Raw genomic sequence first — 72,089 nt, 5'->3', positions numbered from 1 at the left:
GATGCATGCCTGCAAAATTAAAAGTTTACCACAACTTAGTTGAAAAGCAAGTCTTGGGTATTTTGATGAAAGTTTGGAGACATACCTTTAATATTGATCAACGTGCATGTCTGGCTATGTAAGTGCCCATAGTATGTCTCATTCAAAATGCATGTTGTATAGGACTTCATAAAAAGGGTATCAAGTAATAGAAAGGTAGAAACTGGTTGCCTTTGCTCTGAACCTTCAGGAATAACTCATCAAGCCTTCCCTAAAAGCATTTGTGTAGTTATGGCTTTGGAGTCAGCAGGAGTGTTTGAACTACTGTCTTAAAGCTTACTAGGAGGAACAAGCTTACCAGTGGGAGTGTTTTAAAAAGGAAAATGGGAAAAGTATCCTGTGCACTAAGCTGTCCTCTTCCAGTATAGCCACATGCTGATACTGCTTTTGCAATATGCAGGTATCTACTTCCACTAGAGGCAATAACTTCAGTAAATTAATATTATAATAAAAACAAAAGTTCATGCAGTTATTGAACTGTAACTGTAGAGAGCAGCCACTTCACAGTTTCACTGTAGTTTTCTCCACAGCCTGGATTGTGGCTAGCATAGAGTTAAAACAAGGAGTGCAGACAGAGCTCCAAGCACTAGAAGGCCAATTTGCACTAATTCATTTGGGGACTCCGAAGGAAGGGTTCCATCTTCTGCTATAATATGTTAATACAAATGGATGTTTCAGACATTAAACATAATCTGCGCCCTTGCTGTAGGCGGTTCCACTTGCGGGGCTCTAACAAATGTTATTACAACAGGACTCCATTTGCTTCAAACCTTGCCTCCTCCACTGACTAAACGCAGGAACGAGAAGCCTTCTTGCTTTGCCTACTTGGCATGAGTTTGCAGGAAGGGACAGACCAGAAGGGAAGAAACATCAGTGCAGAGATAGGAAGGCTTTTATTGGCTTAGCACTTACAAAAATGCAGCCTGTCTCTCTGCTCCTTCCAGGAGGCTGGATCAAGAGCTTCTGCCAACCTCTGTGCAATCAGTAAGTTTCCACTCTCTAGCAGCATGAACATGCATTTTTGCCTCCAGGAGGAACGTGAGAGCATCATGTGAATAGGAGTGGTGCAGAGTCCAAAGGGCTCCAGCAGACAAAAGTCACTGATATTGATGAGGGCAACATACCTAGATATGTTGAAAACATCATTGAAAGTAAAAGGACTTTGCTTATCAAGGGAAATATGAGAAAGTGAACTGTTGTCAATCATAACTGCTCCCGTTCCAGGTAGTGGAAGCACTCAGTACTGAACCATATTTCTGAATCCAGCAGGTTTTATGTGGAAGTAAATGCCAAGGAACGACAGGCAGCGTCAGGTCTGAGTTTAGCTGTCCCACTTCTCCCTGAATTTTCTGTGATTTTAGAACCTCCTAAAAGTTGTCCTTCTCCTCTAGTTACTAAATCTTGCCTTCCTGAAGGAGGCAGAACTTCACCTATCTAGAGAACTCATAGTAAATTGTCTATCTAATATTAGGCAATTTAAACTGTGCAAGACACATCCAGATTAGAAATCGAGTGAGCTAATTACCACAGGGGTAATGCAGCGTTATATCTGGTCTCTTGTCCTCAGAAGTACTTAATAAATCCTCTTACAGAATATAGTGAAAAAACCCACAATCTAGCTGGCTGGTTCTCTGGGACAACACTGCAATAGAAGGAAGGACCCCTACACCTCCCAAATCATCTAACACACCCAGTGTGTAATGTCACATAGCAGAAGCTGTATTCTCTTATTTGTTCATTGGTTGTTTTTTCTAGTAGAGCTGGAAGGAAGTGCACAGCTAAACTGGGACACTAGTACCTAATGCATCGTCCTGAACTGTGCCTCCACTTTTCAATAGTGACTCTCTAATAGGCTAGATATGCTAATATTTACAGCCCACCTCAAATCATTTCCAACCTCTTATCTGGCCAGTAAGTTTTCTTGAAGATGTTTTACAATGTAGGCAGAATCCCTCAGCCTACAAGACCCCTACTTTCAAGAAATAGTTTTGTTGACAGCATTAATATCTATCCCTTGCAAACTAGTCCTAGCCAAGACAATACAACCTGCTTTTCAGCAGTGCCAGTTATCTGCAGCTCTTAGATTTCAGCTTGAAGACATGTTTAATATTTCTAAAGACTAACATCTCTTCAAGGAAGTGCGTGTGATACATAATAGAGAAATAAAACCCAATTACAGATCACATGCATGTGGTTTGTTCTAGGATGAATTAGGAAAGATATAAAACATCTGTCCTCAAATGTTATATTCTTTTTAAAAATCACTTTGGAAACGACTGAATAGCCTAAAAATGGAAGCTTTACAATTATGATTCCTGACAACATTTGACTCTGTAAACTTTACTGTCTTCTCCCTCATATGAAATTCTTGGTGCTTGCTTTAATCCTAGCAGTGATTTTTCTTAAAAAAGGAAGAAATAGTAGTCTGGTACTTTAGACTGACTATAACAAGGGAGGGGGATTTTTTTTAGGAACATCCAGATATCTATCTGCAAATCCCCTTTCGTGCATTCACTCAGCCCTCAACAGCTCCCAGCAGTACACACTCTAGGAGCTCAGCTCTCCACGGCACTGTTCTAATTTCACCTCGGCGTAAGAGGTTAATATGGCTGAAACATGGACAAATCTTTTTAGTCCCATTGCCTCCAAAAAGGCAAAAGATTAAAGAAGCAAGTTATAACAGAGTAACATCCTGAACACTTACTTGAAAAAAAAAAATCTACTTTATCTAACTCACACTGAAGACAGCACTCATTTTACATGTGTTGGCTATGAGATGGCATGAGCTCCAGCTGTCCTGGGTAATACTGGCACTCCCTGATCAGCTTGCTTATAGCTCTGACCAGTGCCCAAGGGTATTACTGACTGGAATCAGAGCACTGTTGAATAAACTTTCTTCCCTCTACTTGAGGCTACACCAATCAAGCAGGAGCCTGGGTGGTGACTGTTTTCTGCTTTCTTGCCTCTGCAATTCTTCTGTGCTTTGATTGATCTGAAGGAGAAAAGAAGGCTCCACAAATAAACAATTAATTCATCCTCACATTCAGCCAATCCTGAAGGCTTAGCACAGCAGCAGCTCTATTTTCATTTCACAGAGCTTCTCAGTGCTGCAGCAAGTGAGAGAGGAAAAGAACCTGGCATCTCTTTTCACACTAGACTTTTCTAGGTGGTGGTGGCAACATGCCATTGGTTTGGGGGAGAAGGAGGAAGGTGGCACAGACACCCTCAAGTTTGAGAAAGAGATGACATGGACAAGTCATACAGTATTCTTGAATTCAGACTGTTGACTGGAATAATCTCCAAGTACTTCTTCACTATTTTCTGCTTTATAGACTTCAATGTAAGGAAAAGTCTATTATAATCAGGAAGTTAACACAAAACCAACCAATCATCCATACAATCCAAGTGAATTTATCTACTAATCCAGACATCTCTGTATGAATAACCTTTGGTATCATTCACTCAACCTTTTTCCTGACTGTAGCTCTGTACACAAAACTCACTCTTGGGTATGGAAACATACGTGGCTCCATCTGTCTCACAGCTGGCTATGCCTTCTTGCATAATAATTGTGCAGTATCAAAAACAATGTAAGAAATCACCCTCAACTACCAGTGTTGCATTTTGGCTCACTTTTCTAAAAAGATGCCTGTAAATTTTCTGAGCTACAGCCAAATGATCGCATCTGTTGTGGAGCAGAACGCAAATCCACAAAGCTCCTCATGTACTTCTTTCTCCTCCACAAGCCCAGTCAACCTGCTCTCTGGTTTTGAGGACAAACTCACTGCCAAACCACTTCTCAGACATCGTGATTCAGCATATATTTTACCTATTAAACAACAGTCTCAGTGCTGGCACCTCTGACTACTGGAGGCATCATTGTTTGGGGCCTATAAAACAAGGCTGGAAACCAAAATATCCCCTTTGCCCTGAAAAAAGATACACATTAAACCACCTCACTTAAAATCTACACTCCACTTTCTATAAAACAAGTTTGCACACAGAAGTTTTCACTGGCCCTGTCTGTGATATACTGGATGCAAACATAACCAATGATTTGGCAGCTTGCTTTAAAGCTAACTTCACACTCCCATTTAAGCAAGGAAAAGGCTATTGGACTGGAAGAAGCCTGATGTTTACCCTGTTTTTAATTGATGTCTACATTATCTGACCTCTCAAAAAGACTACAAAAGCAAACATCGCAGAACATGTTTCTGATTTGCCTAATCTCTCTGTCCAGGTTGATTTATTGATTTCGGTTGAAGATTAGCCAACATTTAACTGTAACTGATTACATTCAGTGTGAATTAGGTTCCATGTAAAGCCTGAGAAACTGGAAGTGTCACATCATTTGAGGATTGCTCAGTTTTATTCAAAATGAAATTATTTCTTTCGCATATATGTGCATCACCTCCAACTCAGTGTGAGATGTCACTTGGTGTAGCCAAAATCTGTGGTGTTTCCCTGGTCTGGCCAAAGATCACTGAAGTCAAGTCAAGCCTCTATTGAGATTGTAACCCAAATTCCGACTATTGAAGTTCTCAAACTGTAGTAAAAATAGTGGATATGCTTATCTGATCCGGTGAAACATAAGCCTGTCTTCTGATCATCTAATAGGTAGCTGTTGTTTTTGTTTGTTTGTTTTACAGACTGCTGCCTAATTGCGTATTGTTGACATCACAGTACATGCTCTTTCGTAGCATTATAAACCAGTGTTTAAATAACACACTGCTCAAGCAGTAATTTTTTTCTTCTAAGCAGTGAGAAAAATGAGGAAAAAAACTTAATCTATATTTCTAAGTTATTCTTCTATCTTTTTCTTTCCAGAAGTAGGCTGAGATTGAAAACTAACTTCCACAGCAACCCATTCTGATATCATAAGCAAAACTAAGTATGTTTCTGAAATTACATCAGCAGCTGACAGTGTCGGAAAATTCTTCATATATAAAGGTTTCAGGATATATTTGTCATCTTATTTTGAAAATAGAGTTTCTCCTTTTAGAAAATCTCACTAATAACTACAAGCAAAAGAATGCAAGAAGTGCAGAAGATAACAGTTTTAAATGAATATATGTTAATATTTGCCATGACCTAACAGCAACCCCTTGTTAGTTCCTCTATATGCTACCTTTTAAAAGAAACAGAAAAGGTCAAGTCTACCATCTTCATTCACTAGCAACCCAGCAGTTTTAGTAATTTATTTTCTACAGGGTTTTTTATTATGTATGTAGCAGAGAGTTGCACACACATAGCACAATTTATTTGCCATTCTATGAAATTCTTAAAGGAAGAGGAAAGTATCAACATATCCTTGGATCCTCAGTCCTTTCTAATATGTGACTAAATCACAGAAAAAAAGTGTCTTGGACTCACTCTAAGATGTAATTCTTAAAGGCAATTCACAGAATTAGGAAACAAAAATCCTGTCTTTTTACACTAAATGTAAGTTAGGTGAAATTGGAAGACTCACTTCTAACATTTATCATATGTTCAGATCTCAGGATTCCCACCCTCCCATCCTCCAATTTAAATGTATCGCTGTAATTGGTTTCAATAACTCTCTTGCATGATATGGAATGACTGTTTCCTGTAAATGCCACATACCTTTTTTCTTGTAATGCTCACTAGTATATTTTGAACTGCTTTTCACACAGCTATTCCAAAGGTGGTTTGGACAATCTTTATGAGGATTACATCAAAAGCTCTTTTATAGGGTCTGAGCCTGATGATGGTAGAGGAGTTGGATTATAACCTAGAGGGTTTTTTTCATTGTTTTTTTTAAAATGACAGGCAATCAATGTTCTCACTGTGATAAATCCTTGTCACTTGCCAAGCTCTGAGAATAATACATTCTTAATTTAAGCGTATGTTTACCCTTAAGGAAGCAGAAAATATCATAATCTTAACTCACTATTAACTTACTGTTCTGGAAATAATTGTTGCAGAATGGACAGTAACTTTTCCTCTAAACACTATGAATTTAGTTTTGTAAGAAGAAAGCCAGCTACCCCAGTACTGTCATTCAATGCTTGTTCCTTAAAAGAGAAAATCACTGGAAGATAAAGCCATTCAAAAGAGATCTTCACAAATTGCTAAAATACAAACTGCCATTTTATCATTAACATTTATCTCAAAACAAATTCAAAATGAGAATTCAATGTTAATATCTCCACCACCAAACAGAGGCAGGGTCTACATTTAAATCTGATAGTTACTTGAACAAAGTTGTATGCTTCCCCCCTCCATCCTCCTTTACATATCAGAATGGACCGTATCCATTCCTGAGTGTGATGACTTTCATCATTCGAGTATTATTGACACCATAAAAGTCAGCAAAAGACCGAAGGACAGTGGGATGGAGCACTAAGAGCTGGGCTGCTCCCTAGGGGAAGGCTAGAGGACAGGCACAACACTGGCTGGGCAGCAAACTCACTCACAAGGCACAGTCCCACAGCACCCAAGGCAGGCGACAACAACAGGTCCTGTCAACAGTTCATCAGTGATCATCAGGCAAAAGCAAGGTAGCAAGTCAGATCTGAGGTCAAACTGGGAAATGCAAACAATAATTCATGAACAGGAGCAGAAATAGGTACAATATCTGTGATATAGCTCAGCCAGGACTGAAGGCTCAGGTCTAAGCTTAAATAAGGCTTTTGGACCCATGGGTAGGCGGTGGATATGAACTATAGCTGAGTCCATGCCATCTCTTCTAGGACCTACTGCTGAAAACTCAAACTCATACTGGGTTCTCCGAACTTGAGCCTTTTCTCTCTGACATTCTTTTCTGTCTCTAGAGAAAATAAAGTTGCAATACAGAAGCACCTCTCACCCACTCTCTTAACTAAGTCTGTACCATTATTACAGTGGGGCTGTCCCTTCCTTTCTTTGCAATGGCAGGTGGTGATTAGTAACTAGAGCTTGATTTATAGTAACTGTTAGTAACTTACAAAAAAGTAAACTCAAAGCATCTACTCTAGTGGAAGAAAGACATAAGCCTCAAATTACACAGCAAACCTCCCACGAGACTCCACTTCATGTAAAAAAGTAGCCAAACATCTCAGAACTTCAACCTTGTGCTCTAGTCTGGATTAAACAGTGTAACTGTTTAAGGAAGGAATCAAACTTCTACTGATCTATCCTCAGAACTTGAAGGACAAAAGGAAACAAAGTCAGTACTGTATTACACAGATGGATCTAGGAGCATTTTAATTCTGTTTGGAGATACTTGAAGCACGTGTATTACATAATCACACACAACTTGGCTTTGTGAACACATAATAAACTGTTGCTTTGCTCACATGGCAAACAAAGTTAAGATTTATATATAACTGGAAGAATATTGTGGGATAGAATAAAGAGTATATTCTTAGCCAGAAATTCTTGTCTTTTGAGAGATGGAAATGGAAAAGATTTTTTTTTTTTAAAAAAGAGAGATGAAAACTTCATAGTATGATTAAAAACAGAGGTTTTGAGATGTAGATCACCAATCATACTGGGTTATGTAGGACTTCTATTTCCTTTACGGGGAGAAATACATCCTGTTAGACATATGTTTTATCATGAAATGAAGATAATCAATGAAATTTCCTCATCACTTTGCCATAGATAAAAATTAAATATAGTTCTTCCCACCATACTTACAATCTAACTCCAAATCCAGTCAAGACTTGAAAGATGAATTTGTCAAGCCCTCACCATCAGATCTCACTGGTATCATATCATAAAAACTACTGCTGTTTCCACAAGGCTGATAAGACCAAATTCATCTAAGCTGTGATTTCATCAAGGCTGAGGGACTTACAGCATGATATGAATGCAACTACTTGAGGTTCGTTTTGAATAAACTTACAAGAGATGTGTAAAAGATTTTCCAGAGTATTTTCAAAGAACTAGGGGAAAATAACTCATTTGATTGGATTATGTTTGATTAGAGAACAGGTTAAAAAAAGTGAGTTTGTGCTCCATAGGAGAGGAAATAACAGCTCTGAGAAAGGAAGTTATTGGGGCTTTGTATCTGGGCCATGATGTACCCCCAGAACCTACATGAGTCTGTGTGCTATATAAACTCGAGAACAAGCGAGGATTTCATCTGTTTGACCTGATGCCTTGTCCCAGAGTTATCATTAATTGCTCATCATAGTCTTGTTAAGATGTTCTCAAAGGTCAAGTAAATCAGTATTCCATAAAGTCTTAAATAAAATAGATTAACTTGTAAGTTTCCTTTTATGCACTCTTAAACATCTTTCAAACTGGCATTGCTTATAATGTGAGTAGGTTCTCTTCATTTCTTGTAAGTGCCTTTTCTAAGCAAAGGAATCACTCCCACAGGTTGACTGGGAGCAGAAAATCAACTACAATCTGATAATCTATCTCTCTTAAAAAAAACCCACCAAAAAACCCCAAACTTTGTTCCCCTTCCATTTTCTGGAAGTAAATGAAGAGACTGTCAGAAGAATCTGGAACACAACAAGCCATTTACATAGCCTACAGAAAATAATGAAGATTTCATATATTGAAAATAAAATTTGAAGCTATTTGCCTCTTTAGAATAAACAACCTATTAACAATGCTCGACATCCTGCATTTGTAGCAGCATCTAATGTAACAGTTTTCATTTTAGTTACAGTTGCTACACGTCAAAATTGAGGTTCTGAGCTTTGTGTCATATGTATAATATTCAGGGTACAAGCCAGTAAATAAAAACTTTACTGTACAGCTACAAACAAAGACTTCAAATGCATTCTCTCTTGAAAAAAAGCAAAGCCTTGGTTTACTAGTAATAATGAAGCTTAGCTCCCTAATGTACAGCTGAGCCAGCAAATTCCTTGTCCACGCTTAGTCAAGCTAGAGAAGTAACATCTCATCCAGATGGAAATTAATTAAGCCACATTTGTCAAATGAGAGCAGCAAGGTGGCTGACTCCCTAGGCAACTGCTAGTGGCCTGAAAGCACTTCTATAGTGTTCATGCACATCTAAGTTGGATTTGTTCAGTTGTCCAAATCAGGATGCCTACATTAAACCCTAAAGGTCAACATGCCACAGAGACCAACACGTGCTGCTGTGATCGCTCCTCTGCACTTACACCCAGCCTCTTCCAACAAACACAACAGTGAGGTGCGGTTACTACCCACACTACTATTAAGCTCCCTGGTTTTGCTTACCGTCGCTGTGCAAAAGCTATGCAGTCACACATTCACCTGTTCTAAAGGAGTTGCTCTTCCTTCTGCTTTTTGATGAACTTCAGAGGTTCTACTTCATTCTATTTAGGAGTGAGTAAATTTCTCAAATCATTGAAAATTTTCACATTGGGAAACTCGTTTCAGATCCGTGGGACATTGTTTATGCACTGCTGTCAAAGTCAGCTAAGGACAGAAGCCCGTGCCGTAGAGGTGGGCTGAAACAGAATTGCATGATGGATTCACATCTTTCAAAAGAGGGATGCCTTGACAGTGTAACCTACCCATCTTTTCACAATTTGAGACTCATTTGAGCATAAGATGCATACAGTACTTCAAATGTTCCATTCTAGACTCCAGGTGCTGTAAAAAACTGCATCACAGACTCTTGCTGCTTTTTCTCAGCCTGAATTTATTCATGATCTCTGGTGACTCTGCTAATATTGACATTTAGCTATGTAGTATTTTACTTTTCTCATCCTTGTAGTTTATTCCCTTGATGTATTTATAGGCAGCAATCATATCTTTTCTTAGCCTTTATTTACCCAGTCTAAACAAATTGAATCTTTTAAGTGTTCTCTGATATGATAAGCCATCCATTTTCACAGAATCACAGCACGTTAGGGATTGGAAGGGACCTCAAAGGATCATCCAGTCCAATCCCCCTGCCGGAGCAGGATCACCTAGATCAGATCACACAAGAACACGTCCAGGCGGGTTTTAACATCTCCAGATAAGGAGACTCCACAACCTCTCTGGGCAGCCTGTTCCAGTGTTCTGTTACCCTTACTGGGAAGTTCTTCCTCACATTTAAGCGGAACCTCCTATGTTCTGGCTTATATCCATTTCCCCTTGTCCTATCATTGGATGCCAGCGAGAAGAGCCTGGCTCCATCCTCATGACAGTCACCCTTTACATATTTATAAACATTAATGAGGTCCCCCCTCAGTCTCCTCTTCTCCAAGCTAAAGAGACCCAGCTCCCTTTTCCAAATAAGCTGAATGGCTCTTCTGTACACCCGACTCAGTTTGAATACACCTGTCTCAAAAACTGAAGTCTAATTCATGTCAAGTGTTCTCCACAGCTATCACAAGGGCCAAGTACAAGAGAATTAATTACTTCCTTGCCTCTATGCTAAGTATCTGGATGTTCCCAATTCTAAAATCCAATTTTCAACACATAGGGCTTATACCCTCCCTAACAGGCACCTCCAGGTATTGATATCCAGTCTTCACTCTATGTTTGCAAACCATCCTGCCTTCTGTTCTTTCTCAGACTTACCTATACCATTCTCCCTGTCCTCATTTCCATGCTATTAATAACCCCCTGCCCTTTTTTAAAGAAGATCAGCTGCTCCTCACTTCTTCTTTCTCTGCTTATTATCCTTTTTCCCTGTCCACTCCTGCTTTATCTTCTGGATATTTCCAAAGAGATTCTGTAAGCTGCAAACTTCAGATAAACAAGCAATGAGCACTAGGCATACAAATGCTTGTGTGCTCAAGGAACAAAGGCTGCTTCATTCAAGAAAAAAGAAGGCCTACACGAAGTATAGAGGAATTGTTTACCACAGTCTCCCTGCTGGCTTTCTTGGTGAAAAGGTTATTTCTAAATCCATCAGTGATCTGTCCAATAGTTTCAGTTAAACATCTGACTTATCTTGTTCTGCTTCATTATTTTTGAAAAGGGGTTAAAAATATAATCATATACAGATTGATAGAAGAGTATAAATAAAAATCACAGCATTTTTTTAATTTCTAGAGTCAAGTGGTCAGCTTTTGCTAGGATGAAGTAGAGATCCTCCAACTCTTGTACTTTACACCATTACACCAATTCACTTCTACCATTTCAAAAGAGCAGTAAAAACATTCTCATTTTACTCACTTTCAGCATCAGTGTTTTACAAGCCAAAAATATTTCTTGTAATATCTTGCTACAATTCCAGACCTGCAACTTACAATATGTCTAGCTCCTGGCAACATTATTTATGCTGATGGTATTTATCACTCAAGTCTGAGTTGCACAAGTCAGATAATGAGTTATTTATAGGACAGTTAAGATTTTGGGGTTTATATGTCTGAAGTTCTTTTCTCTTAATTGAAAGGCCCTCTGAAAGTATTAGCAGAGAGGAAAGGAACACTGTATGTGAAAGCACAACCAACATCCTCCTCCACTTTGAACAGTTTATGGAAACAAACTAGATAAAACATCAGGAAAACAGTATTTAAAAGAAAAAAACCAACAACAACTTGTCTTGATCTCATATACCATGTACTGAAAAATGCATCTAAGTTTCTTCCCAGAGGCTTAGTTTATATCTAAATTTAACCCTTCTGCCAGGTCTTCATTAGCAGTAATGAAGCAGTTCAATTTCTCAGTGTTGGTAATAAACACTAGGTCAAGCCTCATTTCTCAGCCAGACTTACAGAGAATTTAATGCTGGCTGTTTAACGAGCTGTGCTTCATCCCTTCACAAACATTGAATCAAATGACTTTTAAAAATGCACTTCGTAGAACACAGAAAAGAATATGAAAACAGGAAGCCTTAGTCACCCACTACTCCTTTTCCAAAGCACAAAAGTTGTAAAGTCTCCTTTTTGACTTCCTTGTGAGAGCAGCTCACTGTTTGCCTCCCTGGAGTAACATGCCACTCACACTTTGTTGCTGCCACCTTGGAGGGCTTTATCTCAATGTACTTGTACCAAGGCCTCATCTGACCTGCAGCTGACCCTTCAGGATCAGCTGCCCTGAGCCACCTTTGTTCTTCCTACCAGTTTCCTCATTTGGCTCTCAAGCAACTTCTACTGTTTAGCATTTTACACAGAACCATCTACAGTCTCTGCCTCCTTACTTGCTGATCTGTCTCCTGCACCTCCCTCTTCTCTTTGATCCGGGACTTCTGCACTCCAAGTCTCCAAGTTCACACTTAGCTTAGGGTGGACCCTTCCTCCACAAAGGAACTACTCAGTTTTTAAGTTCTGATACAAAGCTGATAAGTTCTTCGTAGAAGTTGATGAAACCGTGCTCAAACAGACCTCAACGGAAAGCTTTTGAACATAACTCATCTTTCATTTTCTCCTTATAATTAAACTAGTTTGTAATCCTTACCTTGTGCTTTGTAATTCTTCACCTTACAGCTGACTACTATTCACTTTAACTTGACACTAAAGCAGGAAGGTAGCTGTTAAACATGCAGGTGATAAACGTGAAGGAATCGCATTAGCTCAAGAGACCACTGAAAACTGACAGGATAGGAAAAAAAAATCATTCCCAACTTGCACAAAAACTGTGCAAGAAAAGTTCTCTGTTATTTTCACCAACAAGGCAGTGAAAATAGACTAAAACGTATATAAACCTTCAAGCCCATCTTCATTCTCACTGCTACCTACTTTCATCCTACAAGATACAGGCATTTTGCTTTGCCTAGCTGATGTAAAGGGAAGCTGGAGGAGGCAAGTAGACAAGGAAGGTGCTGAGGAATACCTTTTGGATATGCCTGCTCTGTGTTATGTATGTTATAGTGAAAGGAAGGAGAATAACTCTGGGCCCAGAAATGCTATACATGATTGAAATTTATACCTGTTGCATTCGAATGAAAAATGAATACGTTGGAAATAATATTTCTAATATTATTGCTGAAAGCAGTCGAAATTCAGTCATAGCCTCTCTCCACAATGATACCTATGAAGGGGGAACATTACAAAAGTTCAAATGCGAGGATTCCCTAATGGGAAATCTTCCTAATACTTAATTCCCGGGAAACCCCAAACCCACCATCTGTGACAGCTCTTTAGGCATAGACATGTTGTAACTCTGTACTAACTCTGGCCCTGCAACAGAGTAGCTATGGGCGCAAGCCCTGGGAAACTACACCGTCCATCCCACATATTCCTTCTCCACTCCCACCTCACTCCCTGTGCATGATATACTCAATCTTATTCCTTCTAAAAGAAATAAAGGAGCACCTCATATATCCTCAGGATAGCCCAGAACAAGTGTGAATACACAAAGTATTAGTTTGTGAAATTTAAAGAAAATATGCTGCATTCTATCAAAATGAAAATTGCTCTGACAATTTCTCCAATCATATGGGTTGAGTTCCTGGAAATAAAAATGGCTTAAAAAGAAGAACATTAAGTTAGTTCTTAATGTTCACAATTTTGTGAATAGTCTACATTCATTCATTCTTCAATATGCTCCTGAAGTATCAGGATGACTAAAGGAAGTGAATACAAACCTAACTACATAGGCTTGAATTCTCAGTATTTGTAATTTTTAATTCTACACATCTTATCATTCCTGAATACATGCATTTAAATAGAATACCTCAAGAGACGACTTCGAGCTTTTCATGATGATTGGAGAGGAACAGCGCACAGTGGACGGGATGGTCATTTGAAGAAGGCATCAGGGAGATTCAGAAAAGGTATCTCCTAGGAAGAAGAAACACAGCATATCAGAACTGTGCCTCTTCCTGTGTTATGAGCAACTTCTGTAGATTGCCTTGGTCAAGGAATGTTGGTTTCTTCCATCTCACAACCCAGCAGCTCAGGGACAGCAGGTTGATAACATACATTGCGCTTCCTGAGGCCTTGAAAGTGTGCCTGGCCTCTGCCTCCAGCTCACAGGAGCACCACAGGCCATACACAGCATGCTTTTTTCACATGAGATTCCCTGAGCCAGGGCCTTAGGTGAGCTCTGTGTCACCATCTTCTGTTCCTCAACCTCAGCTCTCCATTCATTAACATGAAAGGGGTTTGGGGCTTGTTTTTTTTTCATTCACACCAACTTGAGGAATTTGTCACAGACTGAAGGATCCTGTCTACTTTTCAAGTGCCCTGGGGATATAGATTTCCCTCTTCCTACATAAGGATGTAATACATACATCCATTATAGCATGATATCAATACCTAATTATATCCTACAGCAGGAGGATTTCACAGAAGGAGAAAAGTGGATTAAAATGGTTCAGTATCAAAATTCCCAAGTGAACAAACCTTGTTTTCACATTTCTTTAGGGGAGAAAATATATTTCTGAGCTTGATCAGGAAAGGGAATAATGTATCACTTAGATAAGCAGAGCATCTAAGAATGTTAAATATTTTCAAATAGGTTGTTTAGTATGAATATTATTTCACAGGGGAATTGTTTTCTATTCTTTTATGAGTGTTAACCTTGGCACTGGCAAAAGATAGCAAGCACTTGTTTAAAGAACACTAAATTCTGCTGCATGGAAAAATATATTATCCCACCTTAAGCTGCCATAAAAGAGTAGGAAAAAACAGCTGTATCAGGAAAGGTAAGAAAGTTTTTCTATTGCTCTTTTTTACACAGAAAGCCATTGATGAAATCTGAGAAAGGGTATTTTCTGTTGAAAGACTACAAGAGAAAGTGTAGCACATGCTATGTGGATGGTATACTGAGAAAAATTCAGAGCTAGAAAACATAGAAAAAGGGCTTAATTTTTTGTCACATTTTTCTCCTTATTGCAACTTTGTTGACTCCTACTACATGCCTTAATTACACTTAGCAGTTGGAAAGTAGGTTCAAAACCTAACAAAACTTTTCTTTTTTATTGCTTCTAAAGAATCAAGAGGTAAAAATGACAGAGGATTCAGTATGAGGTTTTGCAATAAAATTATTGAAAAAAGAAGAACCACCTTACAAAGATTCAGATGAATAAGATCTTTGAAAATGGAACCTCATGCAATTTGGATGCTTTTATGTTCTGGGCTCTCAGGTGTGATCCTATGTGGCATATCCTCTCTGCACTTACCTCCCTCTGATGGACGAAAGGGGAAATCCATATCCATCAAACATTATAGGATATGCAGTCCAGCCTAGAAAGGACAATAAAAGAAAAAATAGTGTTAAAGACAGCTCTCAAGAAATGTTGCAAAATCATTTTGAATCAAAGTGCTTCAAACTCCTAGTAAAAACTGAGAAAAAAAACAGTTTGGGCCTTTTAAAAATTTCAATGGAATATCCAAAATTTCTGTAAAAACACAGAATTTTTTAAAAGTTACAAAGCATCTAATAATGTAAACAAAATGTTTCAATAGCTCTACTTATTCTTTGTTACTCACCAGCCTAGGCTGTGGCTCCAAGGATGTCATTGCATCTTCCACAGCCAGAAGGAAATGGCCCACCTTTTGTAGGCAGGGCCTAAACCTTAATTAGATAATTACCAATTCAAGCCAGCTGGGTGACAGCCATAATTCCCTCTTTTTGTTTTACTGTTTTTTTGGTTTTCAAGAAGGCTTTACAGTGAGCAGAGACCAAGTTCATTCATTCCAGCTCCAGCACGCTTCCCTCTTTTGGGGTAGCAGCTTTACCTTCTTTATCGAAGGACTTCTGGCTCTGGCTCCAGCTCTTTTGGCTCTAGCAAGGGAGTCAGGGTCAAGGTCTTCAGGGTCTCTCATGAGGGTATCACATCGGGGTCACCAGCTGTTGCTCACCAGCCTAGGCTGTGGCTCCAAGGATGTCATTGCATCTCCCACAGCCAGGAGGAAATGGCCCACCTTTTGTAGGCAGGGCCTAAACCTTAATTAGATAATTACCAATTCAAGCCAGCAGGTGGTAGCCATAATTCTTACTTATTCTTACTGCACAAGAAGCATTCATAAATATCTGGAAATTACAGTTTTTCTTGCCACAGTGCAAGCCATAATTGCCAAATGAAGTTAATTTCTTCCAGGTAGGAGGTCACATATACAGAGACAGAATAAAGCAGAGTCTCTGGTATTTAATCTTCTTTTGAGTTTACTGGGACATGTGTGCACTGCACAGCATCACACAGCCTGCGGAAAACCCATCTTCTGTTCTCTCTTAAGCTACTGAAGGAGCTGGAAACAATTCGGGCCCATGAACTCAAACTAAACATTTGGCATATGACCCTTTATCTTTCCTGTAGCATTTAATAAAATCACTGGTAGAGTTTTCCAGTACCTTCAAAATAATTCACATTTTAATTAATCTGGATATATTTATTTTTTCCTGTATGACATCTTGTGCCAAGCTGATCCTTTCTCACTTCTTGAATGTGAAGTTTAACATGTCTCCTGTACATATACTATAGGCTTCTTAAAGTCTTGATTATTTTGGAACAATTCTCACTTGTTTATTTGTCAGTTTCAACTACATGCTGTGTGGAACAGCAATGCAGAAAACTGATAGTAAAATCATTGTCCTCATTTACTTGTCTTAGCTCAGTGTAACTGCTTTTCCCCCAGCATCTCCACATCCTACTTGTTTCTCCAAGCCTTCTCCCACTCAAACTTCTTAACTCCCAGCACTCTTACAAAATTTCACCTTACATCTTGAGCTTATTTGTGTCTTGCACATCAGCTTACCTTCTCAGGGGAGGTTTTTGTTTTAAGAAATGACTGCTTCAAAATGCACACTTGTCTTATTAATACAGATTTAAAAATGGTTGTGCTATTATAAGATAGCTCTATATTTTGGAAAAACACTATATTTATTATGTGGACATTCATGAAGATCTTAGCTAGTCATTTATTTGCTTTTAGGTGCTTGGATTGTCAGTGTTGACTCGGGCAGCAATTTTATACATAATGTTAAGACTGTTACTGTGTAACATTATTTGCTTTCCCTTATTCTTTGAATAAAGACAAAAGTCATCTAATAAGTCATGGTACTCACTTCAAAAACACTCCCAAGGAGCCAGTGTTTGGGTGCCTCTTTGGGGAGATGCGTTGCTTCAGTGCTGAGGATGGAACCTATAACACAAAAACAAGAGGAAAGGAAAACTAAGGCCACTATACGCCTTGCTAATACCGCTGCTTTTAGACACTGGGACGCTTTTCACATCCTTCTTCCCTACATTTTCTGTAACTGCTGTACGTGTCCTTCCCCCAGGGAAGAGGCTGAGGGCCTTAAGGAGCCATACGTAAAGGCCATTAGAAGGACGGGAAAAGCGAAAGGAGACCCTCGATAGAGACATTCCAGGGAGGAACTCCAGGGAGGAACCCCAGGGAAGCAGCGCCCACCCCGCAGCGCCGACCCCTCACTACACCAGCCCGACTCACGTCTCAGAGCCGGAGCGGCCTCTCGCCGAGCTTATGAGGCGGAGCGCTGCGGTGACGTCACGCCCCTCCAGCCAATAGCAGTCTCTGATTGCCTGGCGGGGGCGTGTCGCCGCCTGCCCATGAGGAAGGCCCGCGCGCCCGGCGCTCGCCGTAGCGGCCTGGAGCGGGAGGCGGAGCGAGGCCGCGCGCCGCGCCCGCCGCCGCAGGAAGCCGCGGGGCGTATTTACGCGGAGCCTGCGAGGAGCGGCGCGGCCGAGCGCGTAGCGGAAGCGCTCGGCACCCTTCCCCTCGGTGCAGGTGACGAGAATGAGCCAGAGAGACACCCTGGTGCATCTCTTCGCCGGCGGGTAGGTGAAGCCGCCGCCCGGCGCGGGAGCGGGCACGGTACTGGTACTGGCCCTGGCTCTTCCGCGCGGGCTGCCGGGGGGGCCGCCCGCCCGTCCGCCCCTCTTCCTCCCTCGCAGGCCCCGCCGCCCCGGCGGAGCGGGGCACGTGCGGGGTGTTGCGCTGCAGTTTTTCCCTTCCCTTCTCCGCCGCCCTCGTCGCTGTAACCCTGGAAAGGGCTTCTGCAGGATTTTCCCGTCCGCCCCGCCTGGGGCTGTGGGGGTCCTGCCCCGCCGCTGAGCCCGCCTGCCGTGGCCTGCCCTGGGAGGGGGCGGCTGCACCTGGCGCAGGAGCCGGGGGCTTGGCTGCGGCCTGGAGCGGCTGCCCGGTGGCGTCGCGGGGGCCTTGTTGAGGCGGGAGGGCTGCACAGACGCCCTTGGAGCGCTGCGAAGGGCCGCCGGCCCTTCTCTGCGCCTGAGGGGGCGCAGGGGAAGGGGGGGCTCCCGCGGCGGGTCGAGGGGGGACAGGCCGCGCTGAGGCGCGTCCCGCCCGGTGCCCCGAGGCCTTTCCGGGCCTGCCCTGCGCCGGGTGCGCGCGTTTGGGCCCAGCCCTGCGGGGAGCCCCGGCCCTCGCTGGGAGTCTGGGCGCACCCCGGGCGTGCGGTGCCCGCCAGGCCGGGCCGCGGGTGTTAACGTTTTGCCACGGGCAGCGTGTGGGTGGTGTGTGAGCCCACCGTGGGGGAGGCGGGGTGGAGGTTTCTCGTAAAAATAGGCCGTTCCTTCTGATCGCCCTTCTAGGTGGTTGTCCCTTGTCTGGCGTTTTGGTAGAGAAAAACCCTGAGCCATCTGTTCGTGGGCACTCCCCACCCTGTCAGAGAGGCAGCCCAAGCGTGCCTGTCTGCTCAGCAGTGTAGAAATGGCCAGCTGGTAACTCGAGTGTCGAAGGGCCACTATGTTGCTTGAATGCATTTCAGTGCTCTGGTGTGTACTGCTTTTAGGTGTGAAGCTTGACACAGTCGTGCAGCTTTCTGCCCATGAAGACAGAAGAAATCGCAGGGAAGAATATAGCTAGAAGTAAAGATATGGCCCTTGTAACCTTGGTTAGGTTTGAGGTAACTCTTATACCTTCACAGGTGTTGGTCTGTCTTCATCTTTGTAATGCTCGGGATGTATGTGGTTACTCAGCCTGTGGTCCCTCCAGGGATAAGGTGGGAAGAGCACCTAGTTTAAAAGAGAAAACTGGAGATCCTGTTTAGCTTAATGAGAAAAGTGTATTTGGGTAGTGAGCATGGCTGTGCAGAAGTGGGAGAAGTAACAGCCTGAGAACATACTTTGCATCCCGAGAGAGCTTGAAGCTTGGATTTGTGTTTGTACTCGTTGACTGGACTGGGATGTTTGAGATGGAAGAAGAACATAGTGTTTACTTTGAGCAGATCTGGGTGAGTTGGATAGACATGAGTGCATTCTCTGCTTTTTGCACACTTTGCAGGTTTTCACTGTTACACACCTGATTTAGTGCATGTGTGGGTGCTTTTTCACCTCCCCAATTTCTAGCACTCTTATTTAAAGAGGATAGGGATAATGCAGCAGGAGGCCCAAGATGTGGTAGTGTGTACTTTTTTCTTTAGAATTCATGTCCTTGTAAACATTCAGAAAAGCAGTAGAAGGAGTACTGCCTTATTGTAGCACTTTAACTTGATAGCTCTGCAAAGGGGAGATTACTTGGCAGAATCATATGCAATGTATGTTGTAAACCTGAAACTTAAGACCAGATGAGGACTACTTAGCTCAGCTTGTTCTTTCCTATTGCGGAGAAGTCTGCCCTACGCTTAGTTGCTGGCCATTTGGGTCAAGGGTTATGCTGTGAGGAAAAGGCGGAATGCCATTTCCTCGTGTGCCAGCCACACATTTCCTGTAGACTTAGTTCAGCAAAGCTAATGGTCTATACTTGGTCATGTTTAGCAGTAGGGAAGTTATTCAGGATCATCTCATGACTTCTTTGTGAGCATAGTGGGCTCCAGATCACCTGAGTGATCCTTAGTATTCAGTGAAACTTGAAAAAGGAAGGCTTCAGGTTTTGCTGGAAACAGTACGGAAACAAAATGATTATCTCAATGTGCTTGTCTTTTTTTGTAATGTCTAAGTTTCATTTTCAGTTCTGCTTTCTGTGATGAGGCTGTAACTACTGACATCGAATGCTGTTTCAGTAATGTAGGTGGGGCCATCCTAGGATTTTTCTGTAGCTTTTTTCATGACCAACTCAACAAGAGCTGTCAAAGTGCAATACTTCTGGGCTGTTACAAGTTTATGTTAGGAGTTAGCTTTGTATTTCTAATATTATTTTCCCCTTGTTCCTTTTTTCCTATCTCTGCATCCTTATCCTTTTCCAACAGGTTTGACAGACTCTTTTAGCAGTGCTGGCTACTGGGGCAGTGATGGTGAGGGAATTACTCAGCAATTACTACTTGCTTTGTTTTTCAGAAGTAATTCTTACTCAAGTAGTTTCACTTTTAAGAATCCTATCTCTGTTTTTTAACTGCATGTTAATTGTAAATATGACCAGTATTTTGTGATAGGAATACTAATTCAAAGTTTAAACCGAAATAATTTAGTACTCAGTTTGGAATGGCTTGAGTGTCATTTCTAGCACCATCATTGAACTGAAGTGGTGCGGTTTTTTTTCTAGAAAAGAAAGCTCATCTAAGTGATGTTGCTGGACTAGTTCATGCATTAGCTAATACATCAACAAAATACTACTTCATTTACATGCACCCTCTCCCACCCCACAATGTCCTACTTGGGCCTGCTTGATTTTTTTGAAGTAGGATGTTCTCTGAAGGTCTATACATACAAATAACAGCAGTCACATTTAGACGTAGAAAATAGCCTGAGAAGAGCATGACATGTACAGGAAATATGATGATAGAGAAATAAAGAATTTCCTCTCAATAAAAAAAGTTACTAATTTTAAGAACATTCCTTAAAGAAAAACAGTTTTATGTGATAGATTTTTATAAGCAATTGGTTCCATGCAGTAACTCTGCTGTCACTTTAAGACATGCAGTTTTCTAGGCTGTATTCAAAACTGCTATTGCGCACTATAAACTGAATAGTAATTGCAAGGAGCATACCGGAATGGACTGGTAGTGTACCTGGAGTTCAGTTTCATGATGTGACATGTTTGCATGTCACTTAGCTCATATTTTGTCATGATGCCCCTATTCATCAGGATCTGTTTCCACAAACCATTTAGTTACCACAGTTCCGTTTGCTAATAGTATCTTCTGCTTCTGGGAGCAGGAACTAGCTGGATGCCTGGAGTGTTGGATCCTGATAAAAATCATACTTCATTTGAAACTTATTTATTTATTTATTCATTCCCGAGTTACTCAATTGCATTGCTCAGAACGCTTCTGTTTAAGGAATCAAACTGTAGATTTTTTTTTTTGTATCTTCTGTTTTTCCATCTCTTAGTTAACAATGGAGCAGACAGTGTGATTATTTTTTACTCCCTTTCAGAAAACAGTCACTTGAGCCATAACTGAGTTGCCAAGCACTTGGACTCCCCTCTACCCTAAAATAGGTTCCTGGCATAACCCTGACTGTCTTTCAGAACAAGTTCTTCCTGTTGTAAGGCATAGAAGAAGGTTAGTACCTTCCTGTCCAAATTTCAGGTTGTTTTTGTGTTCGGGTGTTCTTCTGTGGGGAATAAGGCAGTTTTTGTTTAAAGCACTGAGTAGCTTGGGTTTGCACCATGAGGTTACCAAATTATATGAAAATTGCTGTCATTACTTGAGAAACTGTGAAGCTGGTGTGTTTTTCATTTCCTTCTAGGTGAGTGATGATTTCAGCTGTTTTTACTTAATACAAATGTCATTGTAAATATTTATTTACCCTGGTTCCTAATAGAAGCTACACTGTACTGTTGTTTGTTTTGGATAATGGAGCCCAGTGATACTGGTTCCCTTGCGGTGTTTTCGCTGTTTTTACTTGTAGAAGGTTTCTATGTGTCAGCACATCAGGGGAATTTTATGTTTATGTTGCTAATTAGAAATGGCAAGCTTGATTTAGTCATAGTTTAGCTTAAGGATGTTACACTTTCTAAGTTTCCGCAGAGAAATATAATCATTGAGCAGAGGGTTCAGGGTTTGTGGCTGCCAGTACTCCTAGTCATCGTATGAATGCTAAAGATGGAAAGGTGTATAATGTACAAGTTCAGCAGTATAATAACAGGAAAACCCTGAAAATTCAGAATTAATGAGATACATTCTTGCTGTTTCTGAAAGTTGTACTTGCTAAACCCCTTAAATACTCTCGAAAGAGGGATACTGTAAACTTAATAACGAAACCTGCAGCTCTATCTGATGTGAAAGTTACTCGTGTTGTAAGACCATTCTCTGAATTTGCTGATAGATTTGAGACCTGAATTTGCAGTAAGTGGTGAAGAGATAAGAGTTCTGTTTGCAAGTGGCTTAGATTCTGTTTATTTTGACAGAGTTTTGAGCTCGACTTTCTTATTGTTTCTCTTGGCAGCCAGTATTTGCCATGTAACTTTCGTTTTCATACAGGAAAGAGAAACAGCTGGTAAAATACATGAATGAATGTCGACCCAAGATAACAGGGTCAAGGGTTATCTTTGAGTCTTTGAGGCTGTAGTTACAAATACTGTGAAAGGTGAATCCGAGACTAGCACTATGCAGCCTTGGTTTTTGTTTATATAAAATACATAGTTATCTGAAAGAATAAAAAAATTCTTTCACTGACAGTTTCAGTTCTAGGTCAGCTGACACTGGCATTGGGAATATTTATCTGTTTTGGATTCCAAATTTTGAATTGCAGTCCAGTGGCTGAAGTTGAGACCCTCATCCATGCGGGAGTTGTCTCTGCTTTTACTTGCAGGGCTGTAAGGTAACAGTAGGAGATACCCTCAACTTGCAATAATAAAGTAAGTTTTTATTGTGCAGCCATGTCTGGAAATAGAACCTAGGATTTGAATTCCAAACAGGATTAGGTTTTTGAAGCATGTGCATATTTTTCCTTGCAGTGTCTCACAAATAATACAGGTTTATCTGAGGAAAATGGTTGTCAATACTGTGTCTGAATTGAATTTCTAGCAGAATTTAAAGCCCAAATAGTTCCAGGTTTGTTTCTGTTAATCCAGTGAGGTGATGAAGTTCTAAATGCACATTAGGGATCAAATTAAATATTTCAGAGTGGGTTTTTTTTTTGCATGAGTGCTCTCTGGAATAAGCTGCAGTTTAGGAGAGCATTGCCATCTTCTTAGATTCTTCTATCCAAGAGATGTCAAGTAGAGACAACTGCTGTTAAGTTTGTCACAGTCCTGCAAGTTAGATGATAACTACATGTCTCCATCTGTTTTACTGAGTGCAATGTCTATTGTGCCTTCTTGTACAGTTTAAGCTGCAGATTTAGTTCTCTATTTTGACTGTGTTAATAGTAGTGGGATTTTAATCTTCCTTTTTCATCTGTGTTTATTTTTGTGGATTTACTTACTGATCTTTGCTCTTCTGCCCATCAAATTACTTGGGACCTACAGATGGATTCTCATGCCCTTGTGTGATTATGTGTTTCTGATGAAAGTCAGCTATGCAAATTTTTCTTATGCTTGTATGGCAAAGCTGAAAAAGGCTTGTAGTAAACATTCATTAGAGGCAAATGTCAAATTTAGGATAGGTAGAATGAGCAAGTAGTCTTCTGAACAGCATTCATTAGAAACTGTTGTAAACATTCAGACATAGGAGTGTCTCAGGTCTCACCCTTCTCTTCTAGTTTATACTCTGTCAGCAGGAGTGTATTTGCTTACCCACTCACTCTACCAGGTGAAACTCATCTAATTCTGGAAAAAAGTTACACATTAGTAAGTGTTCTCAAAAGTCACAGTCATTGGGGCCTAGTACATGACTAGAGATGCTGAAGCCCAGAGTGGTTTTAGGTAGAAAAAATTTATTAAGTAGTTTACAAAATCTCATCTGTGATATTAAGGAGGAGAAATCTAATAATTTTCTAACTCTTAAAAAATGTTTTTCCAAACTGTGTTATTTCCTAATTTATGTTAAGCCCCAAACTAAAATATTTCCTACTAATTTGAGCTGAGGAGGAGGGTAGCTGGAATGGTGGCAGCAGTCTCCTGGCAATTTATAGAACACTTTTGCTAAACTGGAGCCGGTGGCTGGTTGTTAATGGCCCTCCAGGACTTGGAGCACAAAGAAGTAGCTGTCCCTTTGACAGTATTCCTAGTAGCGTGTTAAATAAGCAAGGCCAGAAATATTTCTAAGTAAAATACACTGTCATTGATGCTGGTGACAGAACAGCTGGTATGCTTCTTACAATATGTTTATTTTTACAGGGTGCATAGTTATTGAATTGTCTCTCTTCTTTGTTTACCTACAAGCTATGTTTGCTAACAGTTTCTCAGACAGATTTTTGTCAAGCCTTGCAGTGTTTGTCTTAAAGTTCAAGTGAACTAGATAAATCAGTGTAGTTCCTGGATTATGCTTTCATTTAGTGGTTTGGTTCAAACTTAGTGGATCTTGTGACTACTGAGCAAGGTCTGGTTCCTCAATGTTTGGGGACTTCTTTCACTCCTCCAATACCAGATGCTTTCTCTATTATATGGGGCTTTTTGAGGGCTAGGAGATTATTGTATTACATTTTGACAGAAGTAGAAATTGGGGATTTTGCAAAGACTTGTTTGTGAGCAATGCAGAACTACGTGGCATTATAAAACTTCTTTCTTCATTAGTAAGTAGCAATTTGAGATCTCAAAGATAGAGGACAGAGGGTAATTTTAATACAAACTATCAATAGTTAGGAAAACATTCAAAATATTCTCAGGTGCAGTTGAGACATCTTAAACTGTTTAAAGAAAAACAAACAAGCCACCCAACAACAACAGTGAGGAACTGCTGACAGTGCTGATTATTTGAAATTACTTGAATGGCAGAATGTGGTACAGGTAAAGGATGCCCAGTTTTTAAAGGGAAGCAGTTGGCCTGCTGCTTCCCATGAGGCATGTAAAAATAGTGCTGGCTGCTGTTACATGAGCTGGTTATCACTAAACAGCCCTTGCTGTAGGCAGACTGAAAAAGAACAAGTGTTGCATAGCAGTATGTCTGCCCTCTTTCCAAGTAATCTAGTAATCCATTGCTGAATGAAGTATTTCTAACCCATCCACAGTCAATGTCTGACAGAAGTGCTGTTGCAGTCGAACATCCCTTGCGATTTGGGTGTGGTGCAGGGGAGCATGCAGGATACAAGCTCCAGGTCAGTGTTAATCTTCAACTTTGGAAAATTTTTCCAGTGTGACGTAGCTGTGGAACCAGTAGAGTTAAAGGCTCTAAATTCCAAGCCCTGTTGTAGAATGCAGGCCAAGTTTTTTCTTCCTCCTTTCTTTTCCCTTCCATAGTATTTATCTTACTAATATAAACCATACCACATACTTTCTCTTGATATTATTGTTGCTTGAAAACAAGTCCTCATGTAACCCATCCAAGATCAAATACAGAAAGATCTGAAATGGAGTAGCGTGAGGGGATCAGCAACAGAGGGGGCTGCAAGAAAGGAAATAACCTCTAAAGCCAACTTCCTACATTGCCTGCACAGGCACGTTAACATACAGCACTGTCTGCTGTTGAACTGCAGGAAACAGTAACTTGCTGTCTGTCTTGAGGATGCTCAAGCTCTAAAGCTCCATGTCAAGCTGTTTTCAGGGCTGGCCTACCTGTAGTGCTCATGTTAAGGTTCATGACATGAATGCCACATGTTACAGGCTTCTACTGTTTTCAACACTGACTAAATATTAACACATCTAGTCTGTCTTTCTACAACTCTTAATTTAAAAAGTCTATTTGTAGCTTACTATTAGAAGAGTAAGCAAGTGAATTGCTCATTAAGAGATGTTTTAAACATGCTACTCTAAAAGCTGTATCAGTCTGTTACTGCATATGTACATATGTATGTACATATGTGCATATGCACGCTGGAAGATTGTCTTTCTGTGAGAACACTTTTTCCAGACTGACAAAGAAACTTGATTTCTTTCCTCAATTAAAACTTGGAAGAGAGTAGACATCAGTCTACTGTTGGAGTTAGAGGTGAGACAAGATGCCTTTACGCTTACTGATAGGATACTTCTAGGTCACTAAGTTTAAATGGAACATTAAGTGAACATCATCAACCCCTATCCTACTTTGCAGCTGTTTGGTATTGTCAGTTCAATTCATACAAATAGATTAGGTTTTTAGGATGCAGTGCTGTGCTAACAACTATCATTATTTCTGGTATTCTCTGCAGTAGGAGAGAGTCAACAGGCTTTTTAAAAGCTACTTTCCTATGAAATTTTATAGGAGATCTTGTGTCTTAGCTATTACTCAGGATTTGTACCGAACTGACCTTTGCATTTTGAAAGACATTGTTTAAAAAATACTATTGAACAAATCTTATAACCTTTTTAAAGGCTTTGAGGTCCTGTTACAACAAAATAGCTGATAACTATCTTGTCAGAATCAAATACCAGCTCTAGTTATTGCATCAGAGAAGTAAATGCTGGGCCCTTTGAATTTAGTAGATATTGGATTTGTGTGTTAGCAGGTTTTAGACTGAGTTGTTAGTAGCATTAATACCCTAATTTAAATCTGGATTTATTTTTTGGAGGGTTTCTTTGTTGGTTTTTGGTTTGTTTGTGGGTGTTCTTTGGTTGTTTTTTTTGTGTGCGTTTTGTTTTTTTTTTTTAAAGGGTGCATATAGTGTCCTGGTCATAGTTTTAAGAAAGATATTTGGCAAAGTTAGGAATACCGATCTCAGGAAAAGGTTCAAGGGAAGTATTTTTTTTTTAATGGTAATGTCAAGGAATTTGGCGTTATCTTTGAAATCAGAATTTGTAGATTTGATGTTTTTCCTTCAGAGGCTGTATGCGATTGTAGTTAAACAGAAACGAGTGTAGGTATTAATAAATCAGTTACAACCAAGTGCCAGAAGAATCCTCTGAGCAGAGCTGCTAAAAGGCAGTTATGTTCTTGGCTGTGTTCTGCTCTAGCAGAACGAGGGTAACTCCACTGTCATCACAAGTCACGCATGATTTGTCTTGGCTTGCTCACAGAAGTCAGTGGCAGACTGAAGCAAAATCTGTAAGTCTTTGCCTGGGTAGCCACATGAAGCTCTTCTGTCTTCCCAGGTTCTGCTCTACAGTGTTCTGTGCTCAGAATCTGATCTGTCTTGCTGTAATGGGCAGAACTCAGGAAACACTCAGAATTGTTGCTTTCGTGGTACAATGCCCAAAATAAAAATGGAGTTTGGGAGATTTCTTCCTAAGTATTTTAATTTTATTAAACTGCCACACCACAGTTTTTACCAGTTTTTACATGTAGCCCTGTGTGCTTAGTGCATAAATCTTTTCTACCCATAAGAATTTTTGGCACCTTGTTTGTGGTCAGGAGCTCACAAAACATTCAAAAAAAGTTAAAATTTACCATAAGAAGTTAAACATTTCAGATACTGAGCTACTTTGCAGAACTGATTTGGACAGCATGTACTGAAGACTGTGCACCTTCACTGCTTTGGGAAACTTTATTTTTATCTGTTTAAATTTTCACTCTATGTTGTGGGATTAACAAAGTGCCTTAACAGTTTGTGTGCCTTCAAGGACAAATAAGTGCAGCATTGTCACACATGTTCCAGTTCTTTCTTCAACTTTTACAATTTTACTGTATTGAGTATAATGTTAACTATACATGAATGTATTCTTCAGTTTCTTTGCAGTTAAAAATGTGATGATCCCATTTATTTTTGCAGATGTGGAGGTACTGTTGGTGCAATTCTGACATGCCCACTGGAAGTTGTGAAAACACGATTGCAGTCCTCCTCTGTGACTCTCTACATCTCTGAAGTCCATCTCAACACTGTGAATGGTGCTAGTGTTAATCGAGTAACTAGAGTTTCTCCTGGACCTCTCCATTGTTTGAAGTGAGTGTACACGTTACTAGGTTTTCAGTTCATTTTGGGGGAGAAGAGAGAGAGATCTGTTGGACAAATCTGCATGAAAGATTCAGACACTTGTGTGTCAGGATGTTACCATGAGATGTTTTTCCATGTTTTACCTTTTAACTGTAACTGACATTCCACTTTTCTGAATGTCCTTTGTGGTTGAGTTTGTGCCTTGAATTAGCCAGGACATATATGCATTGTATTCACATCTCTGAACTACATCCCGAAAGTAACTGCGAGCACTGTAATGCTTAAGTGCCAGTCTTGTGTCCAAATTGGAGGCGTTGCTGAATATGGAGGAAAGAACCCCTGTGAAAATTAACTCATCATCTTAGTCTCAACTGTAACCACTCCACACCCTTCTTGCCTTTCAGTATCTTCTGGTGTATGTGTGACTAGTAACAGTTTTTGAGAGCTAGTAAGAGATAGGTAAGGCTGTATTTTGCCGTCATCTAGGATGTTTTGTTTGCGTAGCACCTCACTGAACAGGGTCTACCTTTCCTCACCTTGCCACTGGTGTTTTTGATGTTCAGTAGCCAGCAGGAAAGTCATACGGCCACAGTTAAACTGTTAGTACAGACCACAGGCAGGGTTCACTTCACTCTGAGGGGCTCAAGCTAGCCAGTTATGGGGAGGTACCTTTAGTATTTGGGTACGAGAGGGGAGTTTTCTTCCAGGACGGACCTACTACTGCTTCTTGCATTAGAAGTAGTTTGGTAAGACCCAGACCAGCCATCTTCTATCCCGAATTAATCAGTGAGAACTAGTTTGTAGAGAGCCCCTTCTGGCAGTTGCAGCATAGGATTTAGGCTTAATCTGGTTGTAGGCTAGGATTTGCTTGAATGGAAGTTGTACCTAAATAGCTTCTTGAATGGAAGATAGTTTTTATTCTGGAAGTTTTGATTTGGAGTCTTTTTACGTATAAAAGTGCGATGAGTGAATGTCTTGAGAAAAGGTATGTTGGCAGGAAAGGGTCAGATTGTGACAAGGAAGCAGACTTCTATCCAAAACACTTACCTTACTGGCTTCTCTTGGTGGAAGTTGAGCCCTTCAGCTTCTACCCCCAATGTTTGGTTGTGAATTTATCTTTTGTTTATAAATGTATCTGAATGAATAGCAGGATGAACAGATGTTTATTTCATATACTCTTCTACTAGAAGCCTGCTATGCTTTAACCCATCCCTAAAACTAGACCAACTTGGTTTTCCCAGGAAGCAAGTTCAGACTGAGGTAGAGGTATTCCATGATGAACTTCACTGGTAGGGCTTATTTGGTTGGTTTTTTGTTGTTTTGTTTTTTTAATCTGCTGCTTAGACCTATGTTACTTGTTTATCTGTGGTACAAGAATGTGGATCTTCCGCTGCTTTTGTCCTTTGCTTAGACGTGTCTTCTTCCAGGTCAGTATCAAACTGAGATGCCTAATAACTTTTGTGGGTTTCAGGTTCTTTAAATACAGTAAATATGGCAAAATCCTAAGTGACATGGCAATGAACTGGCAATAAAAATACTTAGGTGCAGAACATAATTTTTTTGGTGTCTGCTGGTTAAGGGACTAGAGCTGTTCAGTGGGGAAATCAAACTGGATCCCTTTCTTTCTTTTGCCGTTACTGTCTCTTGATATTTTCTGAGTCATGGGTGTCAGGGTTTGGTTATCTCTTCTTACACCAAGTTCAGTGCAGTGCTCCAAGGTTCGCAATACTCTGTCTAAAAGCAGGGTGAATAAGGCAAATGTCAATTTCAGTTAACTGACTGCTGTGGAATCACATCTGCATCTTAAGTGTCAACAGAGGTGACTTCAAAGGCATCTGTGTCAGGAAACAAACTCAGAAGAGCTTATATGGGTGGCTGCATTCTCTGACAACAAAAGTGAATGCCCTTATTCTTAAACATCTGTGGTATATATCGTGTTGCTGATGCCTCTCATAACTAACCTTGCTGAGTTTAAACCTGAGGTCTTAATAATGGAAATCTGACCAGTGTCCCAGTGCATACTTGCCCATGTGACATAGGGAGGTCAGCTGAGGCCATACAAAGCATTTGTGCTGCTCTTCCAACCATGGATTTGCCGTTTACTGCTTTCAATAAACAGTGCAGGCTCTGCGATGTGCTCTTTAATGCAAAAAGTTTGTATCTTGTTTTCAGTGTAGGCTCTGAAACTCCTGCAGCTGGTGTCCGTGAATGCAGAAGAGTGTTAGTAACTATCACCATTATAATCCTGTCGTCCTATTAAGGGAAATTCTGCTGCAGCCTCTCTAACTTTTGGTTGTTATGGCTAGTCTTAGGCCACTGTAGATCCAGAAACAAAGTAGACCTGGTACGTTTCACTCCTAAGTTTCTCTTAAGACACTGAGGTTCCTGCTGCTTTGCGTACCCACATATATTATATGTGCGTATATACGTATAAGATGTGTAATACTAAATGTGGTGGTAGTGATGTTTAAGTAGTGTTTTAAGTGGACACCGATCATGTGAATTGGGTTCAGCATTGCTGTAATCTGGTGCTGTGCCCATGCTGATCTCTGGAATATGTGAAAATTTTTTGGAGTAGTTCCTTCCATATATATTAAAATGCTTTCAGGATGACAGACATGGCTGTTATTCACATTTTCAAGTACTTTTGAGTATGTGTTCAATACTGCACTTATTTCTGTGGAGCTATTCTACCCACATAGTGAAAACATATCTAATTGTTATGGGTATGAAGCTAAGGTGTTACTGGACATATAAGCCAGCATTCCGAAACACTGATAGTAACTGTGCAGAACCACGATTCTATTTTTGCTTACTGAAAACAAACTTAAACTTTCAGTTTGATGTAGCAGCAGAACTGTGGTGAATCAGCTGCTGAAAATTAGGGTAGGTTTGGAATCTCCTTCAGTGCTATAGATGGTTTTCATCTGTTTGTTGTGACAGTAAATTCCAAACAAAATAGCCACTTATGCAAGAGTAGTTGCTTTATTGAGTAATTGACTTGTCATTAACCTGCATGTCTCTTTGAAGAAGAACTATACAGGAGAACTATTTGTATGTATTGGCCAGTGTTTCTAAATCAATAGGCACAGAGTTCTGTTTTTCAACACCCAGAGAAGTAGTTAATTCTTAACTTTATATGTGGTTCTAAAACAATTGCTAGAGCAATTTGCAGTGATGGGATGCAGATAGTCCTTGTTGCTTCTCCCATGTCCCAGCATGTATTTTGAAATATCATATCTGATTAGCATTTAGATTGTTGGACACATCGATTTCACTAGAACTGCGTATTAGTGGGTATCCTCTTACTGTGCCAGGGTACCTTGCTGCATAAGGGTTTTCAACTCTTTCTAAAAACCACAATTACATAGGATAGGTATTCCAAACACTGAAGTACTAGTAATGCCTCATTTGAAATCTCAGTTCACTGCTTGTATCCCTATGGTTCTCTACAATTATCTCACAGAGATGGAAGGTGAGACCTCCTTGCCACCCAGGCAGTCTTTCCAGAGCTGTTGTTTGTAGTGGGGCTGGTACTGTGGCTGTGACTCTTTGCATGGGTTAAACTCCTTTTTGAGTTTAGGTCAAACTGAGGTGACTTACCTTGCATGAGGAGGTAAACATTGTCTTTTCTGGAATGAGTCGAACAGGAAAAACCACTGGCTGCACAGCCCAGCAGCAGCGCTTGAGTAGGAGCACACAGGCAGTGGTTCAGAACTGAGTCTCAAGGAAGGACCACTTCACACATGGGAGGTTTCCATTTACAATTCCTGTAGTCAATAATCACAATGTCTTACAGAAAGAATAATGCTAAGAATCTGTGCCTAGTTGAATGCTTAGTGGATTTAAATCATTTATGGGGATGAGGAAGGCAAGGACTTTGTATCTGAAAGGCTGCTTTCCTCCAACTTCTGACATGTAACTTAGTGTATTGTTAGGAGTCTTGTACAAATCAAACCAGGGCAGCATATGCAAAGCCGCGTTGAGGTTTCTGTCTTTTTGAGAAGAGTAGATAATAGATTGCAAAAGATGTGCGTGGCTGGGCATGATAAGAAGTAGAGCTAATGTCTCTCTGAGCTGCTCTCAGAAGGAGTATGACTTGCTGTAACTGAACCTTCCTAAGTCTGTCTCCTCTTAACCTTCACCCCCTGTCCCTCCCACCCAAAAACCATGGGGAGCTAAAGGATGATGAAAGGAATATAGAATAGAATCAAATGTTTTTGTCTCTTGAACAATCTAGAACCTCCAGGGACGTGAACATTTCTATGCTTAGTACTTAGTACTCCTCCCTGATAAAAGGACACTTTCTTTAACTTCCTAAGGACAGGTAACTCGTGTACCTGTGTGTTCCTATCTTTGAAGTAAGTCTGTATTGACATTATAAGGCTTTGCGTCTGCATTTAGTTCCTGGATTTCAATGGCATGCCAGGCAATAATGGAAATCTATTTTATGCTGATTGTAGGAAATGACTTATTTTTTGTGCTCAGTGCTGTGTTGTCAGTTATTATGAAAGTTTTACACACAGTAAGCTTAAAATGATGTAGTTGTGGTGGTCAGTGCATTCCTTAATCTTGATGTGAATGTTACAGTATTGTAACTTTTTTGTTTTCTAGGATGATCTTGCAAAAGGAAGGTCCTCGTTCTCTGTTTAGAGGGCTGGGTCCTAATTTAGTAGGCGTTGCTCCTTCCAGGTAAATACAAGCATGTACGGTAAATAATTTTGAAATTTAGGTTGCTGTACATTATTTAAGGGATTTAGTGTTTATTTGAACTGAGTTTTGCATCTGCAGTTGTAAATACTTAATAGAAAATAACCTTTTGTTCCTGGGATAACTTCATTGTCTGAGAAACTGGGCCAGTCATGTACTCCACAGCTCCAGTCCCACATCGCTGCACCACCTGTCTCAGCATTTACTATCCTATATGCTACTATAATATTTACTGTGTACTATCCCTTATGCAGGACTTTGTCCAGTTAAGAAGAAAAATGCTTAAGGAGTTGCACATGTAAACAAGAACTTTGTACCTTTGAAAATACAAAGATAGATTTAGCTTTCAGTTAATCCATCATCTTCAGGAAGCAATTGTGTGACTGTAGCCTCAAAACACTGAGTCTTTCGTCCTGAATTCTGGTGAAGCACAGGCAAACTGTCCCCCTGCAGTAGGAAGCCTGTTCTGAAACTTTAAAAAGCACAAGACTGAGTAGGATGACACACTTAACAGCTGTCCCAGAGAAAGCAGATCCAGCAGTGAACTGGGCTCCAAAGGGTACTGGGGCAGTGTCAGAGTGCAGCAGACAAGGACATAAATCTTATCTAATTGGCAGTGGTATTGCTGCTGTCAGTTGCTCTGCATCAGCACAAATACTCTGGCTACTTGGCTGGTGCTGGCAGTCGGTGAGGTGCAGATTATGCCTGAGTTTGAACTGATCCTTACATACAAGTGTTAGCTAAGTTGATTTCAAAAATAGAAGAATACTGAAGGAAGAGTATGGAAACAAAGCTGTGTAAAACTAATACAATTACTTAATCCTGGAAGAAGCTATAGTCCTCTTCTGGCCCATTTCTATTCTGTTAAAGAGAAGAGTCTGTATGCAGTGGGAATATAGTCCACAAAGGTTTTATTCTTCCCTGGACTTAATGCTCTGCTTTCATATTTTGTTTGTTCTTTTTTTTAATTCTGTCCAAAGAGAAGACGTTGCTGTCTCCTCACGCCCAGTTGGAGAGTATCTTAACTTTTCTGGTTTAAGGTCTTTGGATGCATATGGAAAATTTGATTAAACTGGACTTTGTGTTCAGCATTGATGTGACAGATGAGGTGTTACTCTGTAGAACCTCCGCATGAATAAGAGAAACATAATTCAGGAATCGGAGTACTTTTATTTGAGCAGATTTTTTTAAGGAGTTAGGAGTACCTGAGGTATTTTCTGATCACTAATTTAGCATTGCAGTTTGGAGAAGCTGAAGTAATTCTGGTAGCTTTCTTTGTTCCTGGCACCTAGCGGGTATCAGCACTTCCTAATCTGAAGAGCCTGTACTTTTGTTTGATTGTCCAGTCTGGTCTGAATGTTCAACATTGATTTTTTTTTTTTTTTTTTTTTTATTGACAGTGGTTTATATACAGTGATAAAATGCCATTTTATAAGTGACTATACTCAATGAAAAGTATCCTCGACTGCAGAAAAACTTTTCAGTAAATTTTATGTTAAATCTTTTCATTCCCTTTCCTTCTTTCTCGATGTGAAATACTTAGCTTGTTCCCTGCCCTACCCTAAAAATGTCAACTTGGTATAATGTGTGAAGTCTTACAGATAAGCACATCCGCATTTCCCTCCATCTGACTCGGTCTTCATCCAGTGCTCCATTTCAATTAAGCAGTAGCTAAGTGGATTTAACAGCAGCTCTTTGTTTAAATAAGCTGTAGAGAAGCATGTTTTGTAATACATCCAGTATACTTAACTGAGTTCAGATTCCATTTTAGAAATTATGCTTATGAAGCAAGCACTTTGTCTTTTTTATAATAAAAACATGTTTGCACAGCTAACGAGGTTAATGTTCTGTTCATGAAAACTTGTATGGTCATTTTTTCCTCTTGTAGAGGGGTATCTAAATTTAAAAAAAACTCTGAGTTACAACCTTAACTGTGAGTTTTAGATGTGCTTAACATAAGTTTTTTAGCTTTAATGAGTGTAAACAAGTTATTTATCATAATACATTGCATTGGCACGATGCCTTTTATGTCTAGCTTTGTTTTGATACCAGCTCACAGACTTGAATGTAGTACAAGTTTATGAAATTTTTGTAGTGTATTCAGAGAAAAAAAATCTGTGTCTATTCTAAACACAAAACTGAAGAAACAAAGTGTGGATCCCATCTTCACAGCTGTTCTAGCATTTAAAATGTAAATATTTATAACCGCAAATTATAAAGTATAACCATAAATTATTATTTACCTCTTAAATGCTACAATAATATTACAAATACTGTGTGCTGTTTGGCTTTAAAAGAAAGCTATATACTTGCTAGTTCTCTTGAAACAAGTTTATGTCCATTAGAACAAATTAGGTCTGTTACTAAATAATTACAGAATACTGTAACTTCAGTTCTCAGTTCAGCAGTGTTTTGCTTCCCTGGCTAAACTTCCTAGTGTCACAAAAATCACTGCTATATTTCTAATTATCTGTCCTTCCCCTTGCTAACTGTTAATTGGAGCTGTTGTGGAAGAAAAAGTTGTAAAGTATGATCTTTTTTTCTTTTTCCTTCTTCGAATAATCCCACTACTTTGCAAGAGTTATTCCGTGAGTAGTTTTTTTACTGAGGAATTAAGAGTTGAACCAAGATCATCTTGTTACTGAAGTTAATGGCACTGCTCATAAGTGTATTGACACATAAAACATAACATAACTTGGATTTTGTTCTAATTTTAGAGCGATATATTTTGCTGCTTATTCAAACTGCAAGGAAAAGTTGAACAATATTTTCAATCCAGATTCTACCCAGGTACACATGATTTCAGCTGGTGTGGCAGGTAAGGATCTGTAACTTTTTAGCTTCATTCTTAGAACCCTGTCTTCAAATGAGAGGTGGCAATAAATATGTAAAAAAAACAAAACAAACCAGAAAATATCCAGTGATTTAATGATCTCTTTGTAGCAGTTACCTTCTTTGGCCTCTCATTAAACAACCTTTATGGAGAATATGTGCATGAAACTTCGCACTTAGTGTTAATGAAGATCTTTAACTGTGTGTGAACAGTTTTTTCTAGGAAGACTTGCATGCCTGCTTTCTTGATTCTAAGTTTGTAAAACGTAAAATGAAAACTTTGAAAACAGTAACTTTTTGCTCTGCAAGCTATAAACAACATTGCACTGAACTCTGGCTTAATGCTTCTCAATCTGTTTTTTATCATCACTTCCTGTTACAGCTATGTATATCTGACTTATTTTTGTCTTTCTGAAATATGCCTGCAGATATTTGTATAAATTTGTAACACTCCCTCCTCTTTTGTTCAAGTAAGAGTCTGAAGTTTGCTCTACCACTAAAGTGACACAGAAGAGCAGACTTCTGTGGTGTTCATGTATTTTCATCTCTGGAAATAAATTCCTATTTTATATCTGCAGTGTAACTTAAGTATATTTTAGCAGCTACCAATATTTATTGCTTGAGTTGTATGTTCTGTGCTTTGGAATCATTGACAAGGGGAGTTAAAGGCAACTGAGCTGAGTTATGGTTGTGGACTTGTGCTGGGGAAGTCAGAACTTGGGCTGGCAACACTTTGCCTATGTTGCTTGTCTTACCTATACTAAAACAAATTTGCAGAAGTTTTTTTCTATATAGGCCATAACACTTCACAGATGAGTTCTGACAATTTTGTGGGAGCCAGTTGAAGTTTCTAATTCCTATAGAATTAGAAACCATGTATATAACCAATGTATATAAACATGTCATATAACCAATGTATATAACGTGAGTCCTAGCAATCTGGAATGGACTGCCAAAGGTGATGTCAGAATAATGAGTAGGGTTAGTTTTCTATTTAATACTTGCTAATAATCTGATACAAAGAAATTGTTATATAGCATAGTAAATTTAAGTGACATTAGCTTTATACTTAAATAACACAGTAATGCTCATCTCTAGCACATAAGAAATGCAGCAACAGTTTTTAATCTTCTGACTAAGAAGAGCTGTTTTGTCTTAAATGGACAAAATAAGGTGCTCAGATGATGCAGCATTTTTCTATCACCTGGAAATGTGTATTTTTGTTTGTAGGTGAACAGCATGGGGAATGGGATGGAATGGGGTTTCGTGAAAAGTTCCTTGTAATCAGTTATTTGCTCTGAGAAAAAAAGAATTGTCTTCAGCTCTTTGTCAAGGGGATAAAACATGTCTTTATATTCAGGGGGAGGAGCGGGGCAGGAAAGTATGGGTAATAGAAACAAGTCTATCCTCAGTTGAGGACAACCTCTGTAACTCATGCAGTGCTGCAGACAAAGGAAGTTTCAAAGTGCTTCTTATCTTTGGAAGCTACTGCCCTCGTTCTGTAATGAAAACAGCATTGATGGAGATGTGCTGTAGTGACTTTTCCCAGGTGCTTGCAGACACGTTGTAGTTTGTCAAGGAGTTCTGTATCTGCCTATTAATTTTCTTCCCTTCCAGAAGGTTGGTATTATGCAATTGGACTTACAACTGCAGGAGACTAGGGTAAATGTATTTGAGCCTTAGTTTTGTAGTGACTTTTTTATATTTGTATACAAGTTTTAATATTGAACAACTTTGGCTGTTATCTTTCTCACATGGAGTTCTGCAGTTGTATTTCTAAGCTACATAGCTGGTGAAACTGAATGACCAGTGCAGGTTCACATTATAAGTCATAATTTATTTTCTCTGTTGAAATGTTTTGGTACTTTATACCACAGACATTCTCTGGAAAACCTTTAAAAGAAGGTTCTTTGACAATTTATCGATACTCAGTACCGGTGGTATTCTGATTTATATGAAAAGGGCTGTAGTTAAAATTACCAGTGCTTTCTTGGGAACGTGCTAACCTTGTTTTTGTAATTCTAATGTATTTCAGAAAATGCACTTAAACCAGCTATTAACAGTTTTACCCGCAAGGTTTGTATTGTTATATGATGCAAATCAACTTGAGAAAATGCCAAAATAACAGGGGCAAGATCGAATGTGAGCTCTTAATTGGTTGACTTAAAGAGGTTAACATAGAAGATCACCATAATATTTGCTTTGGAACTTAAGATTTCAAAATTGGCAAGGTGGATAAACACTTCTAATGAATAGCAAAAAATAATCAGTATTGGTTTTTTTCTTTTGCAGCTGCCATTGGTTTCAGTAAGGAATTGAGTTACTCAATCTTAAACGAGGGATTTTTTTTGTTTGTTTGGATGTGACCTTTCAGTTACATAAAGGCTTCTAATACTCAATGAGCATGAGGTGGTGTTTGCACTTACAGAGCTTTTCCTGTAGGTTGCAATACACAATAATGATGCAATTTCTAAAAAGTCTGTAACTTACTGTTTTATTAAAGTACTGTAAGTAGTGAACTTCAGTCAACTTTAAATACTGTGTATTGTATCATATTAATACATAAGTACCTCAGGCTAGGCTGATGTCATTGTTAAGTAAGGATTATTTTTATGCATATGCATTTTTGGGATTGAGAAGCTGAGGTATGATATTTTAAGCATTTTTGTTTGATTTTAAGCTTGATTCTTCCTTCTCAAGATAAAACATATATATTTGGTTTTGTTAAGATTCTTTTAGTAAGCTTGTTTTATCCAAGGAGGATGAATTGTGCTGCATATTGGTAACTGATGCCTTATGCAATTAGAAATTAATGTTTTTCTCTTGCTGTGTGCTACCTTCCAGCATATAATTCACGTCACCTTCATATCTAAAATATCTGTGTATTTACATGAAGAAATACTAGGCAATTTTTTTTTGCTCGCTGCTCGGCATATCACATGGTTTTCTTTGCGAACTTGGACAGTGAATATATCTGAAGAATACTACAGGAATGAGAGCATTTGCTTGTGTGAAGATAGTTTATCTCTGTACATTACAAAGTTAGGCTAAATTCTTAGATTCACTATAAACTCTGCCTTCTTGTTGCACTTACTCAACCTCTTTTGCTACAGAGAATCAAAACTGTAGAGAACTGAATGAGAGACTTGATTCCTGTATGGCTTTCTGATTTGCCTTTTTAATGACTCAGCCTCATTCAAACAACATGGTTGCAAATCTGCCGCAAAGCTACTTTCCTTGTATACTATTGCTGTTCTTTCTAGAACTCTACTGGCAAACCAACCCAAATGTAGATTATTTTTTATTATTATTATTTAAAAAAAAATGAGACCACTTTATTACTTACAGAGATACCATGCTTTTGTAAATTTTTAGTAGTATATACACAGTTACTTAATAGGTTAAATACCTATTTAGTTCATTGATTACTGATATTAGAAAGCTTGATTTAATAAGGCATCTATCTTGCTTTTTCAGTCCAAAGAAAAGGCTGACTTTTTTGAGTGGTATTTGGGAGGGAGTGGGGAAGGAGCAGGGTTCACTTGTAAGTTTTACGTATAGGTAAGTATTTGGAGATACAAAGTTGAACTGCTGCAAATGAGCAGAAATTTCAGTACTCAGTGCATTTTACACAACTATTTTAATATCTGTGGCCTGTTCTGATTATTTTTCTTTCTTTTTTTCCTAAACTTTTACCTGAAAACAGTTAGATCTCACAATAACTAATTCACCAATCCTTCCAATGGGATTCAATTTGTACACATGTGTCTGATGAGGTCACTGCTTGTTGTTATGATACAGAAAAGCCTGTGTCTATTTTAGGCATTTACTGTACATTTCTCCCGTGAAAAGAGTGAGATCGTGTCATCTCATGCTCCCCACCCGCAGGTCACTTCCTGCAGAAATATGGACTAACTTAAACCTCGTGAGTACTGAACTGAGCGTCTCTTGCAGCCTCTAGTGTAAGAACCACACATTGGGTTTGTAATATCTATTAAATAAACAAAAGGGGAATTCACTTTCATTGTCTTGAACTCAAATGATGTGCATTGCGCAGACATCACTTCTTAACTCCAACAGAGTTATTTTTGTCTGTGCGGTTCAGGAAAAGGTGGAAAATACCTTTCACTGATAGCTGCTACGTTACTTAGCTCTGGCTAATTGAAAGTCCCTACTGGGTTAAACAGGGCCTTTTGGTTTTTTTCAGTGTCCTAGAGCTGCCTTTAAAATGCTGCAGCTGATATTTGGTGTTGTCACATTATTTTAAAGACCTCTTTCCTTTTACTTTTTTAATATGTATATAATCTCCTTTCTGTCTCTTTCTGTTTTCTCTTTTGGTTTGTTTTTATTTTACTACTTTGAATTAATTCAACATTCCATATTCACATGCGTCTGTATCAATTACATTGGCTTATAGATGAAAAAAAAACCCCTAACCTTTGAAATATGATGCATAATAGGAATACCTGGGATCTTACCTGTCAGTAGCTGGTGTAGCTGAAAAAATAGATTGAGACAATTCTCTCCATGTGAAACTGAGATACAGTTTCATAGAAAATAAAACAGAGAAGTACAAGAGTTTCTGCTATTGCCAAATTGATCTATACTTCTAAGGCATCTGGAATCTTTCTTGAGGATACAAAGCATGGATAAGCATTGTAAAGCATTATAAAATTCACTGAGATTTGTAAAAGAAAAAGGAAACAGTAGAACTTCACCATAGTTGTTGGAAGCCCCCACCTTTATTTTTTAACAAGTACTTTTGCTACAGATTTTTTTGTGTTTAATAAGAAATCTTATCAAAGATCCCCAATGGGATGTTTCATGTTTTGGAGTGCTTTCCTTGGTGTCGGCATCACTCAACTCTTCATACATTTTTTTCTTCTTCCACTAACTGTATTTGCCGATAAGAATTGACCTGTAGTTGTTTCATCTTGAAACTGAATTATTGAAGGCCCTTTGGTTTGAACTGTCACACAACTTAGGCTTATGACAGCCCTAAGGAAAAAAATTGGCTATGTTGCTAAGCGTCTCATCCTAATGTTAAGGATGCTACTCTTGAATAATGTTCAGAGCAACCCAGAGAGTGCAAGTTCATACAGAAAAGTATTGCGTCCCATGCCAACCATCCTTCACCGGCAACTTCCAGTATAGCCTTCTCAGCCTGCCTAGAAGTATCAGGCTGCTGCTGTGTGTCGGTACAGTCACTGCTGCTGCTCAGATGCTGCCTCTGATCTCACCTGTTTCCTGTTCCAGATTTAGGATCTACAGAGACTGTTTCTGGGGGCTGAATAGGAACGAGAAAGGGCTGAGCAAATAATGCTGTAACATATGGTCTAGCAGTAAACAAAATTCCAAAGCATGCAACTTAAATAGGGATGCAAAAGACTCTTTGGTCTTGTTCCCTTGTAGAACTAGGAGAGACTTAAGAACTAATTTTGTTTTTTAGAGAAAAGTCTTTACTGGAAAATGTGTTGTTTGGAGAAGTTCAAAATTTTTCCCCACCTCATTTCAAAGTCTTTCTTACAGTCCTGTGCATTCCTAGTGCCCTTCACTGCACTATAGATATGGAAAGATTCTGATTTGAAGTAAAAGAAAATTAAAGCTTTCTTAGTGCTAAAGAAATAAAAAACGCAAGAATAATGTTTCCTTTCCATTTAGTTCAAGCCAGGGACAAGTGCTGTTGGGATCAGTGGAGTTTCTATGGCATTTAGTGACAGGTCAGAAGGGCTCTGGCTAGTTGAACTACAGAACCTTTTTTGCAGTTATGTTTTAAAAACATCCTGTGCTGTGTTATGGCAGAGTAGTTCCCTGATGCTTTGAGGGTTTTTCTAATTATTTACCTACATGAAATTATCTACCACAGGAAGTTATTTAGTTAAAAAGTTTGATTCAGTTTAAAAAAATCTGTGTAATCAAAAGATTAAACTGAAATCTAATGTGATTTTACTGTTTTGTCAAAGAAACATAGCTAAATCTTAATAGCTGCTAAACATTGTAGTTTGTCTTTAGAACTGTTCCTTAAAGTCGTAATGACTTACTTAAGATTTGTGGGTGGAGGTAGAACAAACCTTAAAACAGTTAAGATCCTCTGGCATTTCTCTGACTATTGCAGTCACTTGTGTGCAATGTAAACCTAGATTGTGACTGGAACAGAAGTAACGTGTATGCAAGCAGTTCTGCTGAATTTATGTATACACATACCCTGTTACTGATCTCTATAAACAAACTTATCAACAGCCTGTGTGTTGTATAAGTATTGTGCACCAGATGTGCACTGGACAAGGTAACTGTTGTTTTCCCACAACCCCAGTCCATTCCCTTGCAGGAGGGCAGCGTCTTTGTAGTGATATACAAGTGATGTGTGTCACTTAGAAAGCAAGTGTCTAAATTTGTCATTTCTTGCCTGGCCATGTTCCAGCTCTTCCCTTTTCCTCTTCTCTCCTGCGGACATGACACCTCATTAATGGTGTATGTGTGGTATTACAACTCTAGATGTTTTTTTTATTTTTTTTTTTCAGAGCTGCGTTTCACTCTGCTCTTTTTCTCTCCACGGTTGTGCAGAAGTAAGAGTGATTCTTACTTCTTTTCTTTTTTTAATTTGTTTCCTTTTCTCTTTTTCTTCCTTTTCTTTTTCTTTAGTGAACTAAAAATCAAAGCTTTAACCCTTAGCCCTAGTGCAAGCCCAAATAGTTGCTGTCTGTCTGGATAGTTAGAAGTCATACTATTTACTTTAACAAATTAAACACTCATATGCTTGTAAAAGTATTCCTGGGCCAAGCAAAAATCTCTGCTTTGAATACTAAATAAAACATTACCACTCAAATTTAACTGCTCTTTATAGTTCAGTATTAAAGTCTGTTAACTTATGGTAATACATGCCTTTTAACTGCACCAAAAGTAGTATTTATTCAGTCTGCATGCTTTTAAGCTTGGATTGTATTTCAGGTAGCAAATTAAATTGACACAATGTTTTATAGCATCTCAAATTGCTACAGCTGTATCTGCAATGCGTTCTTATTGATGTTTGTCAGATTGGCTAATACTAGTCTAGCTAGCTTTGCTGTTCTGTGGTGTCAAAACAGGGTTGGTATGACTAGATAGGCAGAGAAATGTACACAATTGGGCTTATTTTATATGGGGCGTCTCTTGCTAAGACTCAAACTTAGTCAATATTAATGTAAAAGTAAAAAATAAGCTAAATGTTTATTGGCTGTGTGGATTCATAAAATACCAGTAAAGGGTTACAATGGGTACTTTCTAAAAATCAGTATAGTCTGAGTTTTTGCGTCCACGGTACCTTACTGTGTGCGTTTCGAACTTAGATGCAGTTGCTCTTGTGATACTATCACATCTAACATTTCTTTTTAAATATTTTAGGTTTTACTGCGATCACAACAACTAATCCCATTTGGCTAGTAAAGACACGGTTACAGCTTGATGCAAGGTATAGTGACAATGGGAAATCTCACTGCTGTGATAAGGCTTCGCGTGTATGTTGTGAATCTGTTCTGCATCCCAAAATTGAATGATTCTTTAAATATCCAACATTTCAAATTAGAAAGTTGATGCTGATCTATCTACAAGTTACACTACTATTTTTCTCAGTTTTAATCTCTGTTGTTGTTGCTTGAGGCATTATAGTAGACTGGCCAGCAAGTTTGGAATGAATTACAAGGTTAACACTCATTAAAATTATGTTCTGCCAACCATATGCTTACATTTTCCTTCAGTAGTACAAAAAGTACTGGCTTTTGTTTTTTTACATACAATGAGCTCTAGCCTGTAAAAAGGGAAAGACTGCTTTTGTGGATCGGAACACAGAAATTATCCTAATACGAGATAGTCAATAGAAGTTGTTTGGAATTATTACAGAATTGATTGCAGAACACGTTTCTTATTACAAAACTTGTAATGAAGTAGAATTTTCTGCAAATAAGGAGGAAGAAAGACCATCTATTATCATTGCCATCTATTTAAAACTGTAGAGAGAGACTGATATGATGCAAGTGTCTGCCTTGTTCATTTTACAGACTTTTTTACTGGGAATGTGGCATGCAATATAAATTCTTTCTTTGGCCATCCTAAATGCATTTGAGCTACATATTCAAATTTTAGATATCTGTTGGACTTTCTGTATTAAGTGCATGTTAGCATTTTTCCTCTTGGCATGTTGTCAGCTGCAAGGTGACCATAGTAAATGGATCCTAGAACTAGTTTTACTGTGAGATTTTTTTTTGTGATGCCATCATATGATTGGGGTGATAATTCCATGACTAATTCCAAGGGATTTTTAGTGCTATGTGCAAGATGCCATCAGATTGTGCTTCTGCTTATTTTTTACTGATTAATCAGTTAAATTGCTTAAGCTATAGGGCTTTAAGGAAATCAGGGAAAATTATGGATTTCTTTTGCACGTTGTTTATGTGGGAGACCTGAAGAAGGATCATCTAACTTATTGTAGGACACTGCAGTTCCATGGCCTAGTCTTGCACATACTGTATTCTCAGCTCTTCTCATTCAGTTATTAGAGGCGTAAAAATGCTTGGCCTGTGGGATTATCTTGGCCTGATCTTGTTTGTGTCAAAGTTCTTCTCAAAAATCCCTGTGATCCCAGTAAAAGCTGGAGAAGAAGGTGTTTTGTTTCCAAAATGAAATTGTTTTGGCCTTCAAGACAATTTTGTGCATCTTATGTGTCAGAAGGACGAACTCTTACAGCAGTCTGTGTCAGTGCACCTGTCCAGGTGTACCAGGGACATGGGGTGCCCCTGGAGCTGCAGCTATAGGTCCAGCTACTCTTCTCACCAGTTGCTCTTTGACTCTTTTGTCAGCAAATCAGTGCCAGCTCCCCAGTTGTCTGCAGATGTGCCACCTAGCTTACACAATAGCTTACATTAGCTGATTTGCAGCTGTCCGTGCCCACTCTTCTCTGTTATGCTTGGTACTTTGTTTCATTGTTGTCTGACATTGCAGGTTCAAACCGTCAGGACTTAAATTCTGCCATCGAGTGATGCCTCATACTGCTTACGTAGTAGCTGCTGCTGCTGTCTGTCTTGCTTTGCCAGTATCCCTATGAGTTACTATAACTTCTTACAAGGTTATTTGCTGTTTTTTACTGTGACTTGCTCCCTCAGGAGACCTCTGCTGGCAGAATCTGTATGCTTCAAGTATCTGCACTTGCTGCTGCAGTGAAGCAGATTTTATGCAGTGTTGTAATGGTTTTGCATAGCTGTGTACACTATGCTAAGTATTTCAAGATGCACAATTCAATTTATTAAGCAAGCTAAAAAGAGGAGTACGATGTTGTTTACAAAATATTGCTTGGTACAATCATGTCAAGTGAGCGTTTTCCTTTACATCAGCAGTGGCTTAGCTGAATCAAATAATAGCTACCTGTGTTGGTTGGTATGCTTCCTTTGGATATCCTGGTTGTTTGCTGACAGCTGTGATGCTGTGAGGCTTGCTGTTTGAAACCGTAGCCACTGTACTTACCATGCAATGGAGCTTTTTATTTGAGGCAAAACTTAGGAGAAATCTGCTCTCATTGTGGAGAAGAAAATGATCATTTTTTTCATGAGTCACTGACAGCTTGTTTAGGAGAGTCTATTTTTCAATCGATTTAGTCCTTTATTCCGTAAGACCTCGGGAGGCCTAGAGTTGTTCAGCTTGTCTGCGTGATACTTTTTCTGTAGTCACCGTATGAAATTTAGCTTGGATTCAGTGTAATGCTTTACCTGTGTTTAGTGCTGAAGGCCTTCGAGACTTTCACTTCAGGTTCTGTGTGTTTTTAAATGTCTCTGAATTGGAGCCCCTCAGCATTAGTGTGAGATGTTTCCCAAGTCCTCTTGTCACTCAAGCAAAACTGTTTAATTATTTTCCAGTCTCAGTTAGCACCAGCTTGATGACTGTTTACTTTTCTCCTTTTTAGGAATCGTGGAGAAAAGCGAATGAGTGCTTTTGAATGTGTCCGAAAAGTTTATCGATCAGATGGTATTAAAGGCTTTTACAGAGGAATGTCGGCATCCTACGCAGGCATATCTGAGACTGTTATTCATTTTGTTATTTATGAGAGTATTAAGAGAAAACTACTGGAATATAAGACTGCTTCTGCCATGGACAATGAGGATGAATCAGCAAAAGAAGCTTCGGACTTTGTTGGAATGATGATGGCTGCTGCCACTTCCAAAACTTGTGCAACATCAATAGCATATCCTCATGGTAAGTGAGGCATGTACAGCTGAGAGCCTGAATCAGAGTGATCAAAGGGAGTCTTTCCGGTGATATTTGTAGCAAACTTGGCTCACTTGCTCAAGAACTGTTTATTTGTCTACAGCTTTTCACATCAGATTCAGCAAGTCAACGTGAGTATAGTATTCAGAAATGGAAGTATATTTAAGTGGATATCTAGCATGGCCTCTCTTTAGGCAATGTTTATTTTTCCAAAGGATTTGCCAGAGTATCACCTGAAGTATTTAAGGAAAAAGTTCTTTTTCACTTGGAATCTCTCTGTATACTCAGCAATTTTATATAATTTCCCAGTAAGTTCTTGTCCACCTTCTAGGTAAACAGTCTGTCTAGTTTGGTTTTCAGTCAGACTGAATTTTCCTGCAAAGTAGTTGTGTATACATTAAGTGTGTTAATGGATTGAGTACTTCATTGATGGCAACTTCCAAGCTAAAAAGTAAGCCCAAACAACAGTCCTCTTCTGGATTTTAACTAAGCAAATAAATTTTCCATGCTTAGATATCTAATACTGCCAAAAATGTAACTTTTTTCCTCTTACACGTATTTGGTTTGCTTCTCTGTTTGTTTTCCTCCATGTTTTCTAAAGAGGAGTTATGAGATTGAGAACTTGGGGAGGGGGAAAGGTTGCCTTCTAATGTAAAATTACTAATTGGTTTCTGGGAAAGATAATGAAAAGTGGTGAACGTAACCACATGTGGTTTACTTTGTACAGAGGTCGTACGAACAAGACTAAGAGAAGAGGGAACAAAATACAGATCTTTCTTCCAGACACTATCTTTGCTTGTGCGAGAAGAAGGGTATGGATCCCTCTACCGAGGTTTAACTACACATCTGATCAGACAGATTCCAAACACGGCTATCATGATGTCAACCTATGAAGTGGTAGTCTACTTGCTCGATGGATAGCATAACAAGGCTTCCTAGAAGAAAGTGGAAGATTGAAAGACTGGAGTGGACCACTGAATGTCAATGCCAAGCTGGTGGACAAAAGGAAAGTTGTATCAGGAACATGCAGCTATGGACGAAACAGAAGGTTGATTGTGGGCAACTATGAATAATTTTGCTGCCTTAATGTATGGTCTCTTGGCAATGTGACAAATGGGAACTGCCCCTTAGGGAATGCCTTTATACATCTCTTAATTCAAAATTGCTACTTTCTTTTCATCCGTTAATCTAGACAAGGCCATTCAGTCATCTTCAGAGACCTGATGGGTGGTGAGGGAGGGTGGCATAAAATATATTCTTGGGCAGCCTTATTCACTTTTCTTAGTGATTGCTCTTAACTACATCCTTTTTCTTCTGTTTTACTGCACAGTAACCTGTTGGAAGAATGGGAAAGACAGTATTTTGATACCTTTCCATCCCTGAAACTTTCTTATAGTTGCTCTTAAGAGTCATAAAGAGACTGAGGTAGTAGTCAGTGTGTAAAGTTTTCCGTGTTGCTACCTCAAGATAAAATATGGCACAGGGACCCAGAACAGAGTTATTTCTTCACTACAAAAGGTGATACTTGCTGCTTTTCTTTGAAATTTGAGCAGTGTTGTAGGTTTTAGTGAGAGAGAATCTGGCTGTTGAACTCTTCAGGTTATCAATATCTTAATTTTGGTGTATGTGAATTTCTAGTTCTGCTGCATCATCCTTGTTCTTTTCTGGAACTTTTTCCTTAAGCAAGGGAGACCTATGAAATGTTGTCCTATTTCATCAGTTTTCCTTGCCAACCTGTCAGGTCACTCACGCAGCTAGGGAAGAACTAACTGAATGCTACTTCATAGCCTTTTAAGGTTTCTTAATGTGATGAGAAACCTCAACTAGTCCAGCCTACCATTTGTGAAGACAGGATTCACTCAAATAGGTTCATGCTACCTAAGAACAAGCTGTGTTACCCTGAAATGTCTGGCAAAGCCTGACTTGGATTACCAGTAGCTGTATGGGAGTACAGGGGGAGAGCACATATTACCATGGCTAAGGCAACCAGAAAGCAGAAAACCATTGGAAGTTGATACATCTTTTCAGTGCAGGCAGCCTCTGTGCACAACGATGGAGAAAATTGTAATTGAGATTTTTCTTGTAAGCGTTCCCCTTGATAGTTGCTATATCACTTCTTCCGACTTGAGCCTGTGTACAGAACTGCAGCTGATGATACAGCCTTGTTCTCCGAATTGTCTGAATATTCAGACATTTTTTGTTGTTCTATAAGCCAATCGCAACACAATGCGTTGCGTTCAGCAGTGAGGCTTAGCTAATTTATTCTGTCATAATTTACAGGGTTTTCCAAAACCAGACAGTTGGAGTGTCAAAATCAGAATTTAATGTTACAAAAACTTTTACAACTTTCCAAACAAATCTTTTATCTGCACCTTGAGTACTTCTCATTCTGCATCTGGGATCCTTATGAGGAAGATGATCATTATAAATTTGGGGCAATAGCTTTCTCCATATAAAGGCTGGTACACTGGTGTGGACAGAACTGGGCTATCAACTCTTCCAGTGTGGTACTTCAGTACACTTTAACTGTACTTTGTGTGCAATGGCTTTATTTTAATGAATGACTCCTTATGCACTTTGTGGCCTTCTTACGGCTTGTGACTTTTCTTTCTCTTACTGGTTATCTGTAGTCAAACTGTGTTCAGAACATGAAGTTTGGTTTTAAACAAAGTCTGGGATTTGATTGCCATGTAAACTGTGCAGGATAAAACATTTTATGCTGTAGATCCATAGCATCCCTGTTGCAGTAGTTCTGTAGGCTATGTGTAAAAGCTTGAAGCTTACAGAACAATCAGTCTGGGTTTTTCTTATTTGCTCTCCTTTTATTTTGACCCTTGTCATGTTCTCCACACAGTGTCAAAGTATTTGAGTACTTCATGTAATTGTCTGTACTAATTGCTCATCCTTCTAAAAGGCACCTGTAGTATGTACAGCAACCTTGCAGTGAAGGCTTACTGTATTGACTTCTTTCTCCTTGGAAAATGTTATCTTACCTTTTTCAAGACAGATAGTGTGGTCGGTGATGTGACCAAAGGTGAACTTGATTGTTTTAAAGAAGTGAGGGGAGAGCTTAAACATGTGTTTGTGAAGTAAGCCGTCTCTAGTGATCTCTCTAGGAAAAGTCTGGAGTATTCATGACTGACCGAAGTCTTGCTGTGCTTGATGCCGTTTTTCAGATAGCTAAGTGCAGGAATAGCTACTTACTGTAATTTTTCCGTAAAAAGTGGATTACTCTTCAGGCTACCCAGGTTATTCAATCATAGGCAAAATATAAATTGTCAAAGACAATATTCAGCTTTGGAGTTTGTGAATACAGTTAACACTTGGATTAGCCTCAGCTTCATGAGAGTTACTCTCTGTTTGTTGGATATGTTCTTCCTTGGTTACATGTTTGTCTCCCGTTAATTCACTGGGTACCATGTGTGTGCCTTGTCTGGGTGAGAACAGACCCCCCCTGGAGCTTGTAAGTAGAAAATTTTAACAAGGACAATTGAATATGGGAAACAGCTAAAAAGAGACAATCAGCTTATTATTCCACCTTTATAATGGATGTTTAAGTAATGTTTTAAACTTCAGGGGTGATCTTTTTGGCTTGCTTTACATAACAAAACATAAGTCCAAAGTATCTTGGGATTTTTTGTTATTTTTAAACTACCAGGACGTGCAAAGTTACCTCTGAAATATTTCCCAAAGATCTTTAAATTATTTATATTGTTTTTTTGATGTTTATTATAAAATCTCGAATAAGAAGATGCTACATTCAGTAATATCCTTAACTATAGAACTGAAAGGAGTGCATTTAAACTTTCTTGTAACTTAGATGGTCATCTTGATTTATATTTGAATGTAGTGTGTTTGTCACTCTCTTCTGTGCAAGAGGCAAAGATCTTGGATGTCTGAAAAGCTCTCAATAATTAATTAGTTTCCTCATATGTCCCTTGCCTAGATGAAACTTAAATGTTGTTGCAAGCTGTTAATTTTGACTCGGCAACCAGGTAGATTTGGGAAACACTGAGACTGCGGTTTCCCGAACTAGTCAAAAGATGGCACTGGAGCATGCATTCTTCAGAAGGAAAAGGCGCTCCCTGCCAGGGCCTGCCTGGCTCCCTGTGTTACAGTGCGCTGGTTGTCACTGGGTCTGTGGCACACTGGCGGAACGTGGCACGGTCGCCTTAAAAAACCAAAAAAAATAGATTTCAGTGAACGCAGTCACATTTCTCAGCCCCTCTATTATCCATTCAGTCCCTGTGGAGCTGTGTGAAAACAGGTGAGTTGTGGTGTGTTGCAGAGGACTGAGCTTGGCCGTTAAACTGAGTGATAGATCTGCTGTTTGTGTCTGAAATTCTGATCTGCTAGCCTGTGTTTTAAGTAGGTTTACACTAGAGATTTATGGAGTGTTTTGGTTTTAATTGTAACTGAAACAGCAACGTGTCCACTTGTATATTGACATTGCACCTATCTAGTCCCCTGTTTACATAATGCACTCCATTTATTTCCTTTCTGTTGTTAATGACAGTTTCTGTTATTCTGGTTTTGTACTTATAATGACATTTGTAATGTTTCTCAAACTGTAATAATTTTAAAAGAATGCTTCCAGAGACAAAAGATTGGAGAGCCTTTATAAATATTGCTTCCTGTTTAAACTGTTTAAATTTGGAAAACAAGCTGAACACTGAAGTGTGCCTAGGTAAACGTACTACTTTTTTCAACTTTCTGTCTGTTAAGACTCAGTTATGTAAGTTTTTGGTTCTTCTACTTAGGAGAATCTGCCTACCCTGCATATGTGAAGATAATTATGCCCTTGGAGTCATAGCTAAACACTCACATAAGACAGTTTGAGAACACTGCAATGCTCATGTGAGGTTTGCTATTATTCTTGCATACATGTAGTTGGCTGTAAACTATGTGCATTTGCTCTGTATTTATATAGTTAACTTTTTTGTTTGGATTACTTTAAACTTCAAAAAATTAAAATTATGTGCTTCTATTCAAATGTTGCCTTTTGTGCTAAACTGTACACCGTTTTTAACCTTTTAATTTTTTTATTATTGATACATGCTAGTGTCTGGACAGTTGTGATTAAAAACGAGCAATTCATTAGGAGATCCCAGTGAATCATTTTATTTTGTGCCATTTTATAGTAGCTGATAAAAAAGTATCTGTTTTGTACCTATAATATGTTCTTTTTGGAGGGGTTCATGGATGACTTAAACTAGTTGGATGTGTTCTTGCAGCTGGATTTGAATACTGCTAGCTCTGCACAACTAAGTGTTACTGTCTGTCAACTGAGATTCAGTAACTAATCATCAGAAAACTGGTGTCCCTGTAAAGTGCCAGCTAACACAAACAACTGCTGACAAAAATGAAGGGCAGTAATTCCTTAAAATGTTCAGACTTAATTGCGTGTGAAGTTATAACCAAGTCCTTGAATCTGAAACGTTATTAGATATTGTTTCTCTCAACAGTAGGCATTTGATCTGAAGTTCGTCCTCAGAACTGTTTTGCAAATGCGTACATAGGTTTCCTTTGGTGATGATTGTGAGCGTTTTTTCCACTCAGTGTGTGTTCTGGAACTGAATTCTTTGCAGCCTTTAATACGGAGCCATCTGAAGTTATACCTCGAACTGGCATAATTATAATGGTTTGTAAGTGATCTTTCACTTTAACTCTCTGAAAGAGGCAGATTGACAGGGTGGAGCTCAGGTTAAGGGTTTGGGGATGTTTTGACATTCCTGCTGCTTTACAGCCCCTCTGCTGGAGAGGTTGAATTAAGCTTGCCCTGGACAAAAAGCATGTCTAAAATAAAAGTATATTTCAAGTCCAAATTAAGTTGTGGCTTGGCATTAACGCAGTAGTGTAGCCTGACAGATGCAACCTTAAAAGCATGTGAGAATTAACAATGATCTCTTGCACAAAAGAAAGCCCTTGAATTTGATAATGCACTTAACACTAAAATAAAAAGGTACTTCCGAAGATAAATACTCCTCTCATCTTCTATGCACTGTTGCCATCCACTGTGCTTTATGCTGACTCAGAACATCATTATCTTCTTGCACAGCTTCTGCCTTCCTGGCAGGAAATACCAGGACTGGAATCTAGTTCTCCTGAGCAAATTGCAAACAAAATGGTGTATTGAACTGTGGAAGATAGATTAGAGAGGAGGAGCTTCTGATTTAGTAGATGGGCTATTTCAAGGGATGCTCTTAACACTGGTTTCACTAATGCAGAGATACTTGTTAATGATTGAAAGCTTCTAGTTCACACAGTTCTAAGACAAGCTCCAGATGGTGAAACTTACTGCGGATTCTGGGTAGATTTCTACCTGATGGAGTGTTTCCTCCCTTAACTGTGGCCGTTTAGAAGTCAGTAGCTTTTCCTAAACCTGCTCCTGCAGCGGACACTTGGGATGGGACTGAGGATATAAATGTTGAAATTGTCTAGAGTGTAAACAAAATTCAAAGCAGTCTCTTCTGAGACTTGATCATCCATCCAAAATTCTGAAAACAGGTATGCAATGTGTAAGTGTGGTAGAAAATACTTTAAGGACTCTGTTAATTTAGGACTGTCGCTAGATATTTAGAGACTAGATAATGTAGTACCAGTAGTTAAAAGGGAGAACAGTTCATGAGGAAACTACAGGCTTGTGTCTGTAGCAAGCTGAGCTCTAAGTACATCCCTCTTTTGCAAAGTATGTTAGACATAGAAGTAACTGGACAATAAGCAAGAATTGATGATGTTGAAATAAGTTGATAATTATTTATGTTGATCTGTATTTTAGGTTAAGTAAATGCAGGCAATCCAATACGTAAGTTTGTGGGGTATTGTGTGTGGTTTTTTGTTGTGTTTTTTTTGTGGAACTATCTAATGTGGAGCCACAAAGGAATTCTCTAGATTATTCCAATATGGGTAAGCTCTTAGCTAAAGAGGAAGTGTTTTGTAATGGGAACTGTTGGATTGGTAGTGAATATTGCAAGTACTTGTTGAACTCTGATATGTTTGTCAATGATTTTGGCAGAAATACTTGGGCTACATTAGTGTGACTTGTGGATGATCAGTTTGATACAATTTGCAGTGCAATAAGTTTTGAATATGATTTATATAAAAGGTTGCTTTTACCGACAAAGTAAGATGAAATAACAGTGCAAATGCATATTCAATCAGTTACAAAATAGTACTGAGAATTTTTGCTATAGGCCAGGAGTGTCGCTTCCTCAGTTGGAAAGGAGAGAAGAAAAAGACTCCAGGTATAGTCTGTTTAACAATGATCACTGTTACTCACTGATTAAAAAAAAAAAAAAAAAATTTGCAGTTCCAGGATACTAAAGGGAAGCATGAACAGCACTGTATATATAAATCTTGGGTTGACCTAACTTGAGGTACATGCACAGCTCTGGTTCATCACAGCTATAAATAAAGAGAAGGTTATTAAAAATGATCAGGGAAAGAAGTGTGTGAATCCTGCTAGGGCATACATCTGTAGCTTAAACTGATAGAATCTGAAAAGGGATATGGTGGTTTTACATAAGAAAAAACTCCAAAAGATAAGTACTATGGGTGAAAGTATTAAGTTACAAGACCTACTGCTACAAAATGAAGAACTATCTGTTGTTATATCTAGCCTGAATGTAAGAAAGTTTTTAATGATCAATGCAAAACAGTCTTAAATAGTGGTGAGAGCAGGAAGGAAGAAGGCACTTCAAAGTGCCTGAACAGCATGTGAAAGGGATGCATGATCTGGTGACCTGCAATAGCTGCAGACCTAAATGATCTCTTCTGTGTGTTTAATAGGGATTAGGCTCTCTGTTTGTGATGCAGTTAATCACCCGGTGCATGTGGCATTGTCTGTTTTCAGCCATATCCAGGAGCAAGGCCTTTGAGGAAGAAATTAAGGCTTCCTTCGTCATCCTCTGGAAAAAGCTAAAGACATGTATCCTGTTGTTGCTCCTTTCACTGTTTTTTACAGAAATTCTTACTGAAGAACAATTTTCCTCTGGCTGCTAAAGACAGGCAAGCAGACTTTGTTTCTAAGCTGATGAGTTTTCATGATAGTTCTTAGGTGCTTTCATTCTGTCGTTCCTTGAGGTGTTTGTTTCTCTTGTGTCTCTTCTGAAATGTAGCTATCAGTAAAAGTTTACGGAGTTTATATTATCTTGTTCTGCCACTACAAATGTTTCCTGGCCTTTGCAGTGACTAAATGACTTGCAAGTTGCTTTGGGGAGCTCCAGCTGGATTCGTGCTGAATATGTATAAAGACTTGGGAATATGGTTTGAATTACTTGAAACAAGAACGATCTATTATCATTCACACATTTTCCTAAGAGACTAGTTGAGGGAAAATACTGAAAAATGACAACCATCTAGCTCTGCTTGTAGGGTGGTCCAATATTATTCCTTAATTCATTCAGGCAATAGACAAAGATTTAAAGTGCTTCCTTTGCAATACTAAAAAAAAATAATCACAAAACCAGTATAAAAAATATTGACCTTTCCCTATTAGAGAGAATAATACCTGCCCTAGTCCCTAACTGTTATAAACCAAGGGGACTATTGCCAAAACATTATAGCTTGGATGTAAATTGAGTACTACCTCTTGAGCAACAGCAGCTTAGAGCTGTTAAAACCACACACACTGAAATGCCTTAACCACACAGTTAAGCTTAACTCATCAGCTTGAGCTTGCAGTTCCCCATAGCTCAGTTCAGCCAGAACTATACTTCCCATCACCTTCTTTCCTAGAGTAAACAATTGTTTCCTTATGGCAGGGCAGGGACACTAGAGTGGCCCTCAAACATGATGGGATATTTCTGTGGGACACCGTGGTGATAATTCTCAGGATCTGAGCTTTTTAATTGGTCTGTCACTTATCTCACCCTTCTTCCCTCCCTGGAAAGGTGTGCAGAATTAATTTGGGAGATATGGGATTTTTAGATATGACAGACAAGAAACACTGAAAGATAAAGAACAAAGTGTGAGGGTTTTAGCTTACTGGAAAAGACTGAAAGACATAACCACCTTCATTCAAAAATATCTCAGGACAGACAAATCTTTGAGAAACTTAGCTAGGGAGGAGTAAAGATCTGTGAAAGACACCTCTCATTATTCAAATGGAGAATTGGCAACATGTGGTGGCAGTATCTGCCAAGCTTCCTCTTCCTTCCTAAAGATGAAATAATATTGGGATTCAATGCTGTAAATCCCTTCCTAAAGTAGGATACAGGCAAAGAGCAGTATCTAGAGAAAACAGGGAGTTGCTGTGGTTTTGAACTGTTTATTTGAGTCCCTGCGATGAATGAGGCTCTGAAATGAAATCTCTATTCAGTGTTACATACTATATGCATCTTAATTATGTCCAGTCTTTCTAGTTTGTGTGTTCTGGGGAACGAGCAGAGAAACTTTCCTAATATCTGGTTTCTCCCAGTCTTGTGTCACGTTTACCTGCAAGAAAATTAAAGTCAGCATTGCAAAAAAGGCTTCTGTAACAGTGACATCTACAAACATCGTGAGCTGACAGACTAAACAGCATTCTTGTGATTGAGCAAGAAGTGTGGTAGTTCTTGCTAAAGGCAGTATAAGAGCGGAATGTCAGCAGTCACCCTGAAAAAAATGAGGTGAACTATATGTAAGAGAAGGCTGAATGATTTTCCTGCTGGCCAATTCACTCTTACATGAAATTAAGGCTAAGACAAAAGGGAAAAAAGAGGTATTAGTGAAGCTTTGCATAAGGAAAAATGAACTATCTCTCAGCTGACTCCAGAGCAGGGAATAGTCTTAATAGTAGCATTCTCAAAATGGCTTATTAAGCCTAAGTAGGTTTAGGGATGAAGTTGTATGTTGTTTATTTGGAAGTCAAAGAGTAAATTTACACTGAAAGGAGAATATTGCTGTATGCAGTAGACCCTAGCCTGTAGACCAGAGGTTTTGCAGATGCAGTATGTCAATATTAGCTGTCTGCTGGAGTGTTTGGATGACGTTGTCACTGAATAGGCTGATTAATGTTGCAGTTTTTCTTGAGCTATGAAGGATGATTGCATTTAGGCTTCAGCATGTACCAAATTTGCAGCGTTTTGTTACTGACTTCGTGATACTGCAACATAACACAATGATACAGCATGAAGTCTTTGCGATATAGTGTCTCTTTCCTAGAAGACTGCAAATGAGAGAAGCTTTATTCAGACTTCTCTTCTCCCCTTGTCTGAAGTTGCCTATACTACATCAAAATGATAAAGTGGAGCTTCTAATGGTTGATTTAAGAAGGATCCCTTATTCTTTCATTTTATATCAGAATGAAGAGTTTGCTTAACTTAGCTTTACATAATTTGCATGCCCAGGTTCCCTTGTACTTGATGGAACAAGATGCAGAGAACAAAGGAGCCGTGCCTTGCTATTCTGTTCCCTTGGAAGGAGCTTGTTTCTCAAAGGAGCATGTTAGCCCTAAGTAACTTGAAAGCTGGAGAGCTTCCTTCGTAAAATGAACATTAAAGCCGAGATGTTTCCAGGCACTGCAGACCAAAGAGAAGATGGTTATGCAAAAGCATAAGCCTTTGTAGTTAATGGATTTCAGATGCCTAAATGTCCAGTGTTGTAACCAAAGCTGAAACTTTACTGACAAACACCTTTGTGAAGTCTTGTGTCCTCTACAAGTTGTTGCTATCAGCACATCGTTCAACATGAGTAGAAAGCACCACAGCAGTGTAGTTGTGCCAAACCGGAGATACCTCCTTATGATACAGCACAGGTAAAAATCTACAGTTAACCCCTCTTCTACTTAATCTTAAAATTTAGGGATTGAAGAGGACCTGCATGGACACTTGATGATATAGACTAAAAAGGACTTGGATGTATAAAGTGAGACTTAGGCACATACAGTTTGCCAAAGACCCCTTGCTGCTTCATCTTGAAGGTAGATTGACTGCAGAAATAGTAAGCATTTTATTTTGCCAGACATCTGGAAATTATTCTCTGCTCATATCCACAAATGCCTTAATGGGACAGGAACGTGCAGCTCAGCCCTAAGCTCAACTGAGATCCTGAGACTTAGCATTCGTTTTTTCAGGTTCCTTAAGGAGCTTGGCCCGGAAATTGGTATGAAATAAAATGCAAGGAATGGCTGCTGCTTTCCTTACTGATATGGCTGGTGTCATTCTACTTGAGTGGTGTTTTATTTGCTTTACAAAAATAAAATAAAGGTAAGAGTGCTCAGGGAAGGCAGAGGGGAGACACAGATTCAAATTCCTTCTCTGTCTAGAAGATTGTTGCCTTTCAAAAGCATCTGACAGGATGTTCCTGGTTCAAAGGTACTTTTCCTGCTTCTCTTTCCAGCATGCATCCATAGCTGGCACCATACTGTGCTGGCTGGTTCTGGCCTCTTCTCAAGTCACTGACAAAAATTGAGAACAAAGAACAAAGTCATGGTTTTGCTCCCAAAGAGTGATTTGTCTTTTGCTATGAAGTTTATTTCCCTTCTTATGCATACTTTTTGACTTCCCTTCTCCAAAAATTTTGTTTTCTGCCCAGCAACTCCAATTCAGCACTGGAAGTTGAGGCTGTCTCTCCCAAGACAGATGAGTGTATATACATTTGAATTTCCTCTAGTGAAGGAGAGACATTGTGCTGTGCTGCTTCCCAATGTAGAAAGCAGTCTGCCGTGCTTGGGGTTCTTTGAAACAAAGTGCATCCAGTCTCCCAGGCTGTTGTCTTAACTGGATGGATAGTGCTCTCTGTGTCAATGGTCGTCTCAGATTTGGAGGTTAACGCCTTGCCTCAATATTTGCTTGTCCTTTGCTCCATACGAATACATGTGAATATTCAGAATTGTAATGGGTTTAGTATACAATAGGATTGTAAGGTCTTGTGCTGTCCATACCTGTATGCTGACTACACAGTCTTCTGGAATTTCACTTTGAATTCATGGTCTTTTCTCAGGACAGAAAAAAAGCAAAGCAGCAAACTAACTTACTGGCATGTGAGTCCTTTACTGTGCCTTATAGAAGTAGTTTGTCCTTGTCAGCTTTGGTCAATAGTACTGTTTTGTCAAGCAGAGTTTAAGATCTTGATACTGCTGTATTTTGTCTGGTTCCTTATACTGTGGTCTTAACTACTTTTGCAGGTATAGAATGTGGTAAACTTCAACTAGTGTATGTGAAAACACCAACTGAAGATGATTCCACAGAGAGAAAAATACTACATTGCAGTGGGAAAACAGCAATACCTAGTTCAACTTGATTCTGTCAGCTTATATTAAGGTTGTGCTGAAGTGTTTAATGCTAGTGCACAGCAGAAGGAGGCAAGTAGGGGCAGGGAGGATACAGTAAGAATGCTATATGTGTTTCTACCTTATGCAAACCTTCATTTACTCTCTTCCTGGTGTTGCTGATTGATTTTTTTGTAGGTAGAAATTGCTGCAGCATGCAAGGGTGCAGCTGCATCTCTATCAGCCTCTATAAAAAAAAATAATTACTTGCTGTCCTCAAATCAAAAAGCCTCAAACTGCCACTCATCAAAAAACATTAAGATACTGCTGTAATTCCAGAACATGACTTTCAATCTAATAGTTAACACTTTCAGATGAGCACAAAACAACAACAACAAATATTTAACCCACTGAGGTATTTTGCAACCCATGAGAGCCTTACTGAGGAGGCCTCCTGAAGGTAATGTTAGTGGTTCAGCTCCATATCATTTTTTCTTTTTTTTTTCTGTTCAGTTTCTACAAGAAGGACTGATGAGGTGACCGTGACGTGAGATGATTTAAAAAACTCACTAAGTCAGCTAGAGCCTCTTATTGAATTGTGTTGAGGGAATGTGTATTATGATGAATATTATTATCCTAACATTGAGGAGTGTTAGTTATGGATCAGGACCTCTTTGTGTAAGCCACAGACTTGAGAGGAATGTCAGTTGCCTTATAAGTAGGACTCAATGCAGAATATTTTAGGTTGCTACTAATAGATGCAAATTAATTTTTTGTGTACTAAATCAGGTAAATGGTGTAGTCAAACTAATTCTTTAACTTCCTCGTGGTTTAATTTTTGAAGACTTATGGGTCTTAGTGGGCAGAAAAGCATTTCCACCTGTAAGATCTGATTTCATTTAAGAGAGCTGTTATTTAGCCTGTTAATTTGAAGTGTTACAAAGGGGTTCATTGTGAAAAAGCAGCGTAACTCCAGGAGACCTAAAGGGACTAGTGAAAAGATGCCTATTTTTGTAAAAGGTCATTCTGAACTTTTGACTCTGAAAGTGGGAGCTTGTTCTTGACCTTGGGATTTCTGGTCCCTGGACTGATGATGATCGAGAATATTGGAGAGAGCTATAGAAAACTACCGATTTTCACTTAATATGAAAACTGATAGTTTTGCAAGTATGTGAAAATTTGATCCAGTGTACAGTTTGCGCTTTCTGCCAGCCAACACTCTGATTTGTAGTGTAAATGACTGAACTTCTCCCTCTGGGCAAAATGGTGAATTTGTTCAGGCGCAAATATGTCTTTTCATGACGAAATTTTATCCCCCCTCTATCAAAAGCAGCTTTTCATACAGAAACGTGGTTTTCCCACTGTTTTTTCTAGTCATAAGAATTCCTGTGCAGAAACAGTGATACGGTCTAGTGGGAATTGCATACCAGCTAAAGCAATTCCAGTCATTGTTCTCTAAGTGGTATTTCCACCCCTCCACACACCCTCACTTAAACTTTTCCAGGTTAGTAGGAAGTCAGCATGACAGAATTAGTGGAGGTAAAATTATATGAATACCTAGAAGATTAATTCACTGATTATTTCCTTGTTTACAGGCAGTCAAAAATCTCCTAATATTAATATAAGGTATATACCAGGATGAAAAGCTCAAGACTGTTGAAGAAAACACTTAGAAGGTGAAAGACATAATCATACAGTCAGAATTACGTACAGCACAGGTAGGGTCACCAAACAGTAAATTATGACTGTGTCATAACACTCACAGAAATACCACATAAATTCACATTCATAAATAACGTCTTTCCTGTCCCACAGAGCTGAAATAAGGTATGTTTGAGCTCTCTCATCTTTTCCCTCAGTATGTGAAACATTGTGGGAATTATTTAGGGTGACTGAGTGTAAAGAGATGTGTATATATAAATCAGTAAGTTCAGTTTCTTAGGGTTGGATTTTAACTTTTTATTGAGCTTTTTATGATGGAGAATTCATTCTGTATTCATAGTTTCTGATTGCTAATTAGGTTGACATAATCAAAAAAGCTTGACCCACACTACTTAAGAAAAAAAAAAAGCTCTGTAGGTATTTGGCACTAAATCGCAAGTTTTAGAATTAACAAATCAAGTGAACTATCTATTTTACTTCCTAATGAATCAATTTTCAGAGCTATCTGTCTGAAATATCCCTGCTCTCTAGAGAGGAGGGCATAAGACTCTAGAAATAGTTGAAGTTGTTTAATGTAACTATTCAATATGCAAGCATGATTCAAACTGGGAATTCTAACAAAAGGCAACAAAGCCAAGGCCAAAGCTCTCAGGGGAGCTGAGGTATCAAAGTAGTGTGGTATTATATATTGGCTTGAATAGCCTGGATAGAGCGTGCATGCATCAGTGTATGAAGATGTTAGTGATTTTTTTTTTAAGACTGATAAGCATTTGGAAGTGGATGTATGAGCTGAAAAAGAAAATCCCTAGTAGCAACCTTGATACAGGTGCAGAAGAGAAGAATTTACTCTTTTGTCACACCACAGTAGAGTTTCATTGTTGATATTTTGCTGCAGGCTCATTTTTGTAGCTGATATGCTCAGTAGATTCTAGTAAGTCGGTAAGTTCCATATGAGATGAAGCCATCTAACACTTTGTCATGCTGTCCAATGGCACTGCTGTTTATATAGATCGTAATACATCTCTGAAGGATTTATAAAACTTTCAGAAATGGGACCTTAATGTGTAAGTGTAGTATTACTACCAAGAAACAGTGTGAATTGCAGGCCTTTTATGGTTTAAAAGTGGCCTGGTAATGGTGACAGCAGACTACCTAGGAAAAGCTTAGAAAACAACATTGAAAAGGTAAATAGTTTGTGCAGTCCAGAAATAATATCCTTGCTCTCCAGAAGGGACTTGCTGCTCTGTTAGCCTGGTGTATACCTGCATTATTACTGTTTTCTCTGACTTTTGTGGAAGGACTGAGTAGCAGCCATGGCCCTCTGCAGGCACATAACACGAAATTAGTCCCTGCTTGCTTAGCAATGTAGGACCAAAAGGGGATTCTTGTGTGGTTAAATCCAGGTCCTTGTTATGCGAACCTGTCTATAATACCATTCATAAATCTACCAGGCTTCGTCTTTAAACTAATTAGGTTACTTGTTCTACTGGGAGGTTGCCTCAAAACCTGACTTAGCTCTAATTTACTGTCCTAACAACAGTCCATATAAATTGATATAACAGGTAACAGTAAGTTCAGACAGCCTTCTAAGGACTCACTTTTGTCATACGCTATTTAAGACAAGCAGTTTCCTTGATTTCCTTTCTTTTACTAGGTTCCTTTTGCTTTTGAGTAGCATGAGGAAGCATCTTACATATGGAAAAGTGACTTCGTTTGCCTTGTTCTTTGATTTGCATAGAAATAATGCTGTCTTTTTTTATTGTTGCTTTAAAATAGTTCATCATATTTCTACAAACAATCTGAATAATCAGTCAGCTATTGCGTTGTGTAGTTAATGAATAGCACAGCTGGCACAGCTTCTATGCATCCACAGCAATTAGTTCAGGCTGACTGTCTTGGATTGTTTTTGCTGTATCTCCTGTCTAAATTGTTGGTTTGCAGCAGTGACGCATACACATTGTAGAAGCTTTTCTGTTACTGTATAGACACTGAATTTCCTTTTGGTTATACATGAAATTAGAATACCATTGAAACACAGCCTTGTAATAATTTTGCTTACATCCTTGCATAGGCCTGATTCTGCTATCCTTACTTGCCGAAGTAAATCTTACTTGTTTGATGGAGGAGCGCCACTGGGTGAGGTGCTCGTGCTAGCCTACCAGTGCTCAGTGTCATCTACGGCTTTTTCAATAATACTGTAGAAAGCTATCCTGAAACGAGTGCCGAACACCCAGTGGTTTTTTAGCTCTCCTTCCTCATTGCTGGATGCTTACAATGGCTCCTGTAATGTTGGGGAAAACTGTTGTCCTAATGTTACTGCGTAGTGTCTGACCTTCAAGACTACAAAATACTTCAGTGGTTCAGTTGTTTAAAAGTCACGAGAGAGTCAGCACTTCCATTCCTGACGGTGCAGCTGTGCCACATACATCAGTGTGCCTCGTAAATCATGCTGCTGTCTCTGTAGAAATTAGCCATATACTGACAGGCAGCAGATATAAATAACAATATATGTGTAATGTAAGATGGATTCAGCTGATCTGTCTGATAATAAAAGAACTCAGTGGCAGCCAGTCTTCATTACAAATTTCAACACTGTTACTGAAAAAGCTAGCTTTTATCCTCCCGTTTTTTCCGAGAAAACTTTCTCTTTCGCATTATTTGCTGCTGAGAGCTATATCATTCATAAAACGGGTGACTGCACTGTATTGATTGAGGTTAATGCCAATAGAAAGACTCTGTTACAGGAGGGAAGAAGGCACTTCCTGTAGAGAGTTAAATTACCAATTCTTTTTTTTAAATAGATGCACAATCTATCTTTATTTGCAGGACTCTTGATGCTGAAGAGAAATAGATTTACAGATATTTTAGTGAACTACGTACAAAGCTGTCTCTTACTTTTCCCTTTGACAGGAGTAACTTTTTACTAATTTCAGAAGAGCTTTCTGTAGACACTATACTTTTGTTTCTAAACTTAGACTGGTTTCCTGGACTTGCCTAGATGAGAATTTTTTACATTGAAAGAGATTATACATCTTGGGCTCAAAAAGCCTTTAAATTAGAGCCACTTAAGTACACCTTAATTTACACCAGCTTCCGTTGTCCCTCAGGCTATTATATTATGACCTGATGTAGGATACTTTTGCCCAACTGTAAGTGCTAACACTGATGAAAAAAAGCAAATATGAAGGCACTGCAGTTTACTGTTCTTGAGCTCTTTATTGAGCCTGCATCTTCCTCATTGACATTCCTAATGGCTACATGTTTTGCTGAGGTTTCTCCTCACTGCACCGCAGAAAATGATCGGGACTGCTCTGCTTGTCACCTGCTTGTGTATCTTATGAGAGGAGAGCTGAGCAATGGGTATCCTCTAGTGTGAGGATCCTTTCCTCACAGGATTCTTTAGCCTTTCTTTAACCAAAAGGAAAGCTGCTGTGCTCCACCATTTAGGGAAACAGAAAATGCTGTGGCTGCTCCTGCCACTCTGTGTCGGGGGGATACTGTACAGAAGATGTGTGGAAGGGATTTGCTGTGGTGCTCAGTGGGTGCCAGTGTCTTGGGTTGGGAGCTTGGCCAGAACCAATCTCTTCCTCTGCTTTCATCACATAATTGATTTTCTAGAACTGTTCTAGAGGCTCTTCAACCTTCTCAATATAAGCTAGTTTTCAACATTTTTATTAGAGAAGACATGCTGGTTTTGACAAAGTAGTAGTGGAATAGGCGTAAAGGATGCAGAAATCCAGTTCTCATCTCTGAAACCTCCAAGTGATGTGCTCAGAATAACTTTCATCTCTTCTATCTTGCCTAACTGAAACCATTAAACTCACATGACCCAATGGGAAAAATATTGCAGATGCATAGCAGTCAAATTATAGGCTTAAATGAGCCAATTCATAGTTAATTTTCCTTTTTATTATTAGAATTTTGTTTGAATTATCTTTGGGATTTGGGGAATCCTGTGAAACTGAGGGGAATGATGTGATGTTTAACAGTTTATGAACGTTTTCTCTGTGAAATCTAATTGTCATACTCATGCTTTGAGGTTTTTTTGTGTTTGTGATACGAAGTTAGTTTATCATTGAAAGAGTACAAAAAACAAATAAACGACAGGTTCTGTGATTCTAGTGCTGAACTACTTCCAGTGAGGATTTTCCTTTTTTGTAATTCAGTTGAGATTTTGCAGATGAAAACTCTTTGCATTTTTGCCATTTTTCTAAGACAAAGACAGAGGGATATTTTGATATAACCAAGAATTGCTTCAGGGTCTGTGATAAGTGAGTACAATGGAAATTTATTATAATCTTTGTTTTCTCAAAGTAATACATTTCAAATAAGGCTGGCTTTTGTCTTAAGCAATACATGTCATCAGCTCTCAGCACGCTTCCCTGTTATGTTTCTCTAGTTCAGACACTATTTTAAGGACGTGTGCTGTGTAGGAAGATGAATTCTAATGTGGGTTGAGGTATTCGAGAGTGAGAAGCAATCAGAAATATTTGAAAGACATCATGCCTGGTCTTGAGATAGGACGACTTGGCAGCTTCCTGGGATGGACTTAGAGGCATAGGGGGAACAGCTGAATTTGTTAGACCATTTATAGGCTTTCTTTCTAAATCTTAGTGAAGCTATCTGATCAACTTGTGTTACTTGTAAGGGTTTTTACTAATAGAACTTTTTGAAAGATTTTTAGTTTCTTGTGTCAAAATGTAAAGAACTGTCACACAAAAAATGAAATGTTTCTGAAGTGAAAACATTAGTAGACACAGATCACATGTACGAAAAAGTGTAAATTTGATTACATCGAGCGTTCTGTTCTGAGGTGGAGTTGTGAATTCAGCTTTGATGTTATCTTGTCATAGGGGTTGTTGTGCCCTTCACAGTAATGAAGAGGCATGAACTGTAGATCGAGGGGAACGGGGATTTCTTTTTCTTGCATGAGTGGCTCAAGTTCTCCAGCTCTCTAGTTTGCAGACTTGGAGGCTGCGTTTGACCACGCTGCACACAGTTTCGACTGCTCTGGAATAGATATTGCTGGAGCTGACCCTTCCACTAGACTGGAATAAGCTGTGCAAAAAATAAAGTTGTAATTGGGCGTGCTTCTTCCTGGGCCAGCTTGAAGAGATTATTTTTCAGCATGGTCCATCTGCTTGGTACCATTCCCTGTTGGAGGCAGGTTTCCTCTTAGGGGTGCTGGCATGTGCATCTAGATGAAGCTGCTTTCTCTAGATTGTTTTTAGTATAGTGGATTTTTTAAATGGATCATTTTGTCAGGAAAATACTAGAGCATGATTATATGTGGTGTCATGCTGCAGGAAAAGCAAGGGATGGGACAAGCACCTGAGAAGGGATTTGGAGTAATAACATGTTTCAGTGGTCCAGGTAGAACAGAATGTGTGACCACCTCCTGAGGTGTATGGCAAGAGCTACCACACCTGCAGGAGGATATCTTTTAGCTGTGCTTTACTCTACATGTTACGTTTTCTTTCTCCTACATAAATAAATACTTGGTGCCTATTGAAAGTCATCCTGAAAGTCAGCATGTTTAACTTCTAGTTGTGTCTTTGAAAATATCTTTTTATTTTGCCAGTGTGCAACAGCATTAAAGTCTAGTGGGTGCAGCTAATTTTGAGATACTTAACAAAAGAAAAAAAATTATGGTGTGAAAACATTGTTAAATTTTACAAACCTGCTTTGCAATGCAAAACTGATTCATAGCAAAGAAGTTGAATCAAAGGCTCGGCACTGCCAACTAATTATTTAATGTTCTCTAGCTAATGTTGTTACACTGCCAAAAATGTGCGCTTCCATCTCTTTCTTTTCTCATTAGGAGGATAAGCTGATAAATTACTTTTCTGCTTGACTTGTGTTTGATTTGCACTAAATTTTCTTTTGTGAAATTAAATGTCTGTTCCCTCTCTTCATCGTCAAATTTGGAAAAATGACGTATCGTCTCTTTGCTGCTGAATCTAGAAGTGAATACATTTTTAATTGGGTTTTGTCACACTTTTCAAGCAAAAGATATTAGAACATTTTTATTAATATATGAGAATCCAGAAACCAAAATGAATGTGAGTCCTTGTCTCTGAAAGGCTTTGAATATAGTGATATAAAATAAGATGGCTGTTAGGTTCCTTGCCAAAGATTTGAGAGATTTTCCTTCAATTCACTGTTGTTGTAAACAGTTGCAGGTCCTGTAAGATTAGCAAGTAGTTTTATCTTTGACCATCATCTGTAAAAAGGCCTTTCTTAAAGTGTTGAGAGGACACCTGAAAGGAAGTTGTAGGGAGATGGGGGTCGGTCTCTTCTCCCATGTTATGAATGACAGGACAAGAGGGAATGGCCTCAAGGTACGCCAGGGGAAATTTAGGTTAGAAATCAGGAAAAATTTCTTTACAGAGAGAGTTGTGAAGTATCGGAACAGGCTGCCCAGGGAGGTGGTGGAGTCCGCATCCCTGGAGGTGTTTAAAAACTGTGTGGATTTGGTGTTGAGGAACATGGTTTAGGGACCCCGACAATGCAGGGTGAATGGTTGGACTCGATGATCTTGAGGGTCTCTTCCAACCAAATGCTTCTATGATTCTATGACAAACACACTGGAATTCAGGTGCAGCTCAGAGGTGTTCAGATATCAGGGTAAAGCAGATAGTTTAAAAACCCAACAGAGCATCTTGCAATACCACTCCCCACCAACTCAGGGTGATTTTCTGTATACCATTACTAAATAAAGATTGATGTTCTGTCCATTTAAGTCAACTGGAAACTTGCTGTTGGCATCCGTGCAGGTAGGATTCCCCTGGGGAATTCTTCAGTTTGATCATAATGTAAACTCACACAAAATATTTATGTCTCCTTGTTGCAATATCCAAAAAAAAGTATTTTTTGGTACAAGTTTCTCTTTTGGATACAGCAGCTCATGCCATCTGGAGCCATGATTTCATCAGCTCTTGCAAACAAAGCTTGTTTCAGTCTGGTTTAGAGACTGAAAGGAAAACCGACGATATTAGTCAGTGTTTTGGTTTAGTAAATTATCTTTCTGTTTCAGTGCTAAATTGTGCTTCCCTCAAAATGGACAGAATATTTCTTGGATTAAATGCCATTAGACTTGATTTCCTGATGGTATATATTCCCACACAATCACTTGTTGTGTTGAGATCTCAATGGGAATCTGTGGCTGACATACCCCCCCAAAGCACTGTGGTGAAGCTTGCCAGCCAAGCTGTTTGGTGCAAGAATTCAAGAAACCCTTGCTGACCAGATTCCCAACCTTAATTATCACTGCACACTGGATTTGTCCTCAGAGTCTTGCATCCAGATACTGACTAGCCCCTGTGTTAAGCTTGTAGACTCTCTGGAGATCACAGATGAGAGGAACACATCTGTAAGACATATGGGTTTACAGGCTTCTCGTGCAGTATTTCAGAGGCAGCAGGACACAAGAATGCAATGGTTGTAAACAAGGGAAGATAGGAGAAATTCCAGTTCTCACTAAAACAGGTAGCCATCTCTTACATACGCTTAGTGCAGAGACAGCTTGCAATTGTCATTTGAAAGCAATACCATGGTTCAGCTAAAGCAAACCTGAATTTATTGAAATAATGCTGTTTCAGCAAAAACGAAGCTTTTCATACTAGTTTTGTGGAGAAGTAAAGCCAGTAGGAGGTCCCTTTGGGCTTAAGTCGAGGTTTGAGATCTTCAGACTGAGGCCTCATGACAAAGCATTTCTGAAAATGTGTAAATAATCAATCTGTCAGATTTTTGGCAGAGCTTTTGCTTGTGTCTCCATAGTGATCCTGACAATCTTGGGGCATGGAACTGGTCAGTCAGAGCAGAAATTGAGGCATTAAACTATTATATCCCAAGATATCTCAAATCTCTCATAGCTGCATTCTTATTGACTAAATCTAATGAAGCAGAAAACAAGACTATGGAAATAAAGCTATCCTGAAAACAGAACTAAGAGAGGGATTGTTGAGGGGAGTGGTGGTGGTTAAAGCATTTGAAAGCAGAAGCTGGCAAAGCTGTATTAAGGCTTGGATTTAGCTATATATTTCAGCAAATGGATGTGTGAGACAGTCCTCTAAATGCTAGAATTTCATTAGGGATAGGGGAGACAAGAGACTACTTAACACCAAATTTCCACAGATAGGCAGATGCCTTCAGGGCTCAGCTGACTTCACACATCGTAGTGATGCAGTGGCAATTTAAAGCATTTCAGGGAATATCAGATTATGAGCTAAATCCCAGTCTTAATGAAGGCAAAAGTAGTAGGTTTTTTGATTGGTTTCACTGGGGTTTGGGTTTACTCATTTTATGGCTTCTGAACAATTTATTTACACAATGTTTGACCTCACATTATGTAGAATTTTTAAGCATGTTCCTAAGAATCCTTGGCCTCCAGTGTGGATGCTCTGGGATTTGTTGTAGTATGAAAGGAAAAAAAAACACTAGAGTTACAGACTCTTAAATGCTAAGTTCATTTTTATATGAAACTTTGACTGTGTATCATAGGCAACCTTAAAGGCCATATACACACTATTTGCTTTTTGTGCCTTACTTAGACCTCAAACTATGGTGTCATGATGGTGATTCAGATGGCCTTTGCCCAAGCCTGTCGAGTTCTGGTTCCTTAGGGGCATTACAAAAGCAATCACAGCACCCAGGAGAGAAACTTGTGTTGGATAGCCAGAGTACAGTCCTAAATCATTATAAAAGCCTCCTGGCAGCATGGCACAGACTTGAGGTCTTGCTCTCTTGTTCTCAAGTCTCCATATCCAACATGCTGAGCCACCATCTTAGCTGGAACTACACAGGCTTTTTAATAGAGGAAAAACAATAGAAAGTACTCAAAGTGGTAGAAACGTTTAGCTGCTTTCAGAGATAGCTGAGCTTCCGTGTGCATAGTTGCCATCTTTAGCCATGGTCCTGCAGGCATCTAACTATGGCTGTCTGTTCGAGAGGTTCAATCAGTGCCTGCTTATGGACTTACTTCCGCTTGGGTTCCTGACATTATGAGGTTCTGTGCAAGTTCTGATCTTAATGAAGCTTGTGGAAGTTGAGGTGACTTGCAGGGCTAAGCATTTGGGAAATTTAGCTCAGTAAAACAACTGCATCCTCACTTGCACTTGTATCAACATGAATGTGTAGATGTACTCACTGAAAACACTGAAAGTGTAACCTGAGAAGAGAGGACAGCAATCTAGTATATGTGAAAGGAGAGACAAGTTCCCTTTGGGTCCTTTTAGGTCACTTGTCAGAGTTTAACTGCCATCATCTTCCTCTGCATCTCCATGACAACCTTTCCATTGCAGTGGTCATGTCAATATCTAATAAGGTGGTGAATAAATCAAAAGGTCTTTGTATAGTGGATATTATACAGTCTATGCACCAGGCAGTAAGTGCCCATTTAACTGCTCTTCAGAAGGCTTAATTTAGTCTAAAAATAATTTTTAGAGGAGCTGCAGTGAAATCATTCTCAAGTCAGAGCTGTCATATTTGCTGTCCCAAGGTCCTCTTTCTGAAGCTCAGATGCTCTACTACTTCTAGGAAGAAATAAGAGTGAGGACAGTCTAGAAGCCAAGATAAAGATATGGAAATGTGCCTATGAGATGGTGTCACCTCTGGGGACCTACACACTGCCTGGAATTGTTTTCTTACCAATCTTCCAGCTTGTAGCATCTGTTTCCTTGAGCTGGTGCTCCTTCCTGGATGGTGACTAACGAAATAATATTCTGAGTAGTGTACCACCATATGGCTCAGGGATGCTCTCTTTGTGCTAGAACCCATCATCTGGGTCAGTGACTGTTCAAAAGTAGCTGTGAATGTAACAAGGCATTTCCTATCAGTGTCAGTAGTACTCACATAGCTGTATTCCTGGTAAGCTGCTGGGAGCATACTCCCCATTCTGAGTTGTGATTTAAACTGACAGAAGCATCTAAATTTGTAATGAAGAATAACTAGCTTCCATTCCTTTTACTACCTAACTGCGTCCCATCTGTCTGCCTGCCTCACAACTGCAGGTCAGCACAATCCCTAGATTGTTTCCATCCATGCTAATCTTAAGGGCAAAAATTCACACCATTAAAGACAGCTAACGTAAAATTCAGACATGCACAGCACGAAGGAATCTTCCAGGTCAGACTCAGACACTTGTAGCTCTTGGAAATCTTTTGTTTCCTCTCAATCGAGAACAGAGTAAGTGGGTGGAAATCCTGAGTTAGTCTATCAATTCAATTCTTGCTTTTGTTTGTTGTAGCTCAGAAATAGGCTTGTGGAGTTTATTGCTAGTCTTACTTTTCGCTTGCAAATGCCATCTGTGTAAAAGAAGCTAGTTTGAAAATACAGAAAGTAAAACATGCTTTAAAAAGAAGTTCAGAAATCATTGCGGAGATAACTACAATAATTTTATTTTGTAAACTGCATGTTTTATTGTAAAATGAAGCCAAGTATTGATTCTGGTCTTAAAAAATCCAAAGGACAGAGAACCTAAGTCAAGGACAGGATATTAATAGGTATGTTACCAGGTAAATATAACAACTAATGTTTGGGGAGGGGGGGTGTTTTCCTGTTAGTTCACAAAATGCCCTATAGTCAGTACATTAGGCCCATCTCTTCCGTTCTCTTGGCTTTCTGTTTTGCCAAGTGTCTCCCTGGTGCAGCCTCAGAAGACAATGTAAGGCAGAAATAGCTGTAGGGTTTGTGCCAAACCCCTTTGTACCCTTGGCACCCTTTGTTTAAAATTTTCGCTATAGTATTTGCCAGATGTGACAGTCTGCCTCCAGGTAACATAACGTGTTCTGTACTTGAAGGTAAATTTATCCACTGTCTGTGTCGTTTATAACAAGTTAGCATGAGAACCTCAGCTTGTGCTAGTGCAGGCAGTTTCAAATTGTTTAATAGTGTGGTTTGCATTGGAAGAAATTGTCCTGCTGGGACCTCCCAGTGAATCTGCTCCATTGCAGTTGCTTACATGGAGAAGTGTTTCACCTGGTTTTCGACTCTGCTTTGGTGTATACTAACAGGTAGATACTACTCACAGATCTAGTGTCATGGACTGTCCTTTCTCTGTAGGCACCCCCTGGCTTCTGATCACAAAATGGGAACCTCTGCTAAAATTGTTACGGTAACATAACAAGTCAGTGCCAGTACACATCTTTTCGTTGCAGCCTTTTCAACGTGCGTATAGGCGTTCAGTCTTGTGAAGATACACAGCATAGCTTAGATCTCTCATGCAAAGACTTGTAAGGAAGCAGTGCTCCTTTGAAAGAGAGCTATGTGGACAGTTTGTTCTCTGATCTCTTAATTAGCCCTTTCTTCAGGCAACCTTGGATTCTGGGAGGTGTTTGCTTCTGTCAAGCAGAGATTTTTATGGAAGATCTGATATATCTTGATGCGGTGAAGCACAGTCACTTAAAACTGAAAGTTAACACACTTGAGGTTTTATTTAACTGAATGCAGTTTGAAGCATAATCCAAAACTCACATGAGCCAAGTTTAAGATGGTGGCATAGACTGAAGTGTCAAGGTCAAGAGCAGAGTGGGCCCATTAAGGGGCTGTGAAAACTTGCAAATGGATTTTTCCCTGCTGATAGCACAGATGGTGCTACTTTAAAACTTCTGGTTGACAATACTGCAGTGGATGGTAATGGAAGAGGATTATGCTAAAAATAAGGGCATATGTTACCTAAATAACATAGTATGTATTTTTTTTATTCTCTGAATTTCCAGTGGTTGAGAAGTTTGGCACCATTTTCAGGTTCTTTTTATGTTAAATTAACTGTAGCTATCTTACTCTTTAGAATTATCCATTTTCATTTTTACTTACAAAGCTTGTACATTGTCTCAGCCAAGAAAAATACACTTGTACAGATTGAAAACTCCTTCTGAACTGAATGGGAGTTGTATCTTTGGAATGACAGCATGTCACACAGAGAGCATTTCTGCAGGGAGGGTGTCAGAATGTTTCCTTTCTGTGTGTATTCTTTCATGAAAAGATACACTGGGTAATGTCTTTGCTTAGATTTGAAGCTGGTGCTTAGAATGGGCTTTCAGAAAAGGATTGAAAATCTGCAGCCCTTTTCTCTATCTCAGACTTTTAACTTGTCTGTACCAGCATGCACCCATAATTTACACTTAACTTTCCTCTGGTATTGTCTGTCTTTTTCTTGTTACAGTTGCGGTTTCACAGCCGAGAGATACATGACACAGGATTCTGGCTAGATCCTGTACAGAGTTCTGTGCTAGGATGAGTAGATGGTGTCATGGTAGGTCCTGCCTTACCTTTAGATTTAGGTCTGGAATTTGGTCAGGGCTGTTTTCTTTTCTGCAAAAGCATTTTTAAGAATTTCAGTTTTACTGGATTATGCTGCTCCCTAAATTTAGGGGATGGTGCCAGGTTTACATAGAATTTTGGGGAGGTTGTGCTGGTTTTGGCTGGGATAGAGTTAATTTTCTTCACAGTGGCTAGTATGGGGCTCTGTTTGGATTTGTGCTGGAAACAGTGTTGATAACACAGGGATGTTTTAGCTGTCGCTGAGCAGTGCTCACACAGAGTCAAGGTGCTTTTTGCTTCTCACCCCACCCCACCAGCGAGCAGGCTGGGGGTGCACAAGGAGTTGGGAGGGGGCACAGCTGGGACAGCTGACCCCAACTGACCAAAGGGATATTCCATAGCATATGATGTCATACCCAGCATATAAAACTGGAGAAAGAGGAGGACATTCAGAGTGATGGCGTTTGTCATCCCAAAGAACCATTACATGTCATGGAGCCCTGCTTTTCTGGAGTTCGCTGAACACCTGCCTGCTGATGGGAAGTAGTGAATGAATTCCTTGTTTTGCTTTGCTTGTGTGTACAGCTTTTGCTTTAGCTGTTAAACTGTCTTTATCTCAACCCACGAGTTTTCTCACTTTTACCTTTA

At 39.2% G+C, this 72,089-nt stretch overlaps 1 protein-coding gene across 1 annotated transcript; it reads left to right on the top strand.

Annotated features, from left to right (window-relative positions):
• Positions 1-17,504: 17,504 nt before the first annotated feature.
• SLC25A36 (solute carrier family 25 member 36) lies at positions 17,505-48,367 on the top strand. Its single transcript, XM_086618040.1, has 7 exons — positions 17,505-17,608; positions 27,395-27,565; positions 32,171-32,248; positions 34,984-35,084; positions 42,479-42,545; positions 45,027-45,316; positions 46,056-48,367. The coding sequence occupies exons 1-7, from the start codon at positions 17,568-17,570 to the stop codon at positions 46,247-46,249; spliced, it is 942 nt and encodes a 313-aa protein (XP_086474166.1). The 5' UTR covers positions 17,505-17,567; the 3' UTR covers positions 46,250-48,367.
• Positions 48,368-72,089: the final 23,722 nt, after the last annotated feature.

Source organism: Tauraco erythrolophus, chromosome 11, assembly GCF_009769465.1.
Source record: "Tauraco erythrolophus isolate bTauEry1 chromosome 11, bTauEry1.pri, whole genome shotgun sequence".
NCBI classification, from domain to species: Eukaryota; Metazoa; Chordata; class Aves; order Musophagiformes; family Musophagidae; genus Tauraco; species Tauraco erythrolophus.
The sequence above is the reverse complement of the archived record's forward strand: the minus strand, read 5'-3'. Positions and strand labels throughout refer to the sequence as shown.

Coding starts and splice junctions, on each gene's coding strand:
- SLC25A36 (XM_086618040.1), top strand. CDS start 17,568: ATGAGCCAGAGAGACACCCTGGTGCATCTCTTCGCCGGCGG. Junction 17,609..27,394: donor GTGCATCTCTTCGCCGGCGG/GTAGGTGAAGCC, acceptor TTATTTTTGCAG/ATGTGGAGGTACTGTTGGTG. Junction 35,085..42,478: donor GATTTCAGCTGGTGTGGCAG/GTAAGGATCTGT, acceptor TAAATATTTTAG/GTTTTACTGCGATCACAACA.